This window comes from Peromyscus eremicus, chromosome X, assembly GCF_949786415.1.
Source record: "Peromyscus eremicus chromosome X, PerEre_H2_v1, whole genome shotgun sequence".
Taxonomy (NCBI): Eukaryota; Metazoa; Chordata; class Mammalia; order Rodentia; family Cricetidae; genus Peromyscus; species Peromyscus eremicus.
The window spans coordinates 81,711,139-81,783,227 of NC_081439.1; the positions used below are offsets into that span (position 1 = coordinate 81,711,139).

Sequence of the window (72,089 nt, forward strand, 5' to 3'; positions counted from 1 at the left end):
TCCTCCTACTGGGTTAGCTTGTCTAGCCTTAAGAGGAGAGGAGGTGCCTAGTCTTACTGCAACTTGATATACCATGGCTAGCTGATATACATGGGAGACCTGCCCTTTTCTGAAGAGAAAGAAGGAGTGGATGGGGGCGGGTGCTGAGGGAGAGGAACTGGGAGGAGAGGAAGGAGGGAAGGAAAGCTGATTGGGCTGGGGATAAATAAATAAGTAAGAAAGAAAGAAGTTGTAAACCATTAGCTTCACAGGGAGGGGGGCGCCTATTTGGGGAAGGTGTGTCACTGGGAGTAGGCTTTGAAGTTTCAAAAGCCCACACCAGACCCAATGTCTCTCTCTGCATGCTGCCTGCAGATCAGATGGAAAGCTCTCAGCTACTGCTCCAGCGCCCTGCCTTCCTTTGTGCCACCACACTCCCCATCATGATGATAATGACAACCCTTTGACACTGTAAGCCAGCCCCCAATTAAATCCTTTTATGAATAGCCTTGCTCACGGTGTCTCTTCACAGCAAATAGAACACTAAGACAGACCCTACCTCAAAAATATACACATACAACATTTTACATAAGTTTTAACAACTATCTTCTTTTGAGAAGCAGTCTGTTTTATGAGCATTTAGAACTGAGAAAAATTTTAACTACCTGTTGACCTGATTATTATTTTGCAAGTCAGACCACACATGCTAATTTCCTTGTCTTCCAACCATCAGAGTATTCAAAATACAGCATAAATTGTTGGACAACCACCAAAGGACAACCAGAATTGAAAGGTTCATGGACTAGAGATGAGTGAATATAGTTAGCTCCAATATCCACTTTATTATAGTACATAGTGGATTACTATAGGCTTCTGGTGCTGTCTTCACCCATAATACTCAGCACAATCATAAGTATTCAACCCCTACTTTGAGAGTTTCTTAACCCCTCTAGGTGTCTCTACTGAACAATTCTTCTATAGGTAAAAGATAAATGGTGTTATTGCTCCTAGAGATAACCATATTTTCCTTTTTTAATTTTTTAAAAATTATTTTTTAAATTATGTGTATTTGCATGTGGGTGAGTGTGGGTTTGTACATATGAGTACAGTGTCCATGGAGGTCAGAAGAGGGCACTGGATCCCCTGAACCTATAACTATATGCAGTTATGAGCAGTCTGACATGGATACTAGGAATCAAACTCAAGTCTTCTGCAAGAGCAGTATGTGCTTGTGAATACTGAGCCATTTCTCCTGCCCTGGACATAACCACATTATCAAAGGACATTCTAGGGTTGGGGATTTAGCTCAGTGGTAGAGCGCTTGCCCAGCAAGCCCAAGGCCCTGGGTTCGATCCTCAGCTCAAAAAAAAAAAATCAAAGGACATTCTAGAAGTGTCAAAGTCTAGAAATCCCAACTATCCTATAATCACTACACAACTTTGTCTACTTTGTGTGTGTATAATGTGTGTGTGTGTGTGTGTGTGTGTGTGTGTGTGTATGTGTGTGTGTGTGTCTATGATTACACTTGTGGAGGCCAGAGGTTGATATCATGTTCCAACTCCCTTTTTTGAGACAGGGTCTCTCACGGAACCTGGAGTTCACTTATTAGCTAGATTGGCTGGTCAGGAAAGCCCCCAGGACCCCCATCTCTACTTTCTAGCACTGCAAGAACAGCCGTGTGCCACTATGACCTGTTATTTGTATGTGAATGCTGGAGTTCCAAACTCAGGTACTTGTACATGTGCAGTAAGTACTTTATCCACTTAGCAATCTCCCTAGCCCCTGATTTTGCTTTGTAAAAAGTCCAAGGAGTTAGGCGCATTCAAAACTCGGCAAATATGGGTAATCCCAAAGGAATATGACAAGCTATAGTTCAATCTGCCTCAGAGGAGGCGGCCATCTATGTTCTTGCTCAGAATACAAAGACTGCTTTCCCTGATGATACATCCTTGGGCTCCAATGCAGCAACATGCCAAACCTGGACGTCTCTGAAAGTTCATCCTTAAAAGCCTGCAGTCTCCTAGTCATATCGAGTGAAGAGGAGTACCAGCTCACAGTGTGGGGTGTGGGGAAACAAATCCACAGGCACAGCTTGTCTCAGGACAAAAGGTTCACCGAGGAGCTTCTTAGCAGAATTTGGAGGACAGCATAGCCTGTAGAAATAGACCGTAACATCAGTTCACAGAAACAAAGAGAGGAAACTACCAGAACTCGGCTGCTTAAAATTGAAGTCCTTCCTCTGTAGTCACACAGGCCAGCCCAGGTGTCTCTCATCTCCACTGCTCATTATTTTCATGTAACTGTTTTGCTTATCCATCTTCCTCACTGGAGTACAAATGTTCAACTTACAGTGAGGTTATGGCCCAACACAACCATCATAAGCCATAAACATTAAATCACAATGTATCTAAAGGACTGCAAACACGCTTTGGTTGACAGAGCTTCTGAGTTCAATGCCCAGAATCCATGTAAAAATGTAAAGTGTGTTGGCATATGCTTGTAATCCAGTTCTAGGGACGCAAAACCAGGCAGATCCCTGGGGCTCAGTGCCAGCCAGCCTAGCCTACCAGGTGAAATCCAGGCTAGTGAGAGATTCTGTCTCAGAACACAAGGCAGATGGTTCCTAAGAAACAACACCTTTAGGTTGTCCTTTGGCACATGCATGCATGTGCTGCACACACACATGCACATAAAAATGCATTCAATTAGCAGGGGATAAATCTCAGTCTCTGATTTAGAGCACATGATTAGCATGTACAAATTTCTGGATTTGAACCCCAGTGCATATGCACACACATACACACACTATATATATATAATTTATATATGTGTAATATATATTATCAAACATCATGGATTACATTCATAAAACCCTAAGACATGTGCCCACCATTAAACTCTTCTAAAAAGGTTGTATCAATTTATACCCATTCTTTTGTACTTTTGCACTCAGACTTTTTCTACCGTATGTACATAGTATCTTATTGAATTAAAACTGTCTTGCCTTTTTGAGGCCATGTTTAGAAATTTTCTCTAGCTTAATTCTAGGTTTCATTTTAACCACTGAATTTTAAAATACATTGTTATTATATATAATGTATAATATAATGAATACTTTCATCTGAGTCAAAATGAAATAGCATTAAAAGGTACACAAGGTAATTAATTACTTTCCCATCTCTCGTATGTCCCCAGTTCTTTCTTTCTAAAATACTTTTTAGATTTATTTAACTTTTATGTGTATGAGTGCTTTGCTTGTATGTATATATGTGCACCACATGCATGCCTGGTGCCCGAGGGGGTCAGAAGAGGGAATCAGATCCCCAGAAATTGGAGTTGCTCATGGTTATGAACCAGCATGTGGGCACTGGAAACCAAACCCAAGTCCCTCTGTAAGAGCATCAAGTACTCTCAACCCCTTAGCCAGCTCTATAGCCCTCTCCCCAGTTCTTTCTAGACAGAGAAAATTGTTACTGGGGTCTATTTCCGAAGGGGGTCCTTCCGTTAAGTAATTTTTAAAGGTAACATACAAAGTGGTATTTTTATACATATATATCATATATCATTTACTTTCCTCCTCCTCTACCCTACCCTGTGCTTCCTGCCTCTCTGACTGAGTTCCTTCCTTCCCCCAGGGAGTCCCCTCTTCTGCTTATCACAGTCCCTTAAGATTGTCTTGCTGTTTTATGATCTATACAGAAACACACACATTTGTGCACAAATATTTATAACGCCAGGTTCCATGTACAAGAGAAAACATTTGGCATTTGTCTTCCTATGACTAGCTTATTTCGCTTAACAGAATAATGTCCAGTTCATCAAATCTCCTGCAAATATGATTTCATTTTTCAAGATTTACTTTTTCATCATGTATATATGTGTGTGTGCACGTGCATGTGGATGTGTGTAAGCATGCATGCGCATGCGCATGCACATGTGAAGGGTTGTCCATGGAAGCCAGAGGTGCTGGATCCTCGTGGAGCCTGAAACACAGGTGCTTGTGAGCTGCCTGATGTGGGTGCAGTGATGAGACTCGGTTCCTCTGCAAAAGCAGTACATTCTTGTAACTGCAGAGCCATCTCTCCAGCCTCAGTTTTGTGTTTCTTGTTATCAGTGTCTCATATAACGTACCAGGGGCTCTCTATGAAAATATAAGCAAACACAAATACATGTCCTTCTCTTCCTTTAAATTAATCTATTATATGGACAATTCTATAGCTTACTAGTTCTACTTAGTTACAACATTATCTCAGAACTTAAATCAAAAGCTACAAAAAAATATACTTGGCTGTTGATCCACGCATTGTACTGCACACCTTTAATCTCAGCCCTCGGAGGCAGAGGCAGGCAGAACCCTGTGAGTTTGAGGTCAGCCTGGTCTACAGAGTGAATTCCAGGACAGCTAGGACTGCTACACAGTGAGACCATGACTTTAAAAGACAGAAGGGGAAGGAGGAAGAGGAGGGGAAGAGAGAGGAGGAAGAGAAGGAACGGGAGGAGGAGGAATTGAGGATGTAGCTTAGCAGCAGTAGAATGTTCACTGGCTTGTGTGAGGTCCTGCATTTGATGTCTAGCAATATTCATGAACACTAACAGAGACATACACACAGGAAGCAAAGAGAGAACAAGCAGAAAGGGAGGAATTTTTTCAATTCATATGCTTGACAAGGGACTTCTATCAGACACACAGAAGAATTGTAAAAAGTCAATAGTAAAAAGTCAACCCAGTTAAAGATGGGCATAAGATCTGAATCTTGTTACCCTGTAAATATCTAAAGATTGACAACTGACTAAAGGAAAGTAACTCCATTGGTAGAGTGCTACTCTAGCAGGCACAAAGCCTGAGTTCCTTCCTCAGCACTTCATAACCAGACGCGGTGGCGCATGCCTGCAATTCCAGCACTCAGGAGATGAAGAGAGATCACAAATTCAAGGTCAATCTGGGCCAGCTTTGAATACATGAGATTCTGTCTCCAATGAAAAATTCAAAAAGATATATTTGAAAAAAGAAACAGAAACCACTTGGCCGAGCGGTGGTGGCACACGCCTTTAATCCCAGCACTTAGGAGGCAGAAGCAGGCCTGGTCTACAGAGCGAGGTCCAGGACAGGCGCGGCTATAGGGAGAAACACTGTCTCCGAAAAACAAAAACAAACCAAAAACACTTAACTATCTTTAGCCACTGGGGAAATGAAAACAAAAACCACAATGATATACTACTTTCCATGAACTGGCATTTTAAGAAGAAAAAAAAAAAAGGCATCAACCGGATCTTAGGCTATACCTCACTGGAAGAATACCTGACTAGCACAAAAGTGGTCCTGGCTTCCTTGCCAGCACCGCAAAATAGATTCTTTTTTAAAAAGCCAATAACAAAACTTGGTGAAGATACAGAAGAAATAGAGAGAAAGTAGAATGCTCGTATACTACTGTTAGTACAATAGGGCAGCTGTTTGGAAAACCAACTGAGGTTCCTCAAAAGGTTAAACTAGTTACCATATGGCCCAGCAATTCCCCTCCTAGGTCTTTCTCAAAGAGAAATGAAAGGAAAAACTTGCACATGAATATTCATTGCAACACTATTTATAAAAGCCATCAACCCATGAGCAGATAAGTGAAAGACAATATATACATACAATACAATATTATTGCCTTTGAAGGCTAAAAAGAAAATGAAGGACCAATAAATGTTTAAACACAGATGAACATCACATACACTATGCTAAGTGAAAGAAGATGCAAAGAACCACAGAAAATATGACACAATTCAATTCAATGAGATGCCAGGTAAATCTATAGAGAGAAGACACGTTACAGGTTGCCTAGGGTCAGACAGGAGGGGTGGAGCTAGGCAGAGATGCTAAAAGGTACAGTGTTTTTTCAGAAGACAAAAATAGTCTGGATTTAGATGGTGATGATGGCTGAAAACCAACCAACCAAAACTCACTGAACTATATACTTAAAGATGGCCAGGAAGTGGTGGTGCACACTTTTAATCCCAGCACTCAGGACACAAAAACAGGTGGATCTCTATGAGTTCGAGGACAGCCAGGGCTGTTACACAGAGAAACACTGTCTCGGAAAAGAAGAGAGATTTATTTTGGTTTCTGTATATGGGTGTTTTTCCTGCATGTATGTATATCAGAGGGGATGGAGGACACCAGGAGAACAAGGCCCTCTGAATCAACTAAGCAAGGTGCATGCGAACTCACCAAGACTGAAGCAGCAAGCACGGGGCCTACATAGGTCTGCCCCAGGTCCTTTGAGTATATGTTATAGCTATTAGCTTAGTATTTTTTATGCAGCTCTTCACTGTGAAATCGAATGGGTCTCTGAGTCCTGCACCTGCTCTTGAGACTTTTCCTCCTGTTGGGTTGCCATGTCTAACCTTGATAACAGTTTTTGCTTCATCCTTTTTTATTTTACTTCGCCATGTTTTGTTGTTATCTCTTGTAAGTCTGCTCTTTTCTAATGAGACAGGAAGGAAGTGAATCTGGATAGGAGTGGAGGAAGGGAGGAACTGGGAGGAGAGGGGAAACTATAATCAGGACATACTGGATGAGAAAAGAATCTATTTTAAATTGAAAAAGAGATTAATTTCAGTTCATGTGTATGGGTGTTTTGCCTGTATGTATGTGTCTGCGCATCATGTGTGCAGTACCCACATAGGCCAGAAGAGGGTGACTGATCCTCTGGAATTGGACTTGAAGGGGTTTGACATGTCATAATTTATATATTTTTAATCATTTAGTTTCTTTAAGCACATTTTAATGGGCTAACTTTGGAAAATTAGGAAGTTTTCATTTTAGGAAAAATGGAAATAATTTTAATGATTTCCTATTTTTTATTTTGGTAAAATATATGTAACACAAATTTTAACTACTTTTAAATCTATTTTATTTTTTGAACACATGGTCTCATTATGTAGTCCTGGTTGTCCTAGAATTCAGTATGCAAACCAGGCTGGCCTCAAACTCACAGAGATATGCCTGTCACTGACTCACAGGTTCTGAGATTAAAGGTGTGTGCCACCACTGTACCCAAAAATTACAGAAGGCTGTGAGCCACCATGTAGGTGCTGGGACCAAACCTGGTCCCCTGCAAGAGCAACAAATGTTCTTAACCACTGAACCATCTCTACAGCCCCATGAAGTATATTTTTTAATTGGTAAAATTGTGTGAATTACGAAGAAGATCTCCATAAAGCTGCTGAAAACTAGCATATTGTCAAGATTTTCCATTATCAGTACATTGTATTTTTTTACATAGTGGTGTATAGTCTTCTCTCCTATGGATAGATCATAATTTATCTAGTTCTCTTCTGATGACTTTTGGAATATTTTCTCTTTTGATGTTAAAATAATTACAGTAACCAATTTTATGTCATTTTACGTTTGGAAGTGACCTTCAGGATAAAATTCTGTGGAATGGGAGCTGAAAAGATGGCACAGTGATTAAGAAAACTGACTGCTCTTCCAGAGGACCCAGGTCCAATTCATAGCACCTACTGTGCAGCTCACAACCATCTCTAACTCCAGTTCTAGATCTGATGCCCTTTTCTGCCCTCTGTGAGATCAGGCAATGCAAGTGGTGTAGACATACATGCAGGCAAAACACTCATACACACAAAATAAAATGAAATATTTTTTAATTGAGGCATGCAATTCTGGGTCATCAAGTATGCACATATTTAAAATTTTAATCTACATTGCTAAATTTACTTCCAAAGGGATGATACCGACTTGTACTGATTAGTGCTCAATTTATAGCAGCAACATTTTCTATTTCTAATGTCCCCATAATGTCAACAGTGCGTTATCAAACTTTTGTATTTTTCAGAGTTTGGAATGCTAAAAGTGTTTCTGTAGGGATGTGGTCCCTGGTAGGTTGCCAGTGAACAGTACCACGCCATGAGCATAAGTCAGCATTAATTGGACTCAGTGGGTTATTTATAAAAAGAGAACATGGGTCTAGAATGAGCTGGTGTGGGGTAACAGGTTGGATATGATCAAAATGTGCTGTGTGTATCTATGAAATTCTCAAATGTTTTATATGTATTGTATAAATTCATGTGTATTTATGTGTATGTACACACACACACACACACACACACACACACACACACAGGGGGGGGTATCTCAATGTACTTTGTTACAGGTTTTAGACAGGCTGTTTCTATGTAGCTCAAATTGCTCTCAAACTCATAATCCTACTGTCTCATTATCCTGAGTGCTGGATTACAGGCATGTGCCACCAAGCCTAATTTCAATATACTTTCAACTCTCATTTCCATTCTCTCTGTTTCTCCTGACATAGTCTTTCTATGTAGCCCTGACTGTCCTGGAACTCATTCTGTAGACCAGGCTGGCTGAGTACTAAGAGCCCCTGAGTGCTGGGATTAAAGCATCCAGCTTATATTTCTATTTTCATGGGGGAGGCAGCATCATCTCATAATGCATGAACACATTTATAATACTTCCTTTGCATATGCTCTGTTAGTTTTGCAACTGTGCAGTTTTCCTGTTTCTTATTGACCTCTAGGGCTTGATTACAGACTGAGAAAAGGTTCTATAATATTTACTGAAAATGGTTTCCATAAGTGAAATTGCTTATGGTACTTTTTGTTATGTAAAAGTTCCAGATTTTTCTCCATACTTTTATTGAAACATTATTCAGTACCATATAGTACACCCATTTATACAGCTCAGTGGTTGTTAGTATATTCAGAGCATGCACTTGCCACTATCAGCAATTTTGGGACATTTTCATTAGCCCAGTAAGACCCCATGTACCACTTAACAGCCATATCTCTCATTTGACTCCCAAACACAGTAGCTCTAGGTAGCCATAAACCTTTCTGTTTCTATAGACTGGTCTATTCTGGGCATTTTCTATAAAAAGAATCATTTAATATTCATATATTCTGTGTGTGTGTGTGTGTGTGTGTGTGTGTGTGTGTGTGTGTGTGGCTTATATTTGTGTGTGAGGGTATACTTGCTCAAAAAGGCACATGTGCAAGACAGGGGTTGATGTTCAGATGTCTTCCTCAACCGCTCTCCATCTTAATTTTTGAGACAGGGGCTCATCAGTTGGCTAGGTGGCTGGCCTGGGATCCACCTGTCTCTGCCTCCCAGCACTGAGGTGGGGTTACAGATGTATATTGCCACATCTGACCTAATATGTGATCTTTTGTGTCTGGCCACTGGATACCTTCTCCCATTCCATGGGTGTCTTTTCACTTTCTGGGTGGTAACATTTGCAATAAAAAAAAGGTTTTTTGTTTTGTCTTGATTTTAATATTTTTTCCTTTGGGCTTTTGATTCCATATTAAAGAAGACTTTGCCCAACCCAAGGTCATGAAGATTTTAAATGTTTTCTTCTAAAAATTCCATAGTTTCAGCTTTCACTCTCACATTTAGTTTTATAATACATTTTTTGATGTTTTGTTTTTATTTTATTGAGATAAACCCTCAAGTAGCCCAGGCTGGCCTCAAACTTACTATGTAGCCAAGGATGGATGACCTTAAACTGCTGGTCTCCTCTTGCCTCTACCTCTGAAGTGCTAGGATTATAGACATTTATCACCACTCCTGGCTTAGTTCTATTATACATTTTGAATTCATGTCTTTGAATGGTATAATATAATGAAGGTAGACACTGCATAGATAAACAGGAGTCCTGTAAGATTAGTTTAGCAATAGTATCGCCATCTTCTTGTACATAATTATTCCCCATGATGTGCACATAATAAAATCACTGAATGATTAACTTCTTAGAAAATATTTCCAGGGCTGAAGAGATGGCTCAGCATTTAAGAGTGATGTCTGCCTTTGCAGAGGATCTGGGTAAGGTTCCCAGCACCCACATGACAGCTCATGACCATCTGTAACTCGAGTTCCAGAGGATCCAACACCCTCTTCTAGCTTCCTTGGGCACATAGGCAAACACTCATACACATAAAATAAATCTTTTTTTTAATATAAAAATTCCCATAGTTAGAAACAAATTATTGCATCTTATGTAGTATCATTTTAGTATTTTTTTATATAATATCATTTAATGAATTTAACTGATAGTTCTTGAAGAAATATAAATAGCCGATAAATATTTGAAAAAGCGCTCAACATCCTTGCCATCAGGAAAATGTAAATTTTAAACTGCTCTGAGATTCTATCTTACCCCAGTCATAATAACTAACAATAGGGAAACAAATGGCAACAAATAAATGCTGGTGAGGATGTGATACCCTTACTTACTGCAAGTAGGCATATAAATTGGTAAAGCTATTGTGGAAATCAATGTGGAAGTTTCTCCCAAAATAAAGTTAAAAACAGAACTATCATATGACACAGCTATACCACTCCTGGGTATATACCTAAAGGATTCGAAGTCAGCATATTACAGAAACACATGTACACCCATGTTTCCTGCAGCTTTAATCACAAGAGCTCTGAAGTAGAAACAGTCTAGATGTTTATGAAGAGATCAGTAGTTTAAAATGTGATGCAGGGCTGGGGAGATAAGTCAACAGACAAAGTGCTTGTCATGCAACGATGAGGACATATGTATGGGTCCACAGCACCCATGCAAGAGCTTGGTGGTAGCACGGGTCTGCAACCTTAGTGCTGAGGGTCAGAAGATAGAGAAAGGCAGATATCAGGGACTCATTGGCCAGTAAGTCTAGCTTAAACAGCAAGCTTCAGACTCAGTGACCCTGTCTCAGCAAAGAAGATGGAGGGCCACTGAGGTGGCTCAGTAGATAAAGGGGCTTGCCACCAAGCCCGGTGGCCTGAATTTGGTCCCCAGGATCCACATGGTAGGAGAGAAGCAACTCTTCCAAGTTGTCCTCTGGCCTCCACACATTTGCACAGAAAAAAGACAAAATAAGGTGGAAAGTAAAAGAGGAAGAGACTCAGTGTTGACCTCGGGCTTTCACATACGCACATGTAAGTGTGGTACTTACACAAATGGAATTTTAGTCATCTCTAAAGACAAATAAAATTCTGACATTCCCAAGGAAGAGTCAGAAAGACACATATCACATGATTTTGTGTCTGTGTGTCTGTGTATATGTCTATGTGTATGTCTGTGTATGTGTGTGGTGGGGGTAGACAGAATGGGGACAATGTTGGGGAAGGAAAGGGTCCTAATGAAATAAAAAAAGAGCTAAGGAGTGCATAAGAACAAAGCATATGAGACATGGATGAAAGTGTCACAATGAAATAAACAAAAAAACAATAAATCAGGGCTGCTGAAATAGCTCAGCTGGTAAAGGTGCTTGCTGCAAAGTCTGATGGCCTGAGTTTGATTCTTAGGATGCACAGAGTGGAAGGAGAAAACGAATTTCCACAAGTGCCCCTCCCTGCTCATAAATAAATGTAAGAAAACAAAATGTTCTTTGTGCCAAAGAGGGCATCAGATCCCACTATAGATGGTTGTGAACCACCATTTGGTTGCTAGGAATTAAACTCAGGACCTCAGGAAGAGCAGCCAGTGCTCTTAACCACTAAGCCAACTCTCCAGCCCCCAAAATATTCTTTAAAGTGACAATGAAACCAATTTCTTTGCATGCTAAACAAAAAAATTAATAAATAATTGCCTTTTATTCTATATCTTCTGAATTTTCAGTTAAAAAGCACAGGATAATAATAAAGAAATCCTATGGTTTTCTAGAGTACATTTATAGGTTCCCATTTCTTACATTTAAGTCTTTAACCCACTTATAATTTATTCTAACTTAGTCTAGACATAAATCCAACTTTTTCAGTGTCTATACAGCTGTCAATCACAATTTCCTGAATAGTCCATTTTTACCCACTGATAAGAGATACCATCTTCATGTCATATTCAAAATAAAAAATGGAAGAGTAATTGTGTAGAAACAGACAAGCAAATACGATGTAGAGAGTGAGCCTAATTTTCTTAGAGTTAGAAGCTCCACACCCCCCCCCCCCGCCCTCCGACTGAATGAGACAGTAGTCTCACTATGTAGCTATGTAGCCCAGGCTGACCTCTAAGTCACTACATAACCCAGCTTTACCTTAAATTCCTGGCTTCCCTCCTGGCTTAGTTCCCTGAGTACTGGGATTACAGATACACACATCACTGCACCCATCTTGAGTGGGAGATCTTTGTTTTTTTTTCTCTGCTCACTAATCTGTCCAGCACTTACCTTGTTTTCTAGAATTAACCTTGACCATTTGTATTTTCCCAGAAAAATCAGGCTTCATGTAGGTGTTCAGATATTTTTAAAGCAAGCTCTGAGAGTACCTCTTACAATTGGGAAAAAAATCTGAGTGTGCTGATATACACCTGTTATCACAGCACTTGGCAGGAAGAAATAGGACTGCCATAAGATCAAAGCCAGCCTGGTCTATGTAGGGAGTTCCTAGCCAGGCAGACCTGCATAGTGAGACCTTGTCTTAAAAAAAAAAGTGGGGCTGGAGAGATGGCTGCTCTTCCTGAGGTCCTGAGTCCAATTCCCAGCAACCACATGGTGGCTCCCAACTATCTGTAATGAGGTCTGGTGCCCTCTTCTGGCCTGCAGACAGAACACTGTATACATAAGAAATAAATCTTTTAAAAAAAAAAGTGAAACAAATTCTTCAAATCTGTAGTTACTCTGCTTTATTATTTATGGCTATATGTTTGTGTTTTTACCCTTTATGTTCTTGACTAGGTTTACTTACCTATTTTTTTCACAATAACATTTATTTGCCGTATCTTTCATTTTGTTTTATAGTTCACTGATATACGGTGTTTTCTGAGACAAGGTCTCACTATGTATTCCTGCCTGGCCTGGAACTCACTATGCAGAGCAGAGTGGCCAAAAACTCAAGAGAGATTTGCCTGCCTCTGCCCTCCCGAGTGCTCAGATTAAACGCCTGCACCACAACACCTAGCTGGGTTGTTGTTGTTTCTTTTATAAGTTTTTTTAAATTATTTATTTTTATTTTATGTGCATTGGTGTTTTGCCTACATGTATGTCTGTGTGAGGGTGCAGGATCCCTTTGAACTGGAGTTATAGAAACCTGGGAGCTGCCATGTGGGTGCTGGGAATTGAACCCAGGTCCTTTGGAAAAGCAGCCAGTGCTCTTAACCTCTGAGCCATCTCTCCAACCCGCTGGGTTGTTTTTTCATATTAGTTTTGGAGACAGGATCTCATTATGTGGCTGATATCAGACCCATAATCTTCCTGTCTCCCTAAGAGCTGACATTATAAAAAGGTACCACAACATCTGGCTTTTTAAATTCTTTTTAAAATAAAATATTTATATTAAGCCTGTGACAATTTCATATACACATAAAATATATTCTTCTCCTATTCAGCCTCCCTACTCCTCCCCATAACTCTTCTCATATCCACCCCTCACCCCCACCCCCTCCCAACTTCATATCCTTCTTGTAATTACCCATCAAGTCCAATCTGTGCTGCCCATCCACTAGAGCATGGTCAACCCACCAGGGACCACACCCCCACAGAAAACTGGCTCTCCTTCCCCCAACAGCCGTCAACTGTCAACAGCTCCTCATATAGGGGAAGGGTTCAGGAGCCCCTCCACGGTCCATGCTAGAATGCTGGCTGGTTTGATCCTGGGCTGGTCGTGTGCAGGCAGCCACAGTTGCTGTGAGTTCATGAGGGCAGTGGGCCTGGCATGTCCAGAATAGCCTGTTCCTCCCAGTTCCTCCCTGAACTCTGGCTCTTATCATCTTTCTAGCCTCTCTTTTGCAATGGTCCCTAAGCCTTGGTGGGGTGATGTAGATGTCCTATCTGTGGCTAAGCAAAGCATTCTAAACACTTACTTTCCACACTTTGACCAGTCATGAGAAAACAATTTAAAACTTTAAAAAGACACAACAAAGTATTGTTTCTTCCCTGTTAGAATGGTTAAGGTTAAAAAAGAAAAGGAGTTAGGGACTGGCAAGATGGCTCCATGGGTAAACACACTTGCCACCAACCGTGACAACCTAAGTCCTCTGACCTCCATATGTATACTGAGGTACACATACACACACAAACACACAACCCCCAAATAAATAACTATAAAAATATTTTTGAAGAAGAAAGAGGTGGGTTTAGTGGCACACACCTAAAATCCTAGGACTTGGGAGGTAGAGACAGGAGAACTGTAAGTTCAGGGCCAGCCTTGGCTATATGAATCCTCGTCTCAAAACAAATATACACAGGCCGGCAAGATGGCTCAGCAGGTAAAAGCACAAGTCTCGGGACTTAAGTTTGCTCCCTGGCACCCAAGGTGGAAAGAAGGACAAAGCAAGCCCCAACAGCTGTCTTCTGACCTCTACACAGAAGCTTAGGCAGACATAACTCTGTCTCCGTGTCACATACACGGATAAATTGATTCAAATTTAACTAAAAACCAAAACACTACCAAAAATAAAAAGACACAAAATAACATGCTGACAAGGACATGGAAAAAAGGGAACTTTTAAACACTGTTGGTGGAGACGGAAATAAGTCTACCGTATGACCCGTCTGTACCACTTCTTGGAATAGCCCACAGGGAATTAAATCAGCCTATCCTTGGTACCCTCTTTAAAATTTGTACTCTCTTTAATCCCAGCACTTGGAAGGCAGAGCCAGGTGGATCTCTGTGAGTTCGAGGCCAGCCTGGACTACCAAGTGAGTTCCAGGAAAGGCGCAAAGCTACACAGAGAAACCCTGTCTCGAAAAAAAACCAAAAAATAAAAAAAATAAAATTTGTACTCAAAGTGAATACCTGCTTTGTCTCACCCTAGACAAGTCCCTATAATTAATTATTAAAAGTGATGTAATCAGGGGCTGGAGAAATGGCTCAGTAAAGAGTACCAACTGTTCATACAAAGGACCCAAGTTTGGTTCAAAACATCCACATGGTATCTCACAAGTGACTGAAACTCCAGTTCCAGGGGATCAAATACCCTCTTCTGGCCTGCATGGGTTTGTGTGAATATGAGGTGCACATAACTTATGCAGGTTCATACATATAATTTTTTAAAAAAAGAAAACTTATTTTTAAAGTGGTATATTGAGCTGAGTATAGTGATGCATGCCTACAATCCCAGCACTCGGGAGGCAGAGGCAGGTGGATTTCTGTGAGTTCGAGGCCGGCCCAGTCTACACAGTAAATCGTAGAACTACACTAGAGCTACAAGGTGAGAGCCTGTCTCAAAAAACAAAACAAAACAAACTAAAACAAAAAATAAAAATAAAGTGGTATAATTTTTTTCTTTATGTTTCTATACTTTTTCCAAACTGTACATAGAAAGCATAGACTGCTATGATTTTTAGGAAAAATAATTTTGGTTTTTTGCTTTTTTTTTAATGAGACTGGGTCTTGCTTATCCCGCACTGACTTCAATCTCAACTCACTACATAGCCAAGGATGATCTTGAACTTCTAATCCTCCTGCCTCTACCACCCTGCTCAGTTGTATGTGGTGCTGAAGATCAAACCCAGGGTGTCATGAATGATAGGCAGTTAGTCCCCCAACTGAGCCATATCCCCGCTCATGAAAAAATAACATTGAAAAACAATCCGTGACTCACTCAATGAAGTTCCTTGTGCTTTCACCATGCGGCTTACAGGAAACAAAAACTAGCCTGTGGATGGCCCTGCAGTTCCGAATGGCTTGCACCACTTGGTAATCTGAAGGAGTAAACACCTTGTTAATACACTTAATCCGTCGAAAGTCCGTTACTCCAAAGTTCACGCTGAGCAGCACTCAGGACTGCTAAGGAATGGAGGAGAAGCCGCTTCAGGGCTACCTCATAGGGAGCCCCTTAGCCTGGTATGGGAATAAAGATGGTGGACATCATGGGAACACCCAAGTTGCCCTCCCTCCTTACGCAGTCCAGCACGGGCAGGGTTCACCACAGCAACAGTTAACTTCTCATCTTTCTGCGACTTCAACAACTGTGGCAAAATCTTCTCTGCTCTACCAGCGTGAAACTCACAGTTGGAGACACCTGTGGAAGAGCATCATGGGACATAACTTGAGCCCAACAAGCGGGAAGCTTCAGTTTTTGAAAACCATATAGCAGCCAGGGTCCCGCCATTCCCTGTGGCTCCAGTGTACCTCCGAATAGCAAAGAAAGAAAGGCTCTTGGTACAAAGGAAGTACTGCTACAAGTACTCTCCCTTGGAAAGTCTGAATGAGCCCTCCATCTGAAGTAACTAGACACACAGCATGTAAGTACCTACACCACAACAAAACCTCGACTTTCACTCGAGTGCTCTTCCTCATCCAACACTCGTTTCCACTTGGTGCCTCGAGAACTGTCTGGAAGTTGGGCATGTTGGCACACATCTGTAATCCTAGCACTTGGGAAGCAAAGAAAGATATAAGGCATTCAAGGCCAGCCTAGGCTGCACAGAAAAATAAATTAATAGATAAAAGAATTGTCTGGAAGTAGAATAAAGGAAAGAAAAGCTATTTTCCATATTGCAAATTGTCATTTTATTTAAACAAAAGGTTCTATTTAAAAATTGTAATTTGTTTTGTTGGGGGCTTACCATGTAGCCCCAGCTGGCTTTGAATTCCCTATATAGACCAGGCTGGCCTTGAACACACAGAAATCCACCTGCCTCTGCCTCCCAAGTGCTGGAATTAAAGGTGCTCACCCCAATGCCAAGCCAATATTCTAAGTTTGAAACCTATTGTATTAGGCTGTGATGCTCAGAGTTTATGTAAAGCATGTTCTTCTATTATGTTCAACATTTTATCATTTCCCTTCCTACCAACTAGGCTTGTACTTCCCTTGGGCTCTTTATAGAATGAAAAAAAGAAAATTATGAAGACCTTTTCTAGAAAACATCAAGATCCAACTGTGGCTACTCTAGAACTCTGCCTCCCTATAACTGGGGATACAGTCTGCCTCCCTTTGCACAGAAACAACTGCATTTCTATTTGTTTGATTCTGCAGGCTGGTAATGGGTCTCACACATGCTAAGCAAGCAGTCTGCCACTGAGCTACATCTGCAGCCCCTCGACTACATTTCTTCCATTTCTCCCCAGAATCTGATCTAGGTACCATTGAAGGCTGCAGTCCACCTGGCATCCTCTACTGCCTGCTCCACCAGCTCGATGCCAAGGACCTGGGATGCACGCTGAGCCAGAGAAAGGCCAATCACACCTGGAGAAGTAAGAAATAAGAAGAAATTATTTTTGTGTTTTAAACCAACATGGTTATATTTAGACCATCAACACTCTCCCCTGCCATCCTTAAAAAGGCCCTAAGTTCTGGGTAGATGGCTTCTGAGAGCTAACAACACATAGACTTCCTAGGGCTGCTGCTTGCCTGTTCCACAGCAAATGTCAAGGAGGATGGTATTGGAGTCCACTCCACTCAGTTCCCCAATGGTCTGATACAGCAATTCTGCACCAGCAGTATTAATCTGGAAGAAGGCATCTGGAGAGATGCGGATCTTCAAACCCAGAAGATCTTCAAAGATGTGGGGTTCCCCAAACAGGAGCTGGTAGGGGGACTGCTCATGACTGCAACGGGTCATGGTGCTAGGAAAGAATAAAGGAAGACAGCATTGTAGAATGACAGAACTTTCCACCTCTTACTGCTTGGTTGGAAGGGGCATCCCAAGCCTCTCAGCTGGAAGACACAGCTTGCTGGCCACAGCTCTGGGACTTCTGTAATGAGTTCCATTGAGGGATGGAGGGAGGTACATGTGCACACTCTCATTTTATATTTTTTTGTTTAGATTTTGAGAAGTTTAAAGCTACCATACCCCCACTTCACTTTCCTATTCCAGCCCGGGTTCCCAGATGTGGCTGGTGTATGAAAGGCAGGTCTAACTAGCTTGTGGGCCTCCACTCTCAGTAGCCCACCATCAGCAAAGCCCAAACCCAGGCTATGGCAAGCCTGCAGCCTCTATTTCCCGTCTGGCTGCCCCAGGCTTACCTTTCCTGGAAATAGAGTGAGGTCAATTCACAGACTGCTCCAGGGCCTTTAGTGAAAAAGTCCCTCAAGGTCACCTTCTGAACACAGAGCTCCTCCTGCCCAGAACACGAAATCATGAGTCAAGCAAACACTCATCCCTGACAAATTCTCTTGCCAATAGCCCCGGTAATCGGCCCTGAAGCAGTCAGACAAGAAGACACATTTCTCAAGTTCTATTATAAATAACACTTAGCATAAAGCAGTGTTCTGCAGGGCAAACTCAACAATAACAGGCTATTTCCACATCTCAGTCAAAGCACTGCTTGGCTTCTCAGCTTCCGACAAATCTCATACAATAGAACCGGCACTTTCTCTAGTTTGAGCCTCTAATAGTTCTCCAAAGAAAGTGGGAGTTATTCTTATAAACAAGGAGCTAAACTAAGCTTCTGTCCCAGCATGCACAGAAAATAACCTTTCAAATCCCTTCATACTTCTCCGCTTTTGCTATCCCAACCACCCACTCAAATATCACCTCAGAAGACGTGAGTCCTAGAAGAAATGAACCAGGAAACAGCAAAGAAAGAATGTGGCGGGTCGTCAAGATGGCTGAGTGGGTAAAGGTGCTTGCCATCCGGCCCAATGACCTGAGTTCAATCCCTGGGACCCGTAACGTGGAAGGAGAGAAATGACTCATGTCAAGTTGTTCTCTAACATCCAATTAAATGTAAAAGATAAATAATGAACATGGTAAATAATGAACTCCTTTTTTCTGACTACAGAATATATTAGAATTCTAATATTGCTAATAACTACAGACTAGCTTGGCATACAGACACAGGGTTATAAACCACGTCAGAGCTATAGAATTTAAGAGAGCAGGCCAAGAATCAAAGGACTCCGAGTCAAATCCTAGCTCTGTAGTTACCTGGCTCTTTAACCTTCCATGTGACTGTGCCTCCATTTGATAATCTATACAATGAAGGTGGTAACATTCTTCTTACACCTACCGACTTCATAAACTGGCTGAGATAATTTACTAAGTATAGGGATGTTTCCAAATGAGATTATCTGCACTGGTTGGGGTTCTGTTGTTGTTTTGTCAACAGGATGCAAGATATAGTGATCTAGGAATGAGGAGTCTCAGCTGAGGAATTGCCTCCATACACCTGGCCTGTGAGCATGTTGAGTGGACTTTTTCTCAATTGATGGCTGTTGTGGGAAAGTCCAGACCACTACGGGCGGTGTCATCCCTGGGAAAGTGGTACTTAGGTATATCTGAAAGCTGAAGTGTTGGTTCTATGGTTAAGAGCACTTGTTGCAGCCGGACGGTGGTGGTGCACACCTTTGATCCCAGCACTCGGGAGGCAGAGCCAGGCAGATCGCTGTGAGTTCAAGGCCAGCCTGGGCTACACAGTGAGTTCCAGGACAGGCTCCAAAGCTACACAGAGAAACCCTGTCTCGAAAAAAAAAAAAAAGAAAAAAAGAAAAGAGCACTTGTTGCCATTGCAGAGGACCTGGGCTTGATTTCCAGTACTCACACGGTGGCTCACAACTGTCTGTAACTCTGGTCTCAGAGGATCCAAAGCCCTCTTCTGACCTTCTTGGGCACCAGGTACACACTGGTGCACATACATACATGCATACACTCATACACATAAAATAATTTTTAAATCTAAAAATAAAAGCAAACTGAGCAATCCATAGGGAGCAAGCCAGTAAGCAGCATTCCTCCATGACCTCTGCTTCAGTTCCTGCCTCTAGGTTCCTGCCTTGAATTATTACTCTGACTCCTCTTCAAGGCTGACGATGAGATGTAAGGTGAAATAAATCCTTTCTTCCTCAAGTCGCTCTTAGTCATGGTTTTTATCACAGCAACAGACAGCAAACTAGAACACTGTCTGAAAGTGCTAAGTGCATTACAAATGTAAAGCGTAATTTGGAAAGCTGCTATGCTTGCCACTATGCTAGCAGAGCGTGTGAAGTATTTCAGTTATAAAAGTTGGACATGCAAATCTCTATGGAAACAGCTTTTGGGTTCAATAGAGTCTACTACTATGAGCAAAGTTCTTGGGAAAATACTTGCGAGTCTGTGTACAGTAATTATCTTGGGTAACCTAGCCACAGTCTTCATGATTTGATTATGCCAGCAGTATGGTTAAGTTATATTCTTACCAACTCCTCTTCATCCTCAAACCTGCTCTCTACACAAATATTCTGTAGGTGTGTGGTTTATGCTATAAAACTGCTCTAAAACTTCCAAAAATGCCCAGGAGCATAGTACAGAGTTACCACAGAAGTGGCTTCTTATCCTGGCAGACTTACCTGACTTAATCCCTGGGGATGAAAAGTGATGATAGCCATTGTGTGTCCTTGGCTATTGGTTCGAACTGTGAGCTCACGCCAGTGTCCACCTTCATGAAACAGAAGACAGGGTTCCACTGAAGACTGTCGAAGGAATACTTCATAGTACTAAGAAGAAACTGATATTATACATAGGCAGAAGGAACAAGTTCAACAGCTCATTATGCATTCTGGGTCACTGTTTGAGGCTGTATTATGCTCCCCAAAACATATGTTGAAGCTTTACCCCCATTTCCTCAGAGCATGACTGCATTTGGAAACAGACCTTTAATGAAGTAAGGAAGCCAGACACAGTAGTCAACATACTTCAAGGATTCAAGAGGCTGAGGTCAGACCATCTCAAGTTCAACATCATTCTAGGCTACTTAGTTAGACTCTCAAAAGTACACAAAATTAAGAGGTGATTAAATGAAAAAGAGGCCACTGTGGTGGTTTGAAATGGTATGGCCCCACAGATTCATGTCTGAATGCTTGGCCCATAAGCAGTGGCACTCTTAGGTGGTGTGGCCTTGTTGAAGTAGCAGAAGCTGGCTTTGAGGTCTCCTCATATATGCTCAAGCCATGTCCACTAGACAGTCTCTCCTACTGCCTGTGGATCAGGATGTAGGACTCTCAGCTCCGTCTCCAGCACCATGTCTGCCTGCACGTCGCCATGTCCCACCATGATGATAATGGACTAAACCTTTGAAACTGTAAGCCAGCCCCAATGAAATGTTTTCCTTTATAAGAATTGCTGTGGTCATGTTGTCTCTTCATAGCAACAGAAACCCTAACTATGACAGACACTAAGCACACTTAATCCAATCTGACCAGCATCTTTTTAAGAAGAAGAAAGGCAGAGGTAGAAATATAGCTCAGATGGTAGAGTGCTTGCCTGGTACGCAGGAAGTACTGGGTTTCCCATCCCCAACACTGCATAAAAACTGGGCATGGTGGCACATACCTGTAATACCAGCCTTTGGGAGATAGAAGCAGGAGGATCAGAAATTCAAGGTAATCCTTGTCTACATAACAGGTTTGAACCTAGCCTGGGCTACATGAGACCCAGTCGGAAGAAGAAGGAGAAGGAGAAAGAGGAGGAGAAGAAGAGGGAGGAAGAAGGAAGGAAGGAAGGAAGGAAGGAAGGAAGGAAGGAAGGAAGGAAGGAAGGAAGGAAAGAAGGAAGGAGAAAGAGGAAGAGAAATGTGAGCACATCAAAAAACATAATGGCTAAACGTGCAGAGAAAAGACCATGTGCAGCCCCAGTATAAAGCTGGCCATAGGCTTGAGTTAAAAACAAACCGGCCAGACCCTGATCTTAGACTTGAAACTCCAAACAAGAAGGAACTAAACTTCTGTTGTTTAGACCTCAGGCCTGCAGTAATTTACTTAAGTAGCCCTAAGAAGAAAAGTGACACAAAAACATGCTCCTTGGCCAGCCATGGTAACACACATCTGTAATTCTAGCACTCAGGAGACTGAAGCAGGAAGATCCTAAGTTCTAGGCTTGCCGGGGCTCTGCAGCCAACCCTGCCCCATGACCTTATGGAGGACATCATCATTTTTTATATTTTAAACTCTAAGTTCCATGAAGGTTTAGTATTATATCCTCAATCTGGCATAAAATACATGCTCAATAATATTTTTGGAAAGGAGGTATTTATGAATAAATAGAAAACATATTCAGATACAAGACCTCAGTTTATTCTCTATGTGATACTAAACCCAAGAAAGTGCCATTTCTGTGAATTATTCCTGGCACCACTTCCGAATGCCTTACTAAGCTGCTGTGATTTATTCTTACTTATAACTTCCTGGTACAAACCTATCATTTCTATAACATACAATTAGATGCCAACTATGTTACAGCTCAGTCCAGTCCTCCAGTTCAATTGTTATTTACTTTTTGGTTAAAAAGGGATGCTTTGTGGAAGCAAGACGCAGATGTCAGAAGTCTTGGAAAGATGATGGTGGGAAAAACGAAGCCTCATCTAGAAATAATGTTTAAGGAAGTAAGAACTACAACTCCATCACTGTATGACCATTGTAAAATGAAGAATGACCCCTGTTGTTACATGAGAACACTTAGGTATGAAGACAAAAGATCTTCTAATTAAAATAGCAGAATATTCTACCTAAAAATCCTACTCAGATGAAACAAAGGAGTTAGAAAATGTACTGTTATTTACGCCCATTGTTCAAACAGTTATCTTTCTTCTCCCCTGAAATATCGTTTTCTGCCTCAGTGCTAGATCACTCCCATTAACAGACACACATTCTTTTACTTTCTCTTTCAGAAAAAGCAAGGCAGGCTGGAGAAATGGCACAGGGGCGAAGAGCACTGGCTGCTTGCCTACAGGACCTTGGTTGGTTCCCAGCACTGAGCAGATGGTTTACAGTCATCTGTAACCCCAGCTGCAGATGAGCCAATCCCGTTTCCTGGCCTCTGTAGGCATCAGACATACACATAGTATACATACATGCATACAGATAAAACCACTCACACACACAAAATAAACGAATCTTTTTTTTTTTTCATGTTTAAAAGAAAGAAAAATCAAGGAGCCAGGTACCACGCCTGCAATCCTCCCAGAGCTTGTGAGATGCAAGCAGAAGAACCGAGAAGTCAAGGTTATCCTCGGCTGTGTAGTAAGTTGGACGCCAGCCTGGGCTACATGAGACCCTATCTCAAAAGAAAGACTTTCCTGAGTCCATAGTCCCTATTAGGTAATACTCTACTTCTTCCCTGCCCCCCCTCCCCCGCTTTGTAGCCAAACACACAAGAACTGTACATATCCCCATCTCGTATTCTTCTATTCAACCACTTGAATAAGGTTCCCACCACTCCACCTAAACTGTTTGCATTAAGGTCACCAACTACCTGGTCCTGAAGTCCAACGGTCCATCCTCAGCAACACTGGACGCAGCTGGTGAATGTGTCTTCTCCATGTTTTGGCTCCCAGAACACCACTGTCCTGCTTCCTTCGACCTCACTAGCTGCTCCATTTCAGCCCCGTTTACCAGCTCCTCCTCTTCCCAGACTGCTGGTACAACCAACCCCTACTCTACTGGCAGCCATATAAAAGAACACCACATACAATGATACATAGTGCATAATACTTGATGACGATAATACATGATTGCTAACTGCCTTATGCAGTTCTTATATTATACTTTCTATTATTTCATAGTATATTACTCATACAAATAACATTCACTGTAAAGCATAAACACTGAACTACACTGGCAGCAGCCTCATACATGCAGTGTTTACAGTATCTCATGATTATACCACTTTCTCTTGTGCTTGATTATTCTTGAGTTCTTTTGTCTACTCTGCCTCTATGAACAACAGGCTGAATTCATGCCATAGAGCCTAAGTGTTTAGTAGGCTATCTACCACACAAGTTTGTAGAAGTACACTCTACGGCATTCACATAACAATGAAATTGGCTAAGGCTGTAACTTCATTGACTGAGTCAGATTAAAAGTCTCTGAACAGCCGGGCGGCAATGGTACATGCCTTTAATCCCAGCACTCTGGAGGCAGAGCCAAGCTGATCTCTGTGAGTTCAAGGCCAGCCTGGTCTACAGAGCAAGATCCAGGACAGGCACCAAACTACATGGAGAAACTCTGTCTTGAAAAAACACAACAACAACAAAGTCTCTGAACAACAAACGCCAGGTGGTGGTGGTGCACGCCTTTAATCCCAGCACGTGGGAGGCAGAGGCAGGTGGATCTCTGAGTTCAAGGCCAGCCTGGTCTACAAGGAGTTCTAGGACAGTCAGGGCTACATTGAGAAACCCTGTCTCGAAAAACCAAGAAAAAAAAGCTTCTGAACAACAAATGGAACAGTTACTGAGTAGAGAGAAAACAAGAGAACATGAGGAATCTTTGCTGTCTGTGCATCTAATAGGAGATTAATATCCAGACTATATAACAAACTCAAATGTTAAAAAGTCAAAAATAGTCAAATTTACTGGCAAAAAACCCTCCATATTTACAATTTTCAATATCCTTACCACCACAGACATACACATTAAAAATACACAGAAACTCCACCTCACCCCCATCAGGTGGTTATCAGCAAGAGGACCAACAGCAAACGCTGTCAGGGATGGGAGGACTTCAAACATGTTGGTGAGAGTGTAAATCAGTGCTGCCAAATGGATTTCAGTATGGTTCCTCAAAAACCTAGAGACAAAACTACCGTTAGGATCCAGCCAGACCATAGCACCAGGTATATGCCCAAAGAAACCCAAATCAGCATAACACAGAGAGAGATGTCTGCCCATCCACATTTGTTGTTGCGCTATTCAAAATAGCCAAAATGTGGAGCCAGCCTAGATGTCCATCAGCAGAGGGACAGGCAAAGACAAGGTGGTATATAATACACAATGGAGTTTTATTAAGCTGTAAAGAAGAATGAAATAATGTCATTTGCAAGAAAATGGATGGAATGGGAGATTATCATATTAAGCCAAAGAAGCCAGACTCAGAAAGCAAGTAAAATGTTTTCTCTCATCTATAAAATGTAGATTTTTTTAAATGCATGAAAGCAAAAGGGAGACTATTTCAAGGGACAGGGGAACCTGAGGGAGAAAGATACACATAATCCAAGTGATCCTATTAAAACTAATCTGATGATGACACCCCCCTGCCCATCACAACTCTCAACAGCTTCCCAATTTCACTCACAATAATGGTAAAAGAACTACAATGATCTCTCACTACACGATATGGCCTGTTAATGTTCACCTCATTGCCCCCTATTATTAACTTGCACCTTACTACCTAGTAAACACGCACCTGAGTCTGTACGTTACTTTCTACAGAAAGCCAGCCATATCCCAAATGCTCTTAGCTGGCCTTTGTGGGTACCAGGCACACATACACACACACACACACACAAAATTGCTCTTAGCTGGCCTTTGTGGGTACCAGGCATACAAACACACACCAACACAGACACAATTGCTCTTAGCTGGCCTTTGTGGGTACACACACACACACACACACACACACACACACACACACACACAATTGCTCTTAGCTGGCCTTTGTGGGTACCAGGCATACAAACACACACATACACACACACACACAATTGCTCTTAGCTGGCCTTTGTGAGTATCAGGCATACAAACATACACACACACACACACACACACACACACACACACACAATTGCTCTTAGCTGGCCTTTGTGGGTACGAGGCATACAAACATACACACACACACACACACACACACACACACACAATTGCTCTTAGCTGGCCTTTGTGAGTATCAGGCATACAAACATACACACACACACACACACACACACACACACACACACACATTGCTCTTAGCTGGCTTTTGTGAGTACCAGACATATAATTACACACACACACACACACACACACATACACAATTGCTCTTAGCTGGCCTTTGTGGGTACCAGGCATACAAATACACACACACACACACACACACACACACACACACACACAAAATTGCTCTTAGCTGGCCTTTGTGGGTACCAGGCATACCAAACATACACACGCGTACACACAGAGATACACCATACAAACACACACACGACACAATTGCTCTTAGCTGGCCTTTGTGGGTACCAGGCACACAAATACACACCACACACACACACACACACACACAATTGCTCTTAGCTGGCCTTTGTGGGTACCAGCATACAAACATACACACACATACACACAGAGATACACACACACACACACACACACAATTGCTCTTAGCTGGCCTTTGTGGGTATCAGGCATACAAACACACACACACACACACACACACACACACACACACACAATTGCTCTTAGCTGGCCTTTGTGGGTACCAGGCATACAAACACACACACACACACACACACACACACACACACACACACACACACGTAGGCAAAACACTCATACACACGATAAAAGGAAAAATAAATATTAAAAAAAACAAAGCAGAGAAAAAGCTGAGCTGGAGGTGGTGACTCATGCCTGTAGTCTTGGCACGTAAAGGGCAGCATTGGGGAGATAGAAAGCTCCAGACTAGCCTAGGCTACATACAAGATCTAGTCTCAAAACTCACAAAAGGGGAACCTGAAGAAGATACAAGGTTTATCACCCCCACACAGTCCAGGAGAGGCTCGTGCTTGAAGGTACAAAGTACCACAAAAGGGATGCAGGCAGTACTGTAATTCTGTCCAGCCCACTGCTCCCTTACAGTGTACTCACTAAACTATTCTTCCTAAAGATCAAGAACCTGAGAAGACAGTAACATGATAAAGAACTCGGCTAAAATCAGTGTTTGACTAAAAATCGGAACACAAAAAATAAGTGGGAAAGGGATACATACTTCTAGTCCCATCACTTGGGAGACTGAGGCAGGAGAAGTGTAAGTTTGATGCCAGTTTGGGATACAGGCCAGCCTGAGCTACATGGCAAGACTGTGCATCAAAGCTGGGAAGCAAAGAGATAGCTTCACAGTTAAGAGCACTGCTCTTGGAGAGGACGCATGTCCAATTCCCAGCATCCACACAGTGTCTCACAATCAGAACTCCGGTCCCAGGGGATCCAATGCCCTCTTCCGCCTCCACAGGCACTAAGCACATGCGGTGTACAGCTATAATTGCAGGCAAACACCCATACACATAAAAGAATTATTTTTAAAAAGGGAAACAAATTCACCCTTTCATCCCACCAAGAAATTGCTCGATCTGGTGACCCTTCTTTATCAGGTGACTGGAGGCTCTTCTCAGGAAAAATCTGAGCCACAAAAGCACTGACCCTTTTATACCAAGCACAAAATGAAGAGATAAGATCCAGCAAGAGTCTATATAAACCTGTATTACTAACAATAGGACCCTTTCTTTGCACACAAGCAACTGGGTGGGAGATTTGAAGATGATTCTTTGAGAAAGTAACAGCCCCACATTATTGCTCTTGACTGACAGAAACATGAGAGAGAGCCCTACAGTCACTAGAAGTGAACCCAAGAAACAGCATACCTACTCAAGCCCAACCCCCAATTGGTTTTTTTAAATATAAACAACCAGGCAAGCTGAGGAAAGCCTCCATGATAAAATACAAAATTAAAGAGGAAGAAATCCCAAAGGGGACAAATGATAGACAAATGGATAGATGGACAGATGGATGGATAGATGCTACATTACTGAAAACAATAGGGTGTTAAAGGAACAGAGATAATAATAATAATAATAATAATAATAATAATAATAATAATAATAATAATAGAAGAAAATCAGCAAACATTTTGGCATTTAGGTCAAGAATTTTTCACAAAAAGGCAAAAAAGTTGGAGAATATGAGGTAGGAAAGTGTTAGAGGTTATAAAAGCAGCCAATGAACTCTAAGATTCAAAGAATAGGAGGTAGAAAAAAGAGAACAGCCGGGCACGGTAGTGCACACCTTTGATCCCAGCCCTCAAAAAAGCAGAGGCAGGAGGATCTCTGAGTTCAAGGCCAGCCTGATCTACAAAGTGAGTTCCAGGACAGCCAGGGCTACACAGAGAACCCTGTCTCCAAAACCAACAAAAAGAAGAAGAAGAAGAAGAAGAAGAGGAGGAGGAGGAGGAGGAGGAGGAGGAGGAGGAGGAGGAGGAGGAGGAGGAGGAGGAGAACACAGAAAACAGAGCAGATTGAGAAGATACTCAAAGAAAAAGAAAATTCTCTATATTGAAGTATTGGTTCCCAGATGGACAAGTCCTAAGAAGTGTTCAGTACAATGAAGTAAAGAAAGGGCCACATGGTCATTAAATTTGATGATAAAGACAGATTTCCCTACACTAGGCATGGTAGCTTATGCCTGTAATCCCAGCACTTGATAGGTAAAAGCAGCAGGATGGCCAAGGTTACTGAGCGAGACTTTGTCCCTCCCCACCCCAACCCTCAAAGAAAGGAGAAAAGGAAAGATAGGTTCCCTAAAAGTGTCCAAGAAATCAGGTAAGGAAGGAGGCATCACCTACAAAGGATCAGGATCCGTTAAGACCCACACAACCCTGCTGACAGGATGACCGTGAAACACAGTCTGCAAACTTCACAAGGTCAAGTGATTTCAAAGCCAGGACTTTCAATCTACAGACATTTTCAGTCTTTTCAGGGTAGAAAACAAGTGTTCCACACAGACCTGTAAAAATCTAACAATTATATCCTAGATATCTTTCCGCAAGAAGCTACTGGAGATTGTACTCTAGACAAATGAAGGTACAAACCAAGAAAGCAAGAGAGGATGTAAGAAAGAGGAAAGACAAGACTACTGGGTAGTGCCACATAAATGTAATTGCAGCACTCGAGAGGCCAAGGCAGGGCTGCGCCAAATTCAAAGCCAGCCTGGTCTCCATGTCTCAAAAAAAAAAAAAAAAGAATCTGTCTCAAAAAGTAAAGCGGGGTGTGATTAAGGAAGACACCCAACATATGCCTCCGGCCTCAGCATGCACAGTGGCATGTATGCACTCACAGGCACATGTGCTTCTGTGCAGCAGTTTCCTGAGATAAAACTCTCCATCTTGGAGCTCATTAAAACACGGGGTGTTAAAGGGGAGATGAAACAGCAGGATATTTTAAGAGGAGGTAAAACACTTCGTCCTTTACAGAAGATCCTAAGCTCAGAAAATAAACAACTCAATGACTTCAGGAAGTCCCCCAAACTGATCAGATTCACTAGACAGTTCTTCCCAAAGCATGTGTAAGCTGTGTAAGTAAGAACTGCTGAGAGACACTCTCAGACAAGCAGGGATACCTATAAGAGACAGATCGGCCAAGCTGCCTGGAAGAGACACTCTCCAGCCTGTCGAACTGCCTGCAGATTGTACAGTGCACTCTAGGTTTCCAGCTTTGACGGGCTGTCACCCATGCTGGGGTGGGCTTTTCAGGATGCAGCTGTCTTTGAGTCATTTCTGTTCCTGTAAGTAGATCCTCCCCTATACTCCTGGAAGTAACCCCAATAAAACTCACTGGTTTGCCAAGCTCAACTGTGGTGATATCCCCACTTGAGTCTATCATTGGCTCCCTACCTAGAGTAAGTAGACATTTGACTACGTCTCCCCAGGGAAGAGTGTCACACAAAATGTGTACATATGCCCCCAACACACACACACACACACACACACACACACACACACACACACGTTAAGAGAAAGAAGTCCCAGGATGATAGCTATGAAGAAAGGCCTAAATGGGGCCAGGAAGACAGATTCCAGAGAAAAGGTCTTTGGGGAAGAACAAACAGAAGCTACTGAGCAGATGGAAAACACTAATGGATGCTTGACAGAGCTTTTAAAGCATCTAGGGAAAATTAGCAAAAGGTTCATAGAAAACTAAGCAAGTATGGAAAGGAGGCAATTGACCATGCCAATAAAAACAAAAACTTAAAATGTATCTATACTACATAGTGCTATGCAGCTAGAAGAAGGAACTGTAAAAGAGAGGACATGGTGTTTGAAAAGAGATGTGAAGACGGGGTCCAGGAGGAATTAAGGAGAGTAAAGGGGTAAATATCATCAAAATATATGGTATAAATACATGAAATTCTCGCCAGGCGGTGGTGGCACATGCCTTCAATCCCAGCACCCGGGAGGCAGAGGCAGGTGGATCTGTGAGTTTGAGGCCAGCCTGGGCTACAGAGTGAGATCTAGGACAGGCACCAAAACTACACAGAGAAACTCTGTCTCGAAAAACCAAAATAAATGTGTGTGTGTGTGTGTATGTGTGTGTGTGTGTGTGTGTGTATGAAATTCTCAAATATATAAATAATATTCTCAATGGAAGTACAAGCCAGCTGTGCCATAGGCCTGTAATCTCAGTACTTAGGACATAGAAACAGGCAGTTCAGAAGAGTTCAAGGTCATCCTCAGTTACACAGTAAGTTCAAGGCTGGGGACATGAGACAGTCTCAATATATATATATAATGTTTAAAAACCCAAGTGTAAAACACTGTATAGAGTTAGCCATTCTTTAACTACAAAGGGAGAGATTTAAAATATCTAACATTTTTTCAACACAAAAAAAGACAAAAATAGTTGCTGTAAAAGGAGGGAAAAGTCTGGAAGAAGGGTCAGAGATCAGTATTTGACCTCTCTCTATATTTGTTTGAGACAAGGTCTCTCTAATGTAGTCCTGGCTGTCCTGGAAGCTGCTAATAAGATCAGGCTGGCCTCAAACTCACAGAGATGGCCCTGCCTCTGCCTCCCAAGTGCTAGGATTAAAGGTGTGTGCCACACCCAGTAAAATTTGACCTCTCTGAATGCAACTTTATTTTCTAGATTTGTCTCTAGAATCATGTAGCTATTTTAAAAAATTATAAAATGAAATTAAATCAAAGAAACAATAAAAACAAATCTACTAAGATAAAGATATAGCTCAGTTGGGACTATGCTTGCCTAGCATGTGCAAGACTCTGGGTTCAATCCCCTGTACCATATAAACCAAGTGTGGTGGCACATGCCTGTAACCACAGCAGGAATTTTCCAGTAGAAACAATAGGATAAGCAGTTCAAGGTCACCCTGGCATGGAGGCACACACCTTTAACCTCAGCATTCTGGAGACAGAGGCACGAAGATCCCTGTGAGTTCCAGGCCAGCCAACAGGGCTACATGGTGAAATACTGTCTTAGAAAAAAAGTTCAAGGTCATACATAGTAAGCTCAAGACCAATGTGGGACATGGATATGGACACACATGCACACACACACACACACACACACACAGAGAGAGAGAGAGAGAGAGAGAGAGAGAGAGAGAGAGAGAGAGAGAGAGAGAGAGACCGTGATATAAATAAATAACTTTTTCAAAAAATTGAAATCTTGGTCTGGTAGGGGTGTTTATACAAGCATAAAGACCTGAATTTGGGTCCCAGCACCCATGTTAAACAAACAGAAAAAGCTGGGCATAGTGGCATATACCTGTAATCCCAGCAATGGAGGATGGCAGGGAAAACCAGGAGGGTCTCTGGGCTTGCCGGCATCCAGTCTTGCCAAAAACTCAGAAGGTCCAGCTTCAGTAAGAAGCCTGTCTCAAGAGAATAGGGTACATACTGATAGGGGAGAACACGCAACGCCCTCCTGTGGTCTCTACAAGCACGGACGTAAGTGCACACACCTCACACCCATGGGTCCATACACACTATAGACACACAAAATTAAAATAAAAAGGGTTTTTTAATCTGAAAAAGTCAAGCTTATTGGCTCCCACCTACAACGCCAGCTCTCAGAAGCTGAGGCAGGAAATTAAGTGCAGGTCTGAGGGCAGCATGAGCTACATGGGAGTTCCAGGACAGCCTGGCCTTCAGAGTAAGACCCTGACACAAAAAGGCAAAAATATCAAAAGTGAAAATAAAAACGTGGAGCCATGGGCTGGCAAAATGTCTCAGAGGGTGAAGTTGCTTGCCACGTAAGCCTGATGACCTAAATTTAATCCCCAGAACCCACATGGTGAACGGAGAAAAGCAAATTCTCCAAGCCATCCTCTCTCCCCACTCATGCTAGGGCACACAGCCATGCACCCCCATACACAAAAGAAATAAACTTTTGAAAACTAAGTGTCTGGACTGAACATCTAAACCATTCTCTATTTTGGCCCCAAACAATAGAGTGTAACAACTATTTACATAGCTGTTGGTTTACTATTTACACAGCATTTACACTGTATTAAGAATTACAAGTAGCCGGGTGGTGGTGGTGGCAGCGGCGGTGCACGCCTTTCATCCCAGCACTCGGAGACAGAGCCAGGCAGATCTCCGTGAGTTCAAGGCCAACCTGGACTACCAAGTGAGTTCCAGGAAAGGCGCAAAGCTACACAGGGAAACCCTGTCTCGAAAAACCAAAACAAAAAAAAAAAAGAATTACAAGGAGGTTGGGGATTTAGCTCAGTGGTAGAGCACTTGCCTAGCAAGCACAAGGCCCTGGGTTCGGTCCTCAGCGCCGGGGAAAAAAAAGAATTACAAGTAATCCAGAGATCATCTAAATATATGGGAAGACACCATTTCCCATGTAAGGGACTAGAGCGTCCACAGATGTTGGTATTATGGGGAGCCTGGACCTAGACCCCAAGGACACCAAGAATAAATCTTGTTAAAATCCTGACTTGAGAAAAACAACTATAAGAAAAATCAAAACACAAGCCAGGGGTGGTGCTCACGCCTTTTACCTCAGCACTTAGAAGGCAGAGGCGGGTGGATCTCTGTGAGTTCGAGGCCAGCCTGGTCTACAGAGTGAGTTCTAGGACAGCCAAGGCTTCACATAGAGAAACCCTGTCTCAAAACAAAATCAAAACACTAGATAAATTAATATCAAACCTAAATACCGGGTATTTTATATTATGGGTAAATGTCTATATTTAGGTGGGGTGGTGGTATAAAATTAAATTTTTAAAAGAAATTATCTTCTCCTAGAATTCATATCAAAATGTTTACATTTTATGTGATATGCCTACAATGTGCTTCAAAATAATCTAAAGAAGATAGATGGAAAGTAGATGAGAACACAGATTAAAACAGTAAGTATTAGTTCACCAAACATATGCCACACTCACAAACACTGTACATGAATCAACGCTGGGTGCCATATGAAGTTCAGATAAAACATAGCCGCTACCTCCACAGGCTAGTGTGGGAAGCACCCAGACAGTGAAATATGGTGTACCAGGTGCTGTACAAGAGATGCACAGTAGAGATACCCACGTACAGAGGACAGGGATCCTTAATCAGAGTGAGGAGCTGGATATGGTTTTCTATTGAACTGATGCTTGAAGTGAATCTTGGCAAATAAATATTTATTGCAGTGGCTGCACACTGGAAACGTTCTAGAAAGAGAGGGCAGGCAGGCAGGCAGGCATGAGATAGCGTGGCAGTGCCACCCGGGTTCAGGACAAATGGGAAGAAGAAAGCGGGGAGGCAGAGGGCAGAAGATAAGGCTGGGAACCTTGTCATGAAGATCCTAAAGTGAAAGGGTCAAGAATTGAAACTTTCATTCCAAAAGACACCGCGCAGGGCTGGCAAGAGGGCTCAGTGGATAAAGGCACTTGCTGCCAACCCTGGCCGCCTGAGCTTGATCCCTGGGACCTGCATGGTGGAAGGAGAGAATTAGCTCTAGTAAGTCGTCCTGTGATCTCCACATGTGTACCATGGCCTGTGTGCGCATGCATACACAAACAAACACATACATACACACAACGAACACAAACACAGCATAATTTTAGGGGGAAAAAACGAGTTAAAAATGACTGGGCAACCACTGTAGAACTTTCAGCAGGAGAATGGCACTGTGTTATCTTCACTTTACAGGCCTCTGGGACTCTGAGTGGAGAGGACATGGAGAGAAAGGCTGGAGGCAGGGAGACAAGTGCAGACATTAATGTAGTAGTCCAGATGACAGAGAATGGTCATTTGAACTCAAGTGCCGACAGCGCAGAACCGGGTGGAGTCAAGGTATTTCTAGACTAGTAAAACCAGCAAGGACTTGGAGATGGCTTAGATGTCGAGGAGGAAGGGGGGACTGAGACATGAGCTAAGATGACACAAGTTTCTAGTCCACTAGAACGCCCATAAGTAAACTGTGGCGGGAACATTCGGGAAAATAAGAGGGTAAGCTTAGTTTAGGACTGCGGTTAGCAGCAGGAGGAAACTGTGTTCACCAGGGGCCACGTAGGAGCAATTTTAGTTATTACCACCTAATGGTACCTAGTAGACGAGACACTACAGCCACTGCTAATCATGATATAATGGACCTAATAGCCCCTCACAACTACAGCCACTGCTAATCATGATACAATGGACCTAATAGCCCCTCACAACTACAGCCACTGCTAATCATGATACAATGGACCTAATAGCCCCTCACAAGAGAGACTAATATAACCCACACAGCAACAGCACAGAAGTTGAGAAGACCAGATTAGGACAACACTGATTTGAAGATCTCCAGCTGATTGCTTTCTAAGGATGCTCAGCAGCCTCTGGGAACTTCTTCAAGCTTAAGAGGGCAACAGAATGTAAATACAAGGTAACAGCTATCCTTTTATTAAGTAGCTATTCAAGGAACCAGTTAAGGTTGGGTGCTATCTCCCAAGAATATATTCAGAAAGCAGAAGGCCTACGATAGAATCCTCAGAGACACCAACAACTATAGTAGGAAAGGAGAAGTTGTGAACAAGATAGGAGGAATGAGCCGGGCAGTGGTGGCGCACGCCTTTAATCCCAGCACTCAGGAGGCAGAGTCAGGTGGATCTCTGTGAGTTCGAGGCCAGCCTGGGCTACCAAGTGAGTTCCAGGAGAGGCACAAAGCTACACAGAGAAACCCTGTCTCGAAAAACCAAAAAAAAAAAAAAAAAAAAAAAGATAGGAGGAATGTTGGGGCTGGAGAGATGGTTCAAGGATTAAGAGAGCTTGTTGTTCTTGTTGTTCTTCCAGAGGACCCAAGTTCGGTTCCTAGTCCCCACATCAGGTAGCTCACAGCTTCCTATGACTCTAGCTCCAGGGGAACCTTCACAAGTACTCGCGCACACACACACACACACACACACACACACACACACACACACACTAAATATTTAGAAAAGAGACAGGAGGAAAGCCATCAGAGAATGGTATCAAAAACCAATTGAAGAAGGTAGTGTTTCAGGAGGGAGACAGGAATAAGACAGATACAGTGCTAAAGGAAGAGAAAATAAGTAAGCTAGGGGCAGAAAGCTTCTATGGGCTTTGACAAAACCGAGGTCACTGGTGGCTTGGACAAGATCAACTTCAGTCGAGTGTCTGAGACGTAAGTAAGAACTATTAGGATTTCTTTTTTTGGGGGGGGCGTTTCGAGACAGGGTTTCTCTGTGTAGCTTGGAGCCTATCCTGGAACTCACTTTGTAGCCCAGGCTGGCCTCAAACTCACAGAGATCAGCCTGCCTCTGCCTCCCAAGTGCTGGGATTAAAGGCGTGCGCCACCACCCAGCCTATTAGGCTTTCTTAAAGGTGGGAAATACTAATCAAACTATGAAGAAAAAAGAGCTGTGAGGCGGGTGTGGGCAAAAAAACAGGAGAAGGGGTATGTAAGGAAGGACAGGGAACCTAAGAAGCAGGGATCAAGTCCAAACAAAAAGAAGCCTAAGCTTTGACGGGGCAAAGGGAAACAATGACTTCTTCCACTTAGAAGAATGGTAGGACTTCAGTGACATTTGCAGATGGACAAACAGCCAAAGAAATTTGCTTCTGAGAGCTTTTTACATTAATCTTCCAAAACCAAAGGGAAAGGTGAATCAGTTTAAAAAAAAAAAAAGCAAAGAAAGGTAAGAGTTTCAAATAATCACTAACAAGAGGCCAGTGACATGGCTCACTGGAACAGTGCTTGCCACCAACATTGACCACCTGAGTTTGATGCCTGAGACGCTTGTCCTCTGACCTCCCCAAGTGTACTGCAGTATACACGTACATGTACACACACACACACACACACTCACACCATGCACATAAATAAATGTAATAAAATAGAAAAATCCCCCACAAAAAATAGGACAAGAAGGTGATTCGGAAGGAAAATGAGTCTACAAAAAGAGCTGTGTCCTAGATGGGGCGTTATCATGTGCCCCACAAAAAAGCAGCACCCCAATGTCAGAAGCAAGAAGCATGAAAACGGTAGGTGCTGGTAAGAATGCAGAGGAGGAAGCGAGTCCTTGGGGAGTCTAGTTCAATCCTCAGCGAGGTCTCAGCCTTTGGTTGTTCCTGTCCATGAGCACAGGCATCATTTAAACGAACCACCACTGTAGCCACGCTCCAGGTACACTACCTGAAACACAGTAGGCACCCAGTAGTGGACTCATAAAACAGATGGATTCAACAATGTCTCAGGGGTCAATCCCATGAGAAATTTGTTTTTTGTTTTTGTTTTTGGTTTGTTGTTGTTGTTGTTGTTGTCGTCTTTTTGTGGTGCCGGGACTCAAAGCCAGGTCTTCATCCATGATAAACAAGCGGTCTACCACTGAGTCACAGCTCAGTCCCACGATAGCTGCCTTATTGCCTACAACTCTCAGGGTATTTCTTTGTTCTGCTGAAAGCATTAACCTTTTAAATATTTTGAACACCTGACTCAACACAGTGGTCTCAGCAGTACCTCTTTCCTGCTAATTCCCTGCTACTAACGTCCTTGTACCCCTTGACATTTCCAATAACAACAGCAGTTCTGCCTCCCACTCTCTACTTTCCCCGGAACAAAACCCGGACAATATTCTGCCCACATTAAAAGCTAGGCTTTCAGCACAGAGCCCCTCATTCCCTCCAGCAATAATCACAGCAGGCACCAATATTCAAATGTCAGGGACAGAGCGGCCAGAGACTACAGTGCCCCAGGTTATCTTCTACTCACCCCTGTTCATTTTTACCTGAGCTACTTGACTGTGTTTTTCCGGGATGTTTTTCAGCTGGCTACACGGTACACAGACGATATTCCCATCTACGTGAAGAAAAAATGATTTATTTATACGGTTTTCATCCTAACCCAGCAGCTGGAAGTCCCTCCTTTGGAGGCATATGTTGATACAAAGAAGCAAAAGTCCTAATTCAAGTACTTAGCTATTTTTTTTTTTACAGAGAAAACCTAATTGTTCCCTGGTTTAGCCATTCATCAGCTAGTTCTTAACTGAGCTAGTCCTAAACACTTCCTCTCATACCATGAGTGTGCTATGTGACGATATCTGCTTTCTGTTCAGGTTTTAAGAGGGAAATAAAATGTAATGGGTTTTGTTTTTCTACTAGTGAATAATCAAACACTGACGTCATAAAGTCATTTAATTCAGCACATGAAGGGAAAAGCCAAATGCATTGCTTGCCCTAATGAATTATAGTTCAAGGCATATGGATATTAAACAGTGTGACTAATATCAAATGATGGTGTTTCAAGTCAAGTTATTGAAAATCGGCAAATAAAAAGCTCAGGAATGGAATCTGGGAATGGATGCAGGAACTGAGTTTCAGAAAATGCCATTGTGATTTCTGTCCCATGTACCCCACTTTCCCTTCTAATTCTTTTAAGATGGATTGAGCACAGAAAGCTCTAGTCTTTAGGTCTATGAGGATGGGGATTGACAGTGACTCCCAACCAAGGAGGGCACTGCTCCCAATATGGACAGGAGCAGAAACAAGGATTCCAATGTCAATGATGAGGTGGCAGCAGTGATAATGGAAACATTCGCTCTAAGCCCTCACTGGGTTATCTGGCAAATTGCATTTAGAGGAAGAATAGGCAAGGGCAGTGATCTCTCTTACGTTGTAATCATCAGAAATTAACCCAGATCAACCTTGCCATCAGGAGCTGTATCCAAGTCAGCGTTCTTTAAGGTCTTTGTGTGTTCCACTCCTGTTGACACTGTTATCTGCATCCTCCTCACCCTTCGCCATCACTGGTTTGTGTGTCTGTCTGTTTTGTTTGGTTTTCTACTGACCTCTCCAAGTTCCTAGGTAGTACCCCACAGTCTTTGGGTTGCCATCTGGGCCCCGGTTCACAGAGAAGGTGGACTTATTTCGGTAGCCATTGACGATGGGCTGGAGAGGACAGAAGCAAAGGAAGAAGAACAAGAGATCACACAAAATCAAAGAGATAACAAGAAAGAGAATGCAGCCATGTTCTCTGAATGGGGACCAATGACGCTGACGGGGAAGGCATGGTACACGTCAAAGTCTGTGGCTGAAATGATCCAAACACTCTTGACAGCATATTTCTCATCTGTGCTGTCGATCTGCTTTTGAATAAAGTTTCCTTGCTACTCTGAAAAAGAAAAAGAAATTCCAAGCAGGAGCCAGCAAACCTGACCTGTCAAGAGCTGGAATAGTTTAAGCTTTGCAGGACATATGGCACCTGTCATAACTACTCGATGGTGACACTGTAGCCCTGAAAGCAGCCACAGACACAAACAGGAGGGTTGGGCTATAACACACAAAAAAAGATTTGGTCTAAGGGACATGGTATGCCAATTTCTGCCATAAATGAAATTCTGCTATTTTGGAAGCACTGTTAGGCAGGTTTTTAAAGTCTGGAGTCTGCCTAAGGAGGCAGTATGGTAGTGGCTGATAAAGTGAGCTCTGTATCAGACAGTCCAGAATATGTAAACATTAGCTCTGACACTTTCTAGATGTGTGCACTAGGTAAATTGCCCAGTCCCTGTATTCTCTGATAGCTTCATTTACAAAATGACAGTGCCTATCCCTCAGGGCCATTGTAAAGAGAAGAATGAGAAAATGATGCAGGATAATCACCCGGCTCCAGCAAGTACCCAGTGAACACTGTTGATATCATTAGCCATTTCAAGACCACAGTGGGTAAGAACTAGGGAGGTGGGGACTTACAGAGGGTATAATAGGATGGAGGTGACAGCGCAGCCCCTCAGAATGGGGTGCGGCCACTCTTCCACTGACTCCATGGAGCACTCGTAGGGACGACTCTAGTCTCTGTATAATTTTCTTCTGAGCTTCAAATTTCACCTGCAACAGAGGGAATATAAGCAATGCAGCAAAGAATTTTGTATTTTCACTGCAAAGGATAGAAAAGAAGACAAAAGAGGCTCTCTCCAAGATTCATGGGTTATGCACTTAGCAGATAAGAGACGCAGGAAATCCAGCACAGGCAAAGACTTAATAAGATGCTAAGGAAAGGTCAAGAGGGAGTTCTGTGTGAGCTCATCTTTTCATCTGACCTTTAAGATTAAACACTTAAAGTATATGTCAGTGCTGCCCAGTAGAACGTCCTGTAATGGAAATGTTCTCTCTGTGCTACATTCTCCACACACAGTAGCCACTAGTCATGTGTGCCTAGAGCACTTGAAATGGGCCTCATGAGACGACGGAAGGACTCACGGGAGAAAGAAGGTTAGGCACACAACATGCCAAAATGCATCAGGTAATGCACACAGGAAAGAAGCTTTCAGAGAACCAAGCAGAGGGAAGGAGATGATTCTAACACAGTGTTCGAATGGCGGCCCTTCAGAGGATCCCTGCTCAACCTTGTCCTCAAGTTCTGCACCCAAACGCTTGGGATTCAGTTTCCTTGAAGGTCACTGTATGTTTTCTTCCTGCTGGGCCTGTTCGCCATACCTGACCTTGCAGCCCTTGTGTTCTTATTTCTACTGGTCGCAGCCATCACCTGACTTCTCCAGATTCCCAGGGCGTACCCATGGTGTTTGGATTGTTTGTCGTCTGGGCCTGGGCTCCTTTCTAGTTTCTTCCCTGTCATTCTTTGTTTTTAGTTCTTTCAGATTTTTTAAATTTACTTGTTTTTATTTTATTGTGTCTGGGTTTTTTGCCTACATGTATGTCTATGCACTATGTGCGTGTGTGCGTGTGTGGTGTCCATGGAGTTCAGAAGGTGTCAGATTCCCTGGAACTGCAGTTATATACAGTTGTGTGCTGCCATGTGGGAGCTAGGGATTAAACCTGGGGGCCTCTGTGCTCTTAAGCACTGAGTCATCTCTCCAGCCACCTGCTCTTTCTTTTCTTAAGACAGACTCTCACCATGTAGCCCTGGCTGGCCTGGAACCCATTATGTAGACTAGGCTTACCTCCAACTCAAGAGCCACTTATCTCTGCCTGCCAAGTGCTGGGATTAAAGGTGTGTACCACCATGCTAAGCTTTTTATTGTCATTCTTGTAGCTGAGTGTATGTAAGAGTGTGTGTGTGTCTCTGTGCGCGCACACTCTTATACTTTCCAACACAGGATGTAACAAGAACAGCACCACTTTATGCATATCAAATGACTAAAACAAAATAAGAATATGGGGCTGGAGAATTGTCTCATCATTTAGGAGCACTTGTGGTTCCTGCAGAGGACCCAGGTTCGATTCCCAGAACCTAACAACTGTCCGTAGTAACTCCAGTACCAGGGGATCTGACCTCTGAAGGCACCAAGCATGAACATGGTGCATGTACACATACACGTAAGGCAAAATACTCATACATATAAAATAATAAATGAATCTAAAAATTTTGTGAAAAGAAAGAAAGAAGACTATGACAATAAGCCTAGAATTTTCCCTCGAAGACCTAAGATTTGTTTGTAGAAGCAGGTGCCAAAAGGGTCACCACTTTGGGAATAGTATGAGGAACTGAAAGTACACTGGGCAGAGTATTTGATCACCAATATGGAACAGGTATGGTCCATAACATCCTCAGAGAACTGAGGGAACCAGTGGATGGCTGAAATATACACATATACATTTTATCTATTCTTACACAGCCCAGTTCAAGTGGGTGCAATTTCCTTCTTTCATCTAGCACTTCTAGTGAACAAAATTGCTCCTGGCAAACAGGAAATCTACATTATGCTCAAATTGTTCTCTAATACATCAATCCATTGGAACAAATTTGTTTTCAAAGCAAGCATTATGGCAAAATTGACTACACTTAAATTTAAATAGACATATGTGGCTGCTGGCTCCTGTGTTGGGAAATTTGACTCTATTATTACCCATACACACAAGGATGACAAAAAAAAAAAAAGAACATCAGCAATTGGATAGACGGGCCTAGAGTTTAGAAGCTATAACTAGCCTAATGTTCAATCGTCAGAGTCATTAGCAAACCAAATTTAAAGACCTGCAGGGTGGGCTGGGAACATGGTTTCCTTGACATAGTGATTGTGTGGCATTCGTGAAACCCTGGGTTTAAGCCCAGGAACTGTATACAGTAAGTGTGACGGTGTACTCCTGTAATCCAGGAGGCAGGAGGATCTAAAGGCTACAGGTCATCCTTAGTTACATAGTGAGATGATAGTGAGATGGAGACATGCCTGAACTACATGACACTTTGCTTCCAAAAAAAAACAAAACAAAACAAAAAGATGTGTGGGGCAACTGGACTGAACTCTCCAATCAGGTTTTCCATAAGTCTAGTTCTATTCTGCTGCAGGAGTATGGGGAGAAGACTCAAGCTAGATACCTACCTTGAGCTGCTCTTCATAGCTCAGCCTCCAGAGTGGAGTCACAACATCAGCCAGCCTTGAATAAAATAATTCAGACACATCGTTAAGGATCGAAATATGTACTGAGCACCTATTATGCATAAGTACTTCCTGCCACCAATCTCTCTGATGTTTTACTTAAATTCAGAAGCTACAACTGACTCTTATTCCCCTAAGGAGATGGGAGTCTGGGAGAAGAGCCCATTTTGGTGATGCCTACTACTTAATAAAGCAGAACAGATGGGCAAATTCAGTATAAGAAAAATCCAGATTTATCAGGCGGTAATTAGTCATATTACAAAAAGCTTTACTTCTAGGAGCTTCTAAAAGGTTAACCTCCTTAATGCTTTTAAAATACAATTTGATTTCAAAAATACATTTGTTGCATAAAATAAGGTGTATTTCTGCTTGTTTGGCTGTAACAGGACTATTCATGCCCAATCCATGTAGTAATTTTTCTTCTCTCTCCTTACTCCCCTCCCCCATCTCTGAAACAGCGTCTTACTATGTAGTCCTGGCTGGACTATATAACTATATGTAAACCAGGCTAGCCTTGAACTCACCCACTGCTTCTGCCTCCCAAGCACTGAGATAAAAGGCATGAACTGCCATGCCCTGAATAGTATTTTGATTTTTATTTGCTGAGTTTTTACATGGTTTTAATTTATTTTCATTTTTACTTTGGTTTTGGAGACAGGCTTTCACGTATCCCAGGCTAGCCTCAAACTTGCTATGTAGCTGAGGGTGACTCTGGCTCTTCCTGCCTCCACCTCCTGATGGCTGCACTTTCAAATGTGTCCCACCATGCTCAGCTCCACGGACCTTCTTTCGAAGCAAGTTCCTAATTTAAGATCTCCTTCCTGACGAAGATGCACTCTATGACAAGAACACTGCCTACAATCCCAAAGTAGTTCTATTACTAGCCTTCACAAGGCCTCAAGATTGCCCTGATCACACTACTTCAAGTACCCTCATGAACTGTCATAATGCTATGTTAGTCAATATATTAGCAATACCGAATGTCAGTGGCCCCGTAGATTCTGACTTGCTGAAAACAAATGGCATCAGCTTCAGTCTTACCTCTCCTGCCAGGAGTCCTCTAGTGACCTAAAGTGCCTTTGTTTCTTCTGATACTTTTGTCGGCTTGGATGCTTCCTGACTGTCACACTGGTGAAATCTCCCTTATGTGCTCTGCCCCAAAAGGACTGTGACAAATCTGGTGGGTTTGTGGTATACCAAGGAAGAAGTCCTGATTTGGAGAAGAAACCCACCCTGGAAAGGAATAATCTTGGGTTGTGCATCAGGACTCTTCTCTTGATGCCTGCCAATCAAAGACACACACTGAAATTCACCCACTGGCAGGTGGATGCAGAGGCACAATTCTTAAGGCCCTTTGTTCATTTACAAATACTTATGGAACCCCAACACCAAGCACAGTAGTAGCACAGTATATGCAGTGAAATATACCTTGTGAACACAACTTAGGGCATGCAAGACAGAGTTTTAAGCCAGACACGATGCTATAGGCCTATAATCCCATCAATTCAGGAGGCGAAGGCAGGAAGATCCTAAGTCCAAGGCCCATCCAGACTACGCAGTGAGTTCACGGTTAGCCTGGCTAACTTAATGAGATCCTGTCTCAAAATTTAAAAAATAATAATAAGGAGCTGGGGATGTAGCTCAGTTGGCACAGTGCTAGCCTAGCATGCACAAAGCCCTGGGTTTAATTCTCAACCAATATTTAGCAAGCGCTTACTATATACAAGGCAACATGGCCAGCAGAACTGAAAGGGTTACAAGGCTATCCAATTGAGAAGATCAAATGAAGACCCAGGAGAAATGTTAGTGAGTCATATGCTAAACTTGGTTCCTGAGGCATGCCCAAGGAAGGCTTCTTAGGTCAGACAGGTCTTTGACAAAGAAGTCAAGGTCTCTCTGAGCAGTTCTTCAAGCACACATCATCGGATACAACAAGAACTTTGAATCCAGAGAAGAACCAAAGGACAGTGACGTCACACAGAAGAGAGCCAGAAGCGATGCTGCTGAGGAAGAGGGCCCAGGAAGGCCAGGTGGCGGCACACCTGTAACCAGAGCGCTCAGGAGGCAAGGGCAAGCCAGCTTGGGCTGGAGAGTGAGTGAGTTTTAGATAGCCAGGGCTGCATAATCAGATCCTGACAAAGAAGGAAAGGAACGGATAAAAGAAAGGAAGAGGAGGGGGGAGCGGGGAAAAGAAGGAGAGACAGAAAGATAAAACAGGAAAAGAATAAAAAGGAAGGAGAAGCAGCACCCACGGAGCTACAGACGCCAAAGGAAGGGTCTGTGATGCAGGAACTGACAGAGGCAGGCTGTCTGAGGCACCAAAGGGAAGAAGGCGATGGGTAGAGCCAGACAGCGGGGACAAGTGAAAGCTTGGGGCTGCCAGGAAGGAGCACAGAAAGACAGGATGGGCTTGGGCTGTCTGCTTCTAGCAGGTTAGCCATGCCTCTGGCATTCCTTTTCTTTTATCTGTAAAGCAGAGAAAATCATAATGATACCGACCTCATATAGTAGCTACAAGAGCTAAGTAAAGATAATTAATACAAATAAAATGTACTGCTGGGGTTGTAGATCAGTGATACAGCACTTGCCTAGCTGGTACAAGGCCCTAAATCCAATGTCCCACACTTCATAAAAAAAAAAAGTGCTCCACTAAAGATTAAAGAGAGATGATGTCTGTAAGGCTCTAAGCACCGTGCCCAGGAGCTGGCGAAAGCTGTTCGGTGTCATCGCTGTCACAATGCATTTAAGGACCTCACGGAACAGAAATGGGGGAGGCGATGCAGGTGGAGAGCACCAGAAAGGCATCATCCGAACAACTCCGGGGACAACTCTGAGTCAATGTCTAGAGCTAAGAAACGGGACTCTGAGAACACAGTGGAAGGGCCTGTACCTGTCAGTACCTGTGTCAGAGTGCTCTGAGAGGACACCCCTCTTCCTCCATTACAGGACTTCCCTTCTGTCTGTTTACTAACTGCTCAGTTTTTTCCATCAAGTTGACACAGCTAGGGTCATCTAAGAAGAGGCATCTCAATTGAGAAAATGCCTCCATCGGACTCGCCCGCTCAATTGAGAAAATGCCTCCATCGGTCTCGCCCGCAGGCAACTCTGTGGGGCATTTGCTTGATTGATGTGGGAGGGCCCAGTCCACTGAGGGTAGTGCCACCCCTGGGTGGGTGGTACTGGGTTGTAAAAGAAAGCAGGCTGACAAGCCATGGGCAGGCCCCTGCTTCAGTTCCTGCCTCCAGGTTCCTTCCTTGAGTTCCTGCCCTGAATCCCCTCAGCGATGGACAACAAGCTATAAGCTGAAATAAACCTTTTCCGCCCCAAGCTGCTCTTGGTCATGATGTTTACCACAGCAACACAAAACAAACAAGGTATCTAGCTGTTGCTCCATAAGCATCTTTCCTTTTTCTGTCTTTTCTAACAGCACTGCACACTGAGCCTAGTCTCCATGCTAGGCACGACCCTGCCACTAAGCTGTATCACCAGCCTGCAATGGCGGCTCATGACACTAAAAAGCTTCTGTACCGCAAAAGCAAAAAGGAGAGGCAGCCTATAGAATGTCGTGAGAAAATCTTTGCTAGCTACACATACGCCAGAGGATTAATGCCAACAACACACAAAAACTTTAAAAAAAAAAAGAAAAGAAAGAAAGAAAGGAAAATTAAAAGGAAAAATAAACAAGAAAACAAATGATTAAAACTACTTTGTGGCCAAGCAGAGGTGGCACATGCCTTTAATCTCAGCACTCAGGAGGCAGAGGTAGGTGGATCTCTGTGAGTTCTGGGCCAGTCTGGCCTACAGAGCGAGATCCAGAACAGGCACCAAAACTACACAAATAAACACTGTCTCGAAAAAACAAAACAAAACAATAAAAAAAAGAAAGAAAACCAATGTTAACAAGGATATGGGGAAATGGGAAACTTTATTCAGTTGATGGGAGTGTAAACTGATGAAGTTATGGAAATCAGTGGGCAGGTTTATCAAAACACTAAAAACAGAACTACCGTTAAGATTCAGCTATTCCACTTCTGGGCATATACCAAAGAAAGGACTCTTCAACCTTCCATAAGGATACCTGCATATCCATGTTGATTGCTGCTCTGGTCAACACAGCTAGGAAATGGAGTCAACCGACATACCCATCAACATGAAAATGTGTTACATATACACAATGAATGGAATTTTATTAGCCATAAACAATGAAATGTGCAAGAAAATGGGTGGGACTGGAATATATTTAAGAAGTTTGAGAGCCAAGAGTGCTGGTGTACACCTTTAAGGCCAGCATGCAGGAGGCAGAGGCAGGTAGATGGACCTCTGTAAATTCAAGGTCAGCCTGGTATACGTAGTGAGCTCCAGGACAGCCAGGGCTATGTATGTAGAGAGACCTTGTCAAAAGGAAGGAAGGAAGGAAGGAAGGAAGGAAGGAAGGAAGGAAGGAAGGAAGGAAGGAAGGAAGGAAGGAAAAGAAAAGAAAGAAGGGAGGGAGAGAGAGAAAAGAAAGGTGGTAACAGTGACTCAGAAAGACAAGCATCTCATGTTCTCTCATATGCAGGCTCCAGTTTCTAATATTTAATATGTGTATTTATGTGGGAGTTCAGAGGCCAGGAAAGCAGAAAGGGGCCCACAAGAGAAGGACAAGAGCCTTTCAAGAGAGAAGCGGGGAGGTTGATAAAATACACATGCTATGAAAGCAGAAGGGAGAATACTGATGGTGGAAGGGAAAGAAAGAAAGAGAGCAACCAAAACTAAGGATGTATGAAGATCCCACTAGGGAACCGCTAGTTTGTAAGCGAATTTAAATTTTAAAGTTTTGAATAGGGGCGGGAGAGACGGCCTAGTGGTTAAAAGCACTTGTTGCTCTTGCAGAGAGCCTGAGTTTGGTTCCCAACACCCACATGCTGGCTTACAACCATCTGTTACTCCAGTTCCAGAGGCTCCAACACCCAATTCTAGCCTCCACAGGCACCATGAACACATGTGATGCATAGACATACATGCAAGGAAACACTCATATACATAAAAACAAACAAACAAATAAATAGTCTAAATGTTAATAGGCTCTGAACTCATCCTAATCCAGGATCTACTTCTCCCTAACGATGTGGCTTTGGACAGGTTAACTAAGCACAATGACTGTCAGGTCCATAAAAACAGGACTAATCAACCTACCTTTCAGGGCTGTAGTAAGAATTAAATGAGCATGGCGGTGGTGATGCACTCCTTTACTCCCAGCACTCGGGAGATAGAGGCAGATGGATCTCTGAGTTCGAGGCCAGCCTGGTCTACAGAGCTAGTTCCAGGACAGCCTGGGCTACACAGAGAGACTCTGTCTCATAAAACAAAAACAAAAACAAAAAAAACTTCAATAAGCTTGTATACATGAGGTGCTCAGGACTGTGCATCATACAGCATTTGTAGTAAGTCTTTTACTGTATTTAGTAATTTCCACAGCTAAATATATTTTTCAGGGCAAGCCAGTAATACCAATCAAGGTAAGTTTCTATTTTCTTTGTTTTTTAATGTCACAGAAGGCAATGGATCACAGAAAAAATTCTTTCTTGTATCTTTTTTGTTTTAAATATAAATACTGATGTGTGTGAGTTGTTTTAAATATAAATACTGATAATGTGTGTGTGAGAGAGGAAAAACTTCTCTGTTCCTGAGAGAGAGAGAGAGAGAGAGAGAACTTCTCTGTTCTTGCCTCAGGATTAACCACTGACTGGAAAATCCACGAGTTTATAGCGACCACCTACAGTTATGTTTACTTTCCTGGGCTTCAATGGATAACCTACCTCCAGTGCTCAAAGTTCAAGTCAGAGACATCTGAAAACATCTAAGCCTCACGAGCTAAAGATCTTTTGGAGCAAAATATTCACTGGTAGGAACTCTGATTACCTGCCCTTCCATTGGCTGGACCCCAGCAGGGTTACTGACTAAAGCAGAGGAGGAAATTAATTTACTAATGAGTTCCACAGAAAACCACATGCAGCCACGTCCATCCATCCAACCAGACCTCTCTGAATAAGTCTGTCCCACAATACTCTATAAGGTGTGCGTGTGTGTGTGTGTGTGTGTGTGTGTGTGTGAGAGAGAGAGATGGTTCATTTTAATTGTCAAGGCTACACCTGGGGGGAGAGTATGCAGGGATAGATATCTAAGGAGGGACAGTCTAGAACAAGGTGGCCTGTGGACACCGTGAGAGGAGTTTGTCTTGATTATGTTAACTGTTGTGGAAAGACCCAGCTTACTGTGGGCACTGTCTCTGAGTTTCCATCCTGGACGGCAGGACACTGTAGAAAGCAAGCTGAGTAGGAAGCACATATGCATTCATTCTCTCAGTGCCGTTCATTGACTGTGGATGTGACCAGCTGCTTCAAGTTCTTGACTTTTTCCTAACAAACTGCTGGAAGCTGCGATTGCAAGCCTAACAAATAATAAACCCTTTCTCCCTTAAAGCTGCTTTTGTCAGGGTATTTTACCACAGCAATGGGAAATGTAACTAAGTGGGTTAGAGGACAGACGCTAGGGCACGCCAACACAAACCCGCAAACCGCAGGCAGGTTGCAGGGCTGAGCTAGGGGAGGGATGGGGGGGGGCTGTGATGGTAGACACTAGGCTGGCTGTGACCTTGCACAGCCACCCTGGGTGGCATCCCCGGCTCCGCCTGCCTCCTTCCTGTCCCAAACCCGACACTTGGGAGCAGGGAACAGTTTTCCCAAAATTGGGTTTTCCAGGATACTTACCCACCATTCCTTCCTTTGGAGCCACTAAAGCCTCCGACGGACGCACAGTGGCAAACCAAAAGGCCAGCAGACAGCGCCGCGGGCCGGAGGTCACGGGGGCGAGTCACTTCCTGGTGCGCCGCTCTCTAGCCCGCCCGCCGGGGCTCCTCCCAGCGCTGCGGGGCTCCTCCTCCGGCTCGCACACCGCCAGATCTCGCTGACTCTACAGGAGCCTTTCCTAGGAAGTGCTCCTGTCTCAGCAGCCTGCTGGACTTTTTTTTTTTTTTCCAAGTTCCTCTCTGCGACCCTGCCCACTGCTGCTCTTTTCTCCCCATCAAATAGAGATCTGCATAAGCCAAGGAAGAAAATCCTGAAGAAATTCACATTGCCTTGTTAATGGTATTGCCCATCCCAGCCATGCTACACTTGAACCCTTTCAACCCAAAGAATTTTTCTGTTCTTAATTTTTTTTTTAATTATACGTACTTATTTAGTTCACGGGTGCCATCACCCATGCGTGGAGGTCAGAGGACAACTTGCTAAAGTCATTTCTCTCTTTACCAGCTCAGCCATCTCACTTACCCTGCAAAGAGGAGCTTGTTACCAAACCTGACAACTTAGTTCCATCCCCCCAGACCCACCAAGTGGATGAAAAAAACAGACTGCTGCAAGCTGTCCTCTGACCTCCACACACACCCACACACGTGAACTCTCGACTCTACATACAGAATTGATTGATTGGTTAATTAATCAACTAATTAAGATGTGATAATTCTTTGAAGCAGGGTCTCGCTATGCTCCCCTTGCTGACCTATAATTCACTATGTAAACTTTCCAAGTTCTGGGATTACACACCCAGCATAAAACATTTTCAAAAGAATTTCCAGCATCCATGTATACGGGAGTTAGAAGATTTGGACAAAGGGGGCAAGATTGTTTCATCAAGTCCTTTCTCATTGTAAAAGAACTATAGTGAGCCAGAGAATTTTTCAGACAATCATTCCCCCTCTATTTTATGTGGCAATAGAAAGAAATTGTCTTGTTTGAGTTTTGGTGGTTGAAAGAAAAAATAAAATGGAGGACGTGACAGCTCCTAGGTATGGTGGAGGAGAAGGTTTATTGTAGGTAAAAGGGAAATCATAGACAGAGGCAGAGACATCTGGGAGAGTCCAGAGTGAACATGACCCTGAGCTGAACCATGTGAGGAGAAGGAAGAGGGGAGAGTCAGACCAAGGGGCCAGAAGGGTAAAAGGGAGACAAAAAGGCCAGGTAACCAGAATGGTTGGCTGGATTATATAGGGAAGAGCAGCTGGGGGAAGGGCCTAAGGAGTTTAGGGTAGGGGTGGGGTATGCCAGCCAGACCCTGTAACCCACAGGGACTGAGGGATGCTAGTCCAGGCCTACTTTGATATGTTAAATGGGCACCTCAGCTGTTTGTCCCAGATTTGAGACCTACCCCTGGTTTTGTTTGCTTGTTCTTGGTTGTGGCTAGGGTTTTGTTTAGTTTTGTTTGGGTCTCCTGCAGTGTAGGCTGGACTTGAATTCTTGATCCCCCTGCCTTCGCCTCCCAAGTGTTGAGATTACAAACCTTCCCTCTGTGCACTTGGCTAATTTTTATGCTTATGCAATTGACCTTAAATAGGAAGCACATTTCCATTGGTCTTTTGCTTCATTCAAAGTATAGCATGCTTATTGTGTGCAAAGGCAATGCTAGTATTAATCCCAGGGAGTGAATGAAACAAGGCCCAGGACCTCAAATAATAAGTACTGAGTCAAGTCAAGATTCAGACCACACTGCCAACCTGGGGTGGTGGCTCAGGCCTGTAATACTGGAGGTTGAGGCAGGAGGATAAGACTATCCTAGCCTATAGAGTAAATCCCATGTCAGCCTAAACTACAGAGTACAACTTTGTCTCAAAAACAAACAGCAACAACAACAAAAAAAAAAAAACAGGGCTAGGAGCGAATCTCAGAGTGCTTTCTAGCATGTACAAGGCCCTGGGTTTCATCTCCAGCACCATATAAATCGGATGTGATAGCTCACACTTGTAATTCTAGCACTCAGGAGTGGACACAAGAGGATCAGGAGTTCAAGGTTATAGTGAGTTCAAGGCCTGCCTGGACTACATGAGACCCTGTCTCAAGAAAACATTATATGCCAGGCGGTGGTGGCACATGCCTTTAATCCCAGGACTTGGGAGGCAGAGACAGGCAGATCTCTGTGAGTTCAAGACCAGCCTGGTCTACAGATCGAGACCCAGGACAGGAACCAAAACTACAGAGAAACCCGGTCTTGAACCCCCCCCCCCAAAGAAAACATTATACTTCGGGTCAGTGAGAAGGAACATTGAATAAAGACACTTGCCTCTGAACCTGATGGCTTAAATTCAATCCCCAAAGCCCACATGGGGAAGGAGAGCACTAACTCCCAAAAGTTGCCTTCTGACATGTACACAAGCAGTGTAGCAGGAATCCCCAACACACAAAGAGTAAATGAAAATAAGAAATAAATGTTAAGCTATAATTAACACAGTAAGCACATATTAAAGATTATTTGTAAAAACAAAAGGGCCATGCAGATACTTGAAATCCATGTGCACTTTATAGCAAATTATTCATTCAGCTGTTGCATGCCTGGTCTGAATCAGTATTGTATCTACCTGGTGTGGTTGCGGTGAGGATTAAACCAGTTAATGCTGGGAAAGAGAACATGCTTCAAACACAACAATCACACAATAAATGTCAGCTAGTATCATTCCAAAAATTTAGGGAGCTGGAGAGATGGCTCAACAGTTAAGGGCAGGGCCTGTTCTTGAAGAGGACTTGGGTTCAGGTCCCAGCACCCACATAATGGCTCACAATGGTCTGTAAGTCCAGTTACAGGGGATCCAACATCCTTTTCTGAACTTTGAGGGCCCTGGGCACACATATTGTGCACATATAAACATGCAGGCAAAACATTTATACTGATAAAATAAATATTTTTTTAAGAACACAAACAGGAGCTGGAGAGATGGTTCAGTGATTAAGAACAGTTATTGCTTGGACAGAAAGTGGCGCACGCCTTTAATCCCAGCACTCAGGAGGTAGAGGTAGGCAGATCTCTGTGAGTTCGAGACCAGCCTGGTCTACAGAGCTAGTTCCAGGACAGCCAGAGCAACACAGGGAAACCCTGTCTGGGGGGGGGGGGGGGGAGAATACTTATTGCTCTTGCAGAAGACCTGGGTTCAATTGCCAACACCTATATGGTGGCTCACAACCTTCCATAACTCACATGGTGTTCATTTATACAATATCAAATAAATCTGCTCCACCCGCCCCCCAAAAAAATAGCCAGACATGGTGGCATACTCCTTCAGTCCCAGCACTCGGGAGGCAGAAGGAGGTGGATCTCTGTGAGTTTGAGGCCAGCCTGGTCTACAGAGTGAGTCCCAGGAGTCAGAGCTACATAGTGAGACTTTGTCAAGAAAACAAAAACAAAAAAAAGAAAGAAAGAAAAAGAGGGGGGAGGAAGGGGGAGAGAGAAAAAAAGACAAAAGAAAAAGATTGATTGAGTCTAGGGACTAAGGATTTAACTCAGAGGAAGATTTTTTGGGTTTGATATTCATCATGATGATAAAAATAATAATATTGTGTGTGCACACACAAAAACTCATTATAGCTACTTTTGACTGAAATTGTGGCTATCCTAATTGCTCTAAAGGCTCTCAAAATCCAAGCTCAAGCCATGGCTGCTGTGGTTATTGGGCCCTTATCACATAAAAACAGGCCAGAGACTTTTGAGAACCCAATCCCCAAGCTGAATTACCTCGCCCAACCTTGACGAAGGGGGAGGAGCTCCTTCCTGCCTCCACTTGATTTGCCACGTTTTGTTGCCCCTTCTCAGCAGAGGAGTGGATGGTGGGGTGGGCGGGGCAAACGGGAGGGAACGAGAAGAGAGGAGGGAGGGGAAACTGTGGTCTGGTCGGTATGTAAAATAAATGAAAAAGTTTAATTAAAAGAAAGGCCAGAGAGTTCACCTTTGCTTTCTTTCCCTTTTCTCCTCTCTAGTACCTCCCATGTGGAATGCCAGCCTGTTCCTTACTTCACCTCCTAAACTTTCCCCTTCTCGCGCCCTCCCACCCAATCATCACTTTCCATTTTGGTATCCTCCATTGTGCTATGAACAGAGCTAGGTGAGCCAGAAGAACTCGATAAATATTTGATGAACTGAATCTCACCCCCTTGCCTACTGCAAGAGAAAAGGCATTTCCTTTGGTGTCCCCACCTACTCCACACATCCAAGCGAAATCATTTAAAGCACTTCTATCCTTCAGGGAGGCAGAACCCTGAAGGGTAGAGAGAGAAAGGAGATTAAGGAAGCCAAAATGAAATTACTTAGCCATTAACCCCCTTATATTTATTTAATCCAATAAAACATGCTCTTCTAGAAAAAGAGAAACCATTACATCTGTAGGAGGAATAAGAAATAGCCCACATTATAGTAAAGGTTAGACTCTTCAAGCAGAAAATCTGTAAGTGGGCATGTCATAGGTGATACGTAGTATTGTTGAATTAGATAATCACTGGAACCAAGATAACATTCTGCTTAACCTTGTTATCAGCAAACAAAATCACAACAAAATGAAATATCTAGAAAATTTTCAAACCTTCTCAGTTTGATGCAAGAAAAGATACGTAAGATGCTACAGAATTCCTTCTTAGAAATGCATGTATTGGGGATTGGAGAGAGGGCTCAGTGGTTAAGAGTGCTTACTGCTCTTGCAGAGGACCCAGGTTCAGATGCCGGTACACACATCTGGAAGCTTACAACTGCCTACAACTCCAGTTTCAGAGGATCTGGTGCCTTCTGGCCTCCCCAGGCAACTGTATGCACATGGTGCCCGTAAATTCACAAAGACACATATGTATATACAAAAATTAAAAATCATTTTTAAAAGAACATGTATTAAAATGATTTGACAGGGCTGGCTTAGTTCTATACAACAGCACTTTCTAATGCCTAGAACTATGATAGAGACTCTGAGGGATAAGATACACATACCATACCCTCGAAGATTGAATTGGGGGGAAAGACAAGACTCACTGGGTAAAAATACACAACAGTCAGAGTATTGGTAGTTCTACGAAGGCAGCCATCATTTTAGAAGCCAGGAAAGGAAAAGGATGTGAGAACTGGGTTGAGTGTCTAGGCTATACAGCCTCTGGGAATGTTGAAGGCTTCAGCATGATGACAGACATGAACCATTCAAGGCTCACCAGCATGCAGGCCTGGCTAGATAGGAAAAGTGCATGACACAGTCATGACCTTCTAGCTGATTAGATTGATCCCAAAATATAGTGGAAGGTCTGGAACGCTGCCTTAAGGTGATCCCTGTAACTGTTGGAAGCTAACAAAGAATTTTCCTGAGATGTTTCCACAGGAGAACTCCGGCAGTTATCAATAGAATGGATTGTATCATGTAGTGACCCAGAAGCTGAGGGGGACTGCCACAGTCACTAAGCAGACTATACTACATACCATAATAATTTCTGAAAGTATTATCAGGGCCATTATGCACCATGATTAGCTGGAGTGATTGAAACAAATGTGGATTTCTGATCCCCATCCTCATATCTGCCCAGCTGAAATCTCAAGGCAGGGAGGTGTCAGGAATCCCTGGGTCTGTAACAAGTATCTCACAGGATGCACATCTTACGATAAGATCCCAGTGATCAGGGGAGAGGAATCAGTTGATAATAGGTTTGCTGTGCAAGCATGAAGACTGAAGATTGGATACTCAGAGCTCATGTAAAAAAAAATAGCACTTGGGAGACAGAGACAGGAGATTCCCCCAAGGCAAGCTGGCTAGCTATAGTAGCTGAATTGGCAAGAAACCCTTCCAGAGTGAGAGTAACATAGCCTCCACACATATACATACACACACATGTGAGCCCATACATATACAAAAACTTATACCTGCATTTACCCACACAACATACATCTACACACTAAAGGGGAAAAAAGAGTTTAAAAAAACTGAATCTCAACACATACCAGATGAAATTTCATATGAATTTATTGAACTAAAAAAAAAAAATCAGGGCAGTGGTGGCACACGCCTTTAATCCCAGCACTCGGGAGGCAGAGGCAGGCGGATCTCTGTGAGTTTGGGGCCAGCCTGGGCTACAGAGTGAGTTCCGGGAAGGGCACAAAGCTACACAGTGAAACCCTGTCTCAAAAAAACCAAAAAAAAAAAATCAAACCTGCCAGGGATGGTGTCCTGTAATCTCAATTATTGGAGGCAGAGAGACAGGACAATTGAAACTTCAAGGACGTTCTTGGCTATATAGAGAGTTTGAGGCCAGTCTGGGCTACAGGAGACCATTTGTAATTTTATAGGTACCTACCTGTCCCCAGGCACTGGCAAGTGGCTTGGCGGGTGAAGGCACTTGCCGTCAAGACCGACAACCTGAGTTCAAGGCCTAGGACCCACGTAATGAAAGAAGAGGACTCCTGCAAGTTGTCTTCTGCCCCTCAACAGATGCTGTGGCACCCACAAACACACAAACAGACACAAGTAAATGCAATAAAAATAAATCAATTCAGGGGCTGCAGAGGTGGCTCTGTGATTTTCTAGTGATAGCTGCTCTTACAGAGAACCTGAATTCAATCCCCAGCACCCACATGGCGACTTACAGCCATTCGTAACTCCAGTCCTAAGGGTTCTAATGCCCTCTTATGACCTCCTCGGGCACTGCATACACTTGGTATACACACATACATGCAGGCAAAAGACTCATACACACAAAATAAAATAGAAATCTAAGAAGAACACACTGTAACAGGACCTAGAGAGATAGCCCCATGGTTAAGAGCACTTGCTGTGAATGACCTGAATTTAGTTCTTAGCACTCAGACTGGGAAGCTCACAACCATCTATACTCTAGCTTCTAGGGATCTGATGCCCTCTTCTGGCCTCTGTTGGCATCTACACTCACTTGGCATTTACACAGATCATACACATACATATAAATTTACAAACTAATAAATGTTTTTAAAATGTACTGGAACAAAGACTAGAAGGAAGTGCATGAAATGTTCACAGTCCTCTGGATAGTGAGCTGGGGGGTTGTGGTGGTCTGAATAAAAATGGCTTCCATAGCCAGGTGGTGGTGGCTCATGCTTTTAATCCCAGCACTCAGGAAGCAGAGACAGGAGGATCTCTGAGAGTTCAAGGCCAGCCTGGTCTACAAAGTGAGTTCCAGGAAAGGCCCCAAAGCTACACAAAGAAACCCTGTGTCAAAAAACCAAAAAAAAAAAAAAAAAGGCTTCCATAGGCTCATATAATTAAATGCTTAGTCATCAGGGAGTAGCGTTGTTTAAGAAGGATTGGGAGGTGTGGCTTTGTTAGAAAAAATGTGTCACGGGGCTGGAGAGGTGGCTTAGTGGATAAGAGAAAGTGTGTCACTGGGGGTGGGCTTTGAGGTTTCAAAAGCCCATATCAGGCCAGTCTCTCTCTCTCTCTCTCTCTCTCTCTCTCTCTCTCTCTCTCTCTCTCTCTCTCTCTTCCTACAGATCAGGATGTAACTCTTAGCTACTGCTCCAGTGCATCAGGATGTAACTCTTAGCTACTACTGCTCCAGTGCATGTCTGCATGCTGCCATGCTCCCCACCATGATGATAGTGGACTAAAACTCTGAAACTGTAAACCAGCCCCCAATTAAATGCTTTCTCTTTTAGTAGTTGCCTTGGTCATGGTGTCTCTTCACAGCAATAGAACAGTGACTAAGAAAGGGGCTATGTTAGTTACTTTTCTGTTGCTGTGATAAGACATCACGACTAAAGCAATTTATGAAAGAAAGCCTTTATTTGAGCTTATGGTTCCAGAGGGTTAGGGCCCATAAGCATGGCAGCAGGTGGCAGACATAGAGCTGGAACTGGGAGCTCACATCTCAAACCACAAGCAGGAAGCAGAGAGAGCAAACTGGAAATGGCACATGACTTTTGAAACCTCAGAACTTGCCCCAGGGACATACTGGTACCATCAAGCCGTACTTCCTAAACCTCCCCAAACAGTGCCACCAACTGGGACCAAGGATTCAAACGCTGAGACTGGGGAGGATAGCTCATTAAAGCCTTCCTCCTATGAATTGCTTTGGTCACGGTGTTTGATCATCGCCATAGAAAAGGAATTAACATGGATATCATTCCTTTGTTCACGGAATTTCATTTCCACACACCCCAGTTTGTAGAGAGTGAAGAAAACTGTAATTGTTGAATCTTGCTGAAGTTTCTGGAGTCCAGGCTATGAAACGGAGAACAAGGTTTGATCACTAAATATAGAAGAGACTTTGGAGAGCTAACTTGTTAAGCAAATTTATAAGACTTGCTTGCAATCCAAATTCCAGTGAGGAATATCACTCCTAGTAACAGAAATATTCTTACCTATTAACTAGGGTCATCCCTATGGGCATTAGTGTAACAGGAGAACCAAGCTGGTCATCAGAATCACCTGTCATTTGAACAGATAGAGCTTAATGGTTTTGAGGGAGCTCTGTCCCTCGTGTTCTTGTTACTCCAAAAGTTCCTCATAAACACTGACTCTCCAATGTTCTTTTCCACCACCTCTAACTAGTTACTAGAATCTTCTGTCATTACAGTATTACCTGCCTCCTATCCTCATTATGCGTCACTGTTTCCAAGGTAACAGCTCATCTTACATGAATTACATTGTAGGCTCCCAGGTGAGATATTGGAAAGCATCTTAATCTCATCTTCAGTCTATCTACAAATTATATTTACCAGAAGTTGCTTCTGGGTAAAGTCACAGATGGCTAGTTTTATCCACTATAAGCCGCCTTTTAAATTTTTTTTCAGTTGAGGAGTCTATTATTTCCTGATTTTTGTGTCTAATCTTTTTCTAAAGTGTACTTCCTGGGTTTAGAGATACACATTACATTGGAGGCCCTTCGGCTTTCTGATAAATGTCAAGGGGTTTTGATGAGCGCACTTGGGAGAATGGCACTACCCCTTAGCAAAATAAAGAATACAGAAAGGGACTCTTCCAAGAGAAAGAAACGATAATGGAATATGGATAGAGGGTCCAGTGGACATGTACATAATGAGTTAACATAATACAAAAAAGCTCTTGCATTTTGTGTAGGAGGAATTACCCTGGAAACTGTCGCCAAACTAACTAGCTCCTTCATACTTCTAGTTTCTAGGGTAACACTGATATTTACTATGTTACATTTACATGGCTGGTATTAATGTTCATTTTCTCACTGCCTAGGGTCTCAGCCCTTGCTTTTTTATAGTGTTCAAATTTGCAATTCAATGTTCCCAGCATTCCAGCACTGACAGCTCATCCTTCACAGCTAGATGAAGAGAATAACATAGGAACATCGATCCCACGTCCTGCTCCACACCGGAACACTATCAGTATGAGTATATCGGCTTTACGCCTAGAACTTAGCACCCAAAGCACAAATCTTCCAGCTACCCAGAGGCTGTAATTTCTGTTCTCTCCAAATCGCCATCTTCAGCAAACCCGTAATAAAGACACTAGCTTCTCTTCTCTGTCCTGATGATAATGTGCTCCTCGATTTTTTTTCAAGTGTCATTGTTAGGCTGCAAGGGATGAGAAGATTAGATTGCTTTAGTGCCTTGCTGCTTGTATGTCCCACAATTCTGTGAAGACACTGGTAGATGAAAAATATTTGGTCCCATCCCTCCAGCTGAGTTGTTAAAGTGTGCTACATAGCCCCTAAACTTTTAGAGGGGCTGGGGCATAGTAGCTAAGGTCTCCCATAGCCCAGTTCCTCATGTAGTTAAAGATGACCATAATCTCCTGATCTTTCCATTTGCATCTTCCCAGTACCAAGGTTATGGGTCTATGCAGCCACACATGGCTGCCTCCTAGTTTTATTTTATTTTATTTTATTTTATTTTATTTTATTTTATTTTATTTTATTTTATTTTATTTTTGAGATGATGTGGTAGTTTGAATGTAATTGGCCCTCATAATCTCATAGGGAGTGGCACTATTAGAGGTGTGGCTTTGTTAGAGTGGGTATGGCCTTGTTGGAGGAAGTGTGTCACTGTGGGTATGGGTTTTGAGGTCTCATATATGCTCAAGCCACGCCTAGTGTCTCAGACCACTTCATGTTGCCTTCGGATCAACATGTAGGGACTCTCTGCTCCTTCTCTGGTCCTTCCAGGACCATGTCTGCATGCAAAACGCCAAGTCCTGCCGTGATGATAATGGACTAAATCTCTGAAACTGTAATCCAGACCCGATTAAATGTTTTCCTTTATAAGAGTTGCCGTGGTCATGGTGTCTCTTTACAGCAGTAGAAACCCTCACTAAGATAGATGAGGTCTTTGTATGCAGCCATTTTTGACCTGACTTTCACAATGTAGACCAGGCCAACCTTTCAATCACAGATATCTGCCTGTCTCTGCGTCCTGGGTGCTGACTTTGTGTCCCACCACACCCAGCTTTTAAGATTGTTTGTTTGCTTTCTAATATATAATTTGGACATTTTCCATACTGAAAGAACCCAATCTTGTTGGAAACGCAAATGATCACCCAGAACAGCCCCTGTTGTAATAAAAGATACCCAGTATTGATTAGACACTTGATTTGTGCCACACAGTATCCCAAATGCTCTATGAGAAGCTGCCTAATTTACACAGGAGAATACTGATAGCTGAACCTTATATACAAAATAACTGAGACGTACAGAGGAATAAATACCATATCGAAGATCGCACAGTAAGGGGTAGACCTAGACTTTAACCTTGGCTGTCAGATAGCCATTTCCCACTTTAATTTTTGAACATTTAACCAATGATCCTCAAACTTTGGTTTACGTCAGCATTCCCTGAAAGGGCCTTTAAAATTCAGATGATCACCAAGAGTTTGCAGTTTAAGGTCATTGTAGGTCTTATATCAAAAAATGTATATATAACCAGGATTAGATATATAGATATATCAGAAAAGTGCTTGCCTTGCATTTGACACCCAGAACTCACATTTTTTTTTAAAAAGCCAGGCATAATGATGGGCTTGATGGCACATATCTTGAATCCCAACAGTCAGGAGGCAGAGGCAGGCGGATCTCTGTGAGTTCAAGACCAACCTGATCTACCTAGAAAGTTCCAGGCCAACTGCAGAGTGAGACCCTGTCACAGTAAAAAAAAAAAATACATGCATGTGCACATGCATGTATCAATGCAAACATAAACACGAACACACACACACACACACACACACACACAAAAAAAAAAAAAAAAAAAAAAAAAAAAAAAAAAAAAACGGAAACTACTACTCAAATGGTCAGGTCCCATCTCCACAATTTCTGATTGAGCAAGCCAAAGAATTTATGTTTCAAATAAGTTTCCAAATGATGTTGAGGTAGCTGGACTTGAGGATCGCACTTGTGAGACCTCTGTTTTGTACTCCATCGTCTCCCATGAAGGATAAATGAACCTATCGTTGTCTCTCTCTTGTGCTCCATGCTCAGTGCTCAGGGGTCCTGGAGAACTGATCTGCCTCTCTCCAAAACAAGTGGAAATTGACTCCAAAACAAGTGGAAATTGACTAGCTAGTCTACTCTACAGGGAAATACAGTGCCTAGGCTGTGCTCATAGAACACATTTCAGGGAAGAGCTGGCCATATACTCAGTTTCTGACCTAGTCCTTACTGCTTTTTGAACTGACTCAAAAAGCTAACACTGGAGAGCAGTATTTGCCAAGCATAGCTACCTGTCAGTTCAGGATTTAATACAACAACTGACACATTCGGCCAGATCCTGTGGAGGGTCTCGATTAGCACCACCTCAGGAAGCTGAGGAGAGAACCATTACTGTGCAAGCGCTCCGTGGAGCTGTTGTTCACACCTACCTTGTAAAGAACATATATTGCCTACAGTAGACAGGCAGAAGCAGAAGTTATATATTTCACTGAGACACAACTGAAGTCCCTGCGTTTTCAGGCAACAATACATTAGCGGAGCTGCACATGAAGATAATTAGTAAGTTCTTGAAAACTGCCAATACTCAATGGCAACTATATCTCTATGGATGCCATATATATATACATATATATATGTATATATATATATTGCTCTTCTTACTTGAAAAAAAAGGCAGACACATCTAGAGGGCAAGATCTGTCTGTCTGTGAGTTATGCTGTTGCTGTCAGACAATGGTTGGAAGTGCAGGAAGAATTTGGGAGGCAGAAGTACCTAGGAAGAAAAAAGATAAATTAACTTGTCAGCTTTTTCCTCTCTTGATAGCAATGGAGTCTTCCATAACAATGATTACTTCCAAATAGCAATAAGCATGGTCTTACTCCTTGTGTCTCTTAGTGCTCCACTTCATGGTTTCTTTGACAAGTGGCTAGTGTTATTCTATTGGTTGCTGCCGGCCAGGCAAATGTTTAAAAATGGGTTTTTAACAAAGAGAGTAAGATATGAGAAAAGAAATGACATGTAGCTATTGGAAGAGAGAAAAAATCATCATTATTTGCAGTTGATTTGGTTGTCTATCCAGACAATACCCAGGGGGAGTCAATTGAAACATGAATAGATTGAGGGAGAGAAGAGAGGTTCAGAAGAGAGTTCAGCTATGTGGCTGAAAACAGTCAACAGATTTCCTGTAAGCCAGCCACAGCCAGTTAGAGGATAAAATGGGTGGAATGTTTTCATGATGATGGCATGAGGATAAAATCCCTAGTAATATGATCTCTAGTCTTAACTAGATATGGTGTTGTAAACTTTTAGGTACAGCGAGTTGGGAGGATGAGATAGGAGTATCATTTGAGCCTACACATCCCTGGCTATCCTGGGCAACACAGTGAGAGCTCATCTTCATGAATGAATGAGCTCAGTGTCGTACTTCACATCTATATGTGGCAACGAGCAACTTGCAGGAGTAGGGATTTGCTTCAGCTCGTTTTCAATCCTGTCCAGCTGGCTCCATTGTTATGAGTCTGATGAGAGGCTAGACATTATGATGGGAGCATATAGTGGAACACGTAGCCCATCCAACCCCAAGGTAGAAAGGAAGCTCAGACAAACTGGAAAGAGCCACAGCAAAATCTAGACCCCCCCCTCACCAAGGTTATTTCTTCGGTGACCCGTTTCTCTAATTGGGCCCTACTTCTCAAAGCTTCCATCAGCCCCCAAAATAAGGCCACAAGTTACAAACCAAGCTTTTAACACATAAGCTTGTGGGGGGGGGAGGGTGCTTTTCATATTTAAAAAAACCTAACAGCACTACATAAAGAAAACAAGGGAGCTGGGCATAAAGCTCAGTTGGTAGAATGCTGACCTAGCGTGGATAAAACCCTACATTTGACCAGCAGCGCTACATAAACCAGGTGTGGTGGCACACACCTCTAACCCCAACACTCGGGGTGGAAGGTGGGAGGATCAGAAGTTCAAAGTCATCCTCAGCTACACATGGTAAGTTTGAAGCCAGCCTGGGCTACAGGAGACCCTGTCTAGAAAAAAAGAAAGGATGGAAGGGAGGGAGGGAGGGAGGGAGGAAGGGAGGGAGGGAGGAAGGAAGGAAGGAAGGAAGGAAAGAAGGAAGAAAGAAAGAAAGAAAGAAAGAAAGAAAGAAAGAAAGAAAGAAAGAAAGAAAGAAAGAAGGGAAGGAAAGAGGGGAGGAGGGAGGGAGGGAGGGACAACAGTATTTTGTGTGTGTTAGTTAAATAATTTACAGATTCTTCACTTAAATAGGGAAAATCCTAAAATTCATATAGGAGCAATTTCTCAGTTGAGGTTCCCTTTTCCCCAGATAATCCTAGCTTGTGTCATTTGGGGAAAAAAATCTAACCAGTACGAAATGATTGTTATTTTGCATACCAATTGTTATGGAGACATATGTCAGTTCTCACTCCCACAGAAGTGGAGTGATGGCTTCATACTGGAATTAGAGGAGGGTCCAGTTACTAACCTAGTGAACGCCATGTGAACTTCTTGGGGACTCCATCTTTATTTGCTTTCCATCCTTTTGAGTTCTCCTGAGTCTTTTTCTGCTATAGCTAACTAGAATCCCACCAACTCTAGATGTGATTAATGACCATCTTGAGACAAAATGCCAAAACTACTCCCTAAGCAAAAGAAAACATTGTACCTAATATAGAACTGTATGACTGATCTTGAGTGACTAACCCAACATCATGATTAATCAGACCCTGGAAAGGCCAAGATGGTACAGGCTAATGGTGTGGTGGTTTGAACAAGAATGTCTCAACTGGCTCGCATGTGTGAATACTTGTCCCCAGTTGGTGGAACTGTTTAAGAAAAATTAGGAAGTGTGGCCTTCTTAGAGGAGGTGTAAAAAGACTTGTGCCTCCCAGGGTACCCCCTTCTTCCTTCTGCCTGCTCAACATATCAGCTCTCAGTTCCTGCTGCCAGGCCTTCGCTTGGTCATCAAAGGCTCTCACCTTCTGAAACTGAAAGTCCAACTAAACACTTTCTTTTATAAATTGCCTAATTAATGGTGTTTTATCACAACAACAGAAAAGCAACCCCCCAGTTCTCACCTTTGTTTCTATTTCCTATACAACACTAACACTGTTATAGGCACTTTGAAGCTGTAATCCTAGCATTTGGAGGCAAGAGCCACAAGTGAAATGCCAGCCTTGGCTACATGGCAAGACTTTGTCTCAAAAACAAAACCAAACACACAAACAAAACCATGGAAGACAGATTTTAGATCGTCAGCCTTCTATTATTACCAGTGTAATCATAATGATGATAGAACTCCTTGCCGACCTTTACCACTTACTGCTCAGTTCTTTGATTGGCTTTCTGGGAATTGCTAGAGGCTGGATCCATTGACATTCCCTGACGTTAGAACTTTCGCCTTAACTCAGGAATATAGTGACAAAAAATGCTAACAAGATAATAAAACCTGGGTATAAAACATACTAAAGTAGTCAAATTCTGAAAAAGCAATAATTTACATATGCCTTTTTCATAAAGAGGCATTAAGGAAAAGGTCAACTCAAATACTAACCAATAGAAACATTAATAATATGTCTTCATAGTGGACTCATGAGTTATTTTCTTTTAGATCCTTTAGCATTTTACACATTTTTATGAGTATGTATTATTCCTGTTATCATGTCATTTGAAATGGAAACCCATTATATACAATATATTATATATAATCAGTCACTTGACTATGAAACATAGTCTTCCCTGACTGCTCATTTTCCTGACATGTTCAATGTGGGATGTTTGAAAAACAAATTACAAAGATTAACATTTCATACTTTGGTGCACTCCTTCCAGTCATTTATTATGTGTATGAAAATAAACAGATTCTACTGTCTGCTATGTGACAACATGCTCATTGTTAGCAGAATCTCACTTTCCATGTATTCCTACAATGCCTAAGTCAACAAGGCTTGAAGCAGTCGGGGATGAGTCCATGACTCTTCTCTCCCAGATATATCCAGGGGATGGAACAAAAAAAGATTCATTTCAAGGCCAGCCTGATCTACAAAGAGAGTTGCAGGACAGCCAGAGCTGTTATACAGAGTAATCCTGTCTTAAAAAAAAAAAGGACTCATATTGGTACCTTGTGCTTGTGACGAGGATTTAGGTTGAGGAGGGGTCCTAAGTGGCCCAGAACCGTATCTGCAGGAACATACCCAGGCCTAGCTACCAAACTCAACATGAGTACTGGCGTCTTCAAAATCCTTTCATAGTCAGCTTCCAAATCAGTGGTGACAATGAGCACCTTACTCATTTTTCTGAGCACAGAACTGCCAAGATAAAAGGGATGCACAGCCCCAAAATGTCAGTGGCAGGGTGAGAACCTGTCCCACATGGACAGCCTGGAGAACACAATGCCCTTGGAGCTCTGACTCCACTCAAGTAACCTCTGGTGCTCAGGGTATTGTGATGGAGTTGGCTTGTGGCAGTATCCAGCATTCAGGACCCAGCACAGCACCATGTTGGCTTCAGGAAGATGTGGGAGTGTAGAGAATGCTTATCACTGCCACATTACACATTTAAAGCTGATGGAGGCCTCCCAGGCCATGACTGTCCAATCCAAGGAAGCTGAACTGAAGGAAGGCCTCTGCTTCTTTGGCCTAGTAATAGGAAGATAAGAGCTGGCTTATGATGGAGAGAATCCTTCAAATTATTTCAGATGATATTCCTTGTTTTTCAGTCACCAAAGGAAGTCACCAAGGGCCTTATCATGAAGGACAGGGGGTCCAATTTTCTTCAATGGAATTGATTATGATGACACATTTATATATAAATGATGGAGATCAGGATGGGGCACAAGGTCCATACTATTTCAGAGAGGGCTCAGACTCAGGGTACCTGTTGTGATAGTTAAACTTCTTTACAAACTTGATGGGATTTAGAATCACCATGGAAACACACCTCTGGGTGTGTCTATAGGGGTGTTTCCAATGTTTCTTTTTTTCCTGTGGGGTGTGTGTGTGTGTGTGTGTGTGTGTGTGTGTGTGTGTGTGTTGTATATGTAGGCTAGAGGATGATGTCAGAATATCTTTCTCAACTGCTTTTCCACCTTATATGTTGAAATAGGGTCTCCATTGAATCTGGAACTCACCATTTTGTCTATGCGGACAGCCAGCCAGCCAGCCAGCCCTCAGGATCTACCTGTCTCCAGTTATCCAGGTTTTTCTTATCCCATCTTCCTCCTGTGCTCTTCACACCATGACGGGGTTATAAGTGTGTGCTGCCACACTTGGCTTTTGTCTGGGTGCCTGGAACTGAACGCAGGCCTTCGTGCATGTAGGCCATCACTTCACCCACTGCGCTCTGTATCTTCCCAGCCCCCAGAAAGGCTTAACTGACGATAGACGACACAACTGAAATACGTGAGTGGAGGCCCAGGAAGAGGGGAAATGGAGCGATCAAACTGAGCATCATCACTCCCTGCTTCCTGACTTTAGATGTAATGTGAGCAGCTACTTCATAGTCCTGCTCAGTACCTTCCCTACCATGATGGACTGTGCCTTGAAACTATGAGCAAAATTGACTCTTAAGCTGCTTTCCTGGGATATTCTGTCACAGTAGAGTAAGGAATAACGTTGGCAGGAAGGCAAGCTCCTTGAAGGGAATTTGTACTGGTTCTGTAATATTTACTTTCCCCGCTTTCTTTCTTCTTCCTCCTCCTCCTCCTCCTTCTCCAAATACTTTTTGTTTGTTTATTTTTGAGGCAGAGTCTTATACTATAGCCCAGACAGATCTGAAATTTACTCTGTAGCTTAGGATGGCTTTGAAATCATAGCAATCCTCTTACCTCCGGTTTCTGAGTGAGTGTTGAGGTTAGAGACAGGAGCCACTCAGCCCAGCTTGGACTGGCTAGGTGGGAGGAACATTAAGAATTGGTGACTAAGACGGAGAGAGGCCTCTGAGTCATAGTGAGGGTATAGACTTGTAGAGGCTAATCTTGGATGTCAACTTGACACACCTGGGAAGAGGGAGCCTCCGGAAAAGTATTGCCTCAGTCAGAATGTCCTGTGGGTACGTATGTAGAGCATTTTCTTGATTACCAATTGATAGAAGAGGACCCAGCCCACTGTGGGCAATGCCATCCCTGAGCAGGTGGTCCTGGGTTATACAAAGAAGGTTGCCCAGCCAGCCAGGGGACCCAGCTAAGTGAGCAGCATTCCTGCTTCAGTTCCTGGATCAAGGCTCCTGCCTTAGCTCCTGCCCTGGCTTCCCTCAATGATAGGTCAGAAAGTATAAGCTGAAATAAACCCTGTCCTCCCAAGTTGTTGTTTCGTCACAGTGTTTAGAATAGCACCAGAAAGGAAACAACAAGATTCAAGATTTTCACCTCCCTGCTTGAGCAGTGCCATTGGCGTCCAGCTTATCTCTCTGGGGTGAGCTCCAATCAGACCTGGGGTGATCACCACCCAGCATGCCCAATTACCCTCTGCCCTAGCAAAGAGACACACCATCCTCTGACCACTGACCATTCTTGTGCAATCTAGAAGACTTTTCAGATCCTCAAGTGTCACCTCCCCATTTGTTCTCTGTGTGAGTTCTACACTGGCTATGTACTCTACATGTCTGAGACCTCTGGACATACTTTGGGGTAGCAGAAAAACAAATCTTTTTCTTTTTACCAATTTATTTTTATTTTATATGCATTGATGTTTTGCTTGTATATATGTCTGTGTCAGGGTGTTGGATCCCCTGGAACTGGAGCTACAGACAGTTGTGAGCTGCCATGTGGGTGCTGGGAACTAAACCCAGGTCCTCTGGAAGAGTAACCAGTGCTCTTAACGGCTGAGCTATCTCTTCAGCTCTGAGAAACAAATCTTATCAGAGGCTCTGATGCTCTCTTTACTACCTCCTGGAGTAAACAAAGACTTCATATGTTTAACAAAACCAAATGAGCCTGGCCTCTAGATATGACTATCTAGTCATTTGAATCCCACCCATAAATGGGAGTTCATACCTAGCTCACAGTGTTGCTGCATATAAATGTTAAGCGAATTAATACAAGAGCAGTTTCTTGACCCCACTAGACAGCCGATAAACATTGGTTTTTGTAGTAGAACATCAAAGGAGGAGAAAAGTCTTATCTAGGTGGGCATATATCAGGAGAGGCTTTATGGAGGAGGCGACATTGATGCAAAGGTTATTCAATGAATAACCTTTGAAGAGTAAAGGCAATAACCTAATGACTAGTAAGGAGAAGGAAGACAAGTGATCAAAAGTCTGAATGGTAGAAATGCCCTGGTAGGATGGGGCAGTGAGTGGGATAGCACCTGGCAGTGGGGCCCACTGAAAGGTAAATCTTTGAGAGATAGGATCAAAATGTAAAAAGGGAGGGTATCATGTAGCATGCACTCTACAAACTGAGCTAGGTCTCCAGCCCCATGGGAAAGTTTTTAAATGCTAACCATAACATGGTTTTTAAGCAAGTACAAGATAATGCCTTCTTTGGTTGCTGTCAATCCTGAGAACTTAATTGTTTTACAATTTTTCTCTTTTCTTTTTTGGGAGGATGATTTTTCAGAGGGGCTCTTGGTAAGAGTTCAGGGTGGCCTTGAACTATCTATGTAGCCCAGGTTGGTCCAGAACTCACCATCCTCCTGCTCCAAGCCACTAAAATACTGGGATTCCAGGCTTGAGCCACCAGGTGGGGCTTGCAATTTCGCCCTTGAGTGTTAGCACTTTCAGACACCCATGACTTCATGAAGCCCGATGGTTTGATTGAAGGAAATGATGAGGTTTGAAATGGGGAGTGAATAACAGAAGGGTAGGTATGAGGGGATTAAAAATGCACTTAGTAAAATAGTACAAAGGACATCTCTCTAAACTCCTCACTCCTGGTGCTGAACTCGAAGCATAAACTGCCTCCTTTGCACTTAGGAATTGGAAGTTGCCGTCTCAGTTAAGGGCTTCTTTGAACTTCTTCACGGTCCTTTACGCCAGGGAGGTGCAATCGTAGGGCATTAGGACCCAGCGATTGTTGTAGTGAGAGTGGTTGAATCTCGATCTCTCAATTTTTCTCTCCAGCTCCCTCCTCTCCCTTTGTCATTCTCTCTGCCTGCTGCCTCCGCAGCGTGCCTCTAGCTCTCCCTGTGCTAACTGCCTGCGCCTTGACAGCCCCGGCTGCGCAAAGCAGAAGGTTTAGTTGGGACTTGCCTTGGCGACCCCATGGCATCCCCACGAACCGTAACTATCGTGGCCCTCTCAGTGGCCCTGGGACTCTTCTTTGTTTTCATGGGGACCATCAAGTTGACCCCCAGACTCAGCAAGGATGCCTACAGTGAGATGGTAAGTGATGTATAGGAGCAATGAGGAGCGCACCCCTATGGGATTGTGACTACCTCTCCTCCTTTCTCCGCTCCGGTGCCTTTCTCTTAACCTCTCCTTCAGCCCCGGACCCTCCCTTCTCCCTAACAACTTTACAGCTCGGAAGGAACAGCTGGACAAGAGCGATTTTATTGTGGGCTGTGCTGGGAGCAACTGTTTTGGTGCCACTGCATGCCAGTTAGGGGAGGGGCTGCCCAGCGAGGACCCCCAATTTTAAGTCAAGCAGGGGGCTGAGACCTGTGTAGCACCTGTCATCAACGAGCCCGTCCCTCTTCCCAGCACACACCCAAAGTCCCAGCCACAGCCAGTCTGCAAGTCTGAGTCTTTCCCTCTAAGCAAAGAGTTTAGCTGGCCAGAGTTTATATATTTTAGGGAGGAACAAAGGGGAAAGAGAAGAAAAGCTGGGGGTGGGGTGAGGAGACGGGTTCCTAAAGCTAGCACACATCCCGTGTGCAGAGCTGACAGTATTCCTTTAGGCGCCTGGGCACGATCTGGATGTGGGAGACAAAGCAGTCTTGCCCCAAATAAAGGTCACTGAGCTGCTTCTGCTTCTGCCCCTTCCCTGGAGGGGAGAGCTGGATGTTTTGTTTGATTTTATTTGGTGGGAAGGCTAATCTACAAAATTGATCAAGTCTGTCGGGACTCTCCTGCAGAACCGTCTGTAATCCCCACCATGCCTCCTCCAGTGGCTGCCCGGAGGAGCCAGGCCCTCCGCAGGTTTCCTCTCTGCAGAGTTGCAATGCTGCCCGAAGGTGACTGGCCAAAACAGCTCTGCAAACTGGGGGCTGGGCCGCCTTTCCCAGTTAGGTGCGAGGAGGACTTACGTAGTGGAGTACTAGGAGACAGCAAGAGATGTTTCGAGCACTTTCCGTCTCTCACCTCGGGCCCCTGTCACTTTGCCTATTCCATTCCCCGCCCCGGTTGGAGGGAACCTGCTTCTAGAAGCCTTGGCCAGAGTGCCAGGAATGGGAGTAAGCACATTACCCGGCTCTCAAGGTCAAGATGGAAATGAGCTTAGGGAAGAAGAGAAGAAAGAGAGAAAAGAGGCAAGAGGGTCTCTCCTTTAGGGCTAAGGTGGGAAGGAATAGCCTCATACACTGAGAGGGATTAATTGCTCTCCTAGAACCCACTGCAGAGCTTTCCAAGGCCCCTCAACATGAGCTGCAAATGGATGAAGTCTGGCAGATTGTAAATGTTCAGAAAATACTTGCACACAGCTCTGGCTTGAGCTTTTTGTTTCTTCCTCACCACGGGATTACTCTTGGGTGGGGGAAGGTGGCTTAGGTCTAGCCCCAGTGGCAAATCCTAATATGCTTCTCCTCATCTCCCCTCCTCCCAGTATGTTAGACCAGATGGAATTGAAAGCAGGTCAAAATAAGTAGCCAAGGCTGCCTGCATTGGGGAAGGGGGTAGGGTGAGGTGGCAGAAGCCACCAAAGGGCTTGAAGAGGTTGGAAGACAGGGAAGCAGTGGAGGGGAATGCTTTTATGCTTTTGTCTTGGCTGGACTAGTTTAGGGTTTGATTTTAAATGCACGAATGTGCTCTTGCTTTACTTTTCATATGTACGTTTATTTATACATTTGTGTGTGTGCACCAGAGGTATTTTAAGCTTTCCCTTTCTTTAGGGACATAGCTTTCTTCACTATGCTTCCTGTACTCTGAACCTTGCCCAGCTGCCTTAGAGGACCCCCAAGCTGCACCCTAAGAACAGTGTTAAGCTCTGCAGGCAATTCAGCTAAGATGGAGTCACCACCGGGAAGCTTCCTACCAGCTTGGCAGGAGCTCATGAGGAGTACTAGCCACAAATGGGTTTAGAGTGAGCTTCTTCCTAGGGAGTGGAGCTGTCTACTGCAGCCTAATGAAAGCCAGAGAAAACAGCCTGAAGATCTCCTGGCATATACAGAAAAAGATTTAAATTGGTACACTCTGACAGAGCAGTAGGAAACAATTCTCTCTCTCTCTCTCTCTCTCTCTCTCTCTCTCTCTCTCTCTCTCTCTCTGTGTGTGTGTGTGTGTGTGTGTGTGTGTGTGCACTCACTTCTGTGTTTCTGTACTATGGGGCTTTGGGAGGGGTGGAAATCTATCTCACTGGAAGGTAGATGTCGCAGTGGTCTGAAGCTGATAGAGGATTTTCAGACTGCTCTTTCGCAGGGTCTCCTCCTGCACTGAATGTCAGGCTGTGTGACTGCTGATGGCTTTCTGACATAGGGCCCACTGCATAGTGCTCAGGCTTGTCCCAGCATTAATCTTGAGCCCATATGAAAGGGAGGCAGTATTCAGTTCTTGAACAGAATGTGCTCAGTATACATTTGTGGACAGCACTCAGCATGCTAAGGCAAAAAACTTGGAAGTTCCAGGTTAGCCTGGGCTACATAGCAAGACACTGTCTCCAAAAGCATATATATTATATTCTCCAAATAATACATATTCTCAAAAAATAATATATTATATATACATATATATTTGTGGGATGGATGGGTGAATGAATGATTCAAATGAGTCATTGCAGCATTGCCTCATCACCATCCTTCAGTCTTTTCTGGTTTATTCTTGATTATGCAGTTCGGGAACCATTGCTTGTTTCTGAGAGGAGGTCACTAGTCCTTCAGAACACCAAGCTTGGGAAAGATGGAATGATTATTTCCCATTTCGAAGTGACTTCGCTGCACTAGCAGGGTTCATCATATATTGACTGCAGTGGTATTTCTCATAAGATTTCAAGACGGTGATGGGTGGTGCTGGTGTAGTTATGTTATTTATTTAGAACATCTCTGTGTAGTAGATTCATTTTCTTAGAGCTTTCTGTTTTACTAATGGATAATTGAAGCACACTGGGTTTAATGATTCATCCAAGATCATAGGGAACGCTGTTGTTAGAGAAGAGATTGGAAACCATGTGTGTAAGGGATCATTGAATTTTTTTGGTTGATAAAACCTATAACTGACTCTTAAAAATATCCAACATTCTTCTTCCTTTTTTGTATGAGTTCAATTCCCCAATCTATATTTTGAGAGGTTGTTTTATTTCTGAACCAATTTTTCAAATTTTAGACATATACATTTCTCTTCTGTCTATTCTTATCTCTATTTTAAAGCCTTTATATGCTAGACATGTGGAGCGCACTTTTAATCCCAGCATTTGAGAAGCAGAGGCAGGTGAATTTCTATAAATTTGAGGCCAGCCTGGGCTACATAGAGAGACCCTGTCTCAATAAGAAAATAATAAAAGCTATTATGTTATCTTAGATATTATTCCCTCTATGAAGAATAACTGAAGAAAGAGCTTAAAAAAAAAAAAAGACTATGAACTTTTCTCCTGGCTCGACTAGAGAATACAGGGTTTGGATTCATTCAAGCCAGAGTTAGAGTTCTGGCACTCTTGGTTTCCTTATTTGTAACATGGGAGTAAGAATTCCTACCTCAAAAAGTTGTAAACCTTAGCTGAGACAACATGTTTGTAATGTCTGGGACAGTGCTTGCTACAGTAGGTGTTCAAGGAAACCTTTGAGTAGGTGATGCTGATAATTGACTTTATTTTAGTTTTCTAACTAATTTGAATGGTCATTTAAAGGGCTAGAATCGAGTGCATAGAAGAACAAAATGTGCTTTCCTGTGCTCTTGTGAACAGACCTTTATGCAATCAGATAATATTGAAGAATCCATGTGCTGCAGTGTAATGCACAGTGAGTCTCCTACAGAATTAGCACATGCATCTCTGAATTGGTATGTGTTGTCTCATACCTCCCCCAGATTAAGGAAGTGTTATTATACAGTTTTCTATATCCCAAGTGAATCCTGCATGATCGGAGACACCCTTGACTGAATGCCTCATTAGTTCACTTGAATTGGGAGACAGTGCTTACAGATGCTGCTAAGCAATTTCCTGTGCAGGGACTGGGGGTATATGAATGCCTAACTTGTATGCAATTTGTACTCAGCTTTTTTTAGTGGTGGTTCTAGCCTGTGAGCACAGGAGACCACATATGTATTAGTAAGAAAACACCAAAATTCTGTCACAAAGAGGCCAAAGGATTTGGACCCTGGGGACCATGGGGTAAGTCTCTGACTCTTTGCATCCCCTCATAGAAACGATTTGTTGATTCTGTTAATTTGGTTATCTGTAGTTAGTTAAATGTTCCCCTGTTTGTGTAACCCTAATAAGACATTCTCAATATGTTTGTGCAGTTTATTTAATGTCCATAGGCAATCTTTTATGCTTCCAATCAGTGCCATTAATTGCTTTCCAACTAGGTGATAGGGTAGTAATTCACCGATGCTTAGACTTCTTGGAAGTGTTGCAGTGTATCTATTCCCTTAGAGAGAAAATAGACCCTGA

At 43.1% G+C, this 72,089-nt stretch overlaps 2 protein-coding genes across 2 annotated transcripts in view; one reads left to right on the forward strand and one right to left on the reverse strand.

Moving 5' to 3' along the window:
- Positions 1–698: 698 nt before the first annotated feature.
- Positions 699–42,483, reverse strand: Trmt2b (tRNA methyltransferase 2 homolog B). The gene is made up of 12 exons (XM_059250700.1): positions 42,242–42,483; positions 41,144–41,198; positions 38,556–38,690; positions 37,655–37,754; positions 36,596–36,666; positions 20,193–20,339; positions 17,892–17,986; positions 17,277–17,491; positions 17,010–17,111; positions 15,825–15,944; positions 15,525–15,624; positions 699–2,132 (listed from the first exon to the last, which is right to left on the reverse strand). The coding sequence occupies exons 1-12, from the start codon at positions 42,460–42,462 to the stop codon at positions 2,000–2,002; spliced, it is 1,494 nt and encodes a 497-aa protein (XP_059106683.1). The 5' UTR covers positions 42,463–42,483; the 3' UTR covers positions 699–1,999.
- A 25,019-nt stretch (positions 42,484–67,502) lies between these two features.
- Positions 67,503–72,089, forward strand: part of Tmem35a (transmembrane protein 35A) — a 12,556-nt gene continuing 7,969 nt past the window's right edge. Inside the window, exon 1 of the mRNA XM_059251129.1 lies at positions 67,503–67,714. Within this exon, the coding sequence (XP_059107112.1) occupies positions 67,595–67,714 (120 nt within the window). The 5' untranslated portion in view covers positions 67,503–67,594. The remainder of the gene's footprint in view (positions 67,715–72,089) is intronic.

Excerpts from the sequence above, each read along its gene's own strand:
- Trmt2b (XM_059250700.1), bottom strand. The coding sequence starts at position 42,462 with ATGCACAACCCAAGATTATTCCTTTCCAGGGTGGGTTTCTTCTCCAAA. Across the intron at positions 41,199-42,241 it reads GAGGACTCCTGGCAGGAGAG|GCTGGCTGATGTTGTGACTC; the intron begins GTAAGACTGAAG and ends ATTTTATTCAAG. Across the intron at positions 20,340-36,595 it reads AACACAGTCAAGTAGCTCAG|TACTATGAAGTATTCCTTCG; the intron begins GTAAAAATGAAC and ends GTTTCTTCTTAG.